Source organism: Glycine soja, chromosome 11, assembly GCF_004193775.1.
Source record: "Glycine soja cultivar W05 chromosome 11, ASM419377v2, whole genome shotgun sequence".
NCBI lineage: Eukaryota > Viridiplantae > Streptophyta > Magnoliopsida > Fabales > Fabaceae > Glycine > Glycine soja.
The window spans coordinates 43,647,381-43,719,469 of record NC_041012.1 but is presented as its reverse complement, the minus strand read 5'-3'; the positions used below and the strand labels follow the sequence as shown (position 1 = coordinate 43,719,469).

At 32.0% G+C, this 72,089-nt stretch overlaps 6 protein-coding genes and 2 long non-coding RNA genes across 18 annotated transcripts; 4 read left to right on the top strand and 4 right to left on the bottom strand.

Moving 5' to 3' along the window:
- Positions 1-7,650: 7,650 nt before the first annotated feature.
- Positions 7,651-23,287, top strand: LOC114373757 (MADS-box transcription factor ANR1-like). 10 transcript variants are annotated; one of them, XM_028331291.1, is made up of 9 exons: positions 7,651-7,802; positions 8,002-8,235; positions 15,732-15,810; positions 19,536-19,597; positions 20,494-20,593; positions 20,678-20,719; positions 20,805-20,888; positions 22,708-22,868; positions 22,954-23,287. In XM_028331291.1, exons 2-9 carry the CDS (start codon positions 8,054-8,056, stop codon positions 22,967-22,969), a joined length of 726 nt encoding a protein of 241 aa, XP_028187092.1. In that variant the 5' UTR covers positions 7,651-7,802; positions 8,002-8,053; the 3' UTR covers positions 22,970-23,287. The 10 variants fall into 10 exon arrangements, with proteins under 10 accessions (XP_028187092.1, XP_028187085.1, XP_028187089.1 ...); XM_028331290.1 differs by having other exon boundaries at positions 7,656-7,802; positions 20,491-20,593; XM_028331284.1 differs by having other exon boundaries at positions 8,054-8,235; positions 20,491-20,593; positions 22,708-23,287.
- Positions 19,594-20,404, top strand: LOC114373760. The gene is made up of 2 exons (XR_003658459.1): positions 19,594-19,735; positions 19,846-20,404. It is a non-coding gene; the product is annotated as an uncharacterized LOC114373760 (long non-coding RNA).
- Positions 22,606-29,626, bottom strand: LOC114373759. Its single transcript, XR_003658458.1, has 4 exons — positions 29,539-29,626; positions 29,334-29,400; positions 23,726-23,858; positions 22,606-23,131 (listed from the first exon to the last, which is right to left on the bottom strand). It is a non-coding gene; the product is annotated as an uncharacterized LOC114373759 (long non-coding RNA).
- A 10,426-nt stretch (positions 29,627-40,052) lies between these two features.
- LOC114375725 (heat shock 70 kDa protein, mitochondrial) lies at positions 40,053-43,503 on the bottom strand. Its single transcript, XM_028333577.1, has 6 exons — positions 43,264-43,503; positions 42,646-42,710; positions 42,479-42,557; positions 41,818-42,384; positions 41,106-41,726; positions 40,053-40,911 (listed from the first exon to the last, which is right to left on the bottom strand). The coding sequence occupies exons 1-6, from the start codon at positions 43,330-43,332 to the stop codon at positions 40,288-40,290; spliced, it is 2,025 nt and encodes a 674-aa protein (XP_028189378.1). The 5' UTR covers positions 43,333-43,503; the 3' UTR covers positions 40,053-40,287.
- Positions 43,504-45,240: 1,737 nt separating this feature from the next.
- On the bottom strand, positions 45,241-51,739 carry LOC114376660 (zinc transport protein ZntB-like). 2 transcript variants are annotated; one of them, XM_028334870.1, is made up of 5 exons: positions 51,437-51,739; positions 50,213-51,356; positions 47,220-47,299; positions 46,497-46,761; positions 45,241-46,092 (listed from the first exon to the last, which is right to left on the bottom strand). In XM_028334870.1, the coding sequence occupies exons 2-5, from the start codon at positions 51,000-51,002 to the stop codon at positions 45,824-45,826; spliced, it is 1,404 nt and encodes a 467-aa protein (XP_028190671.1). In that variant the 5' UTR covers positions 51,003-51,356; positions 51,437-51,739; the 3' UTR covers positions 45,241-45,823. The 2 variants fall into 2 exon arrangements, with proteins under 2 accessions (XP_028190671.1, XP_028190670.1); XM_028334869.1 differs by having other exon boundaries at positions 50,213-51,346.
- A 2,847-nt stretch (positions 51,740-54,586) lies between these two features.
- Positions 54,587-56,253, top strand: LOC114375199 (UDP-glycosyltransferase 79B30-like). The gene has a single exon (XM_028332966.1). The coding sequence runs from the start codon at positions 55,199-55,201 to the stop codon at positions 56,156-56,158; it is 960 nt and encodes a 319-aa protein (XP_028188767.1). The 5' UTR covers positions 54,587-55,198; the 3' UTR covers positions 56,159-56,253.
- Positions 56,254-60,078: 3,825 nt separating this feature from the next.
- Positions 60,079-67,030, top strand: LOC114375268 (rDNA transcriptional regulator pol5-like). Its single transcript, XM_028333047.1, has 8 exons — positions 60,079-60,725; positions 61,021-61,146; positions 61,235-61,432; positions 61,948-62,175; positions 62,269-63,393; positions 64,174-64,461; positions 65,002-65,428; positions 65,825-67,030. The coding sequence occupies exons 1-8, from the start codon at positions 60,213-60,215 to the stop codon at positions 66,670-66,672; spliced, it is 3,753 nt and encodes a 1,250-aa protein (XP_028188848.1). The 5' UTR covers positions 60,079-60,212; the 3' UTR covers positions 66,673-67,030.
- A 524-nt stretch (positions 67,031-67,554) lies between these two features.
- Positions 67,555-70,208, bottom strand: LOC114373057 (transcription factor GTE7-like). The gene is made up of 4 exons (XM_028330604.1): positions 68,656-70,208; positions 68,341-68,560; positions 68,098-68,254; positions 67,555-68,001 (listed from the first exon to the last, which is right to left on the bottom strand). Exons 1-3 carry the CDS (start codon positions 69,970-69,972, stop codon positions 68,196-68,198), a joined length of 1,596 nt encoding a protein of 531 aa, XP_028186405.1. The 5' UTR covers positions 69,973-70,208; the 3' UTR covers positions 67,555-68,001; positions 68,098-68,195.
- Positions 70,209-72,089: the final 1,881 nt, after the last annotated feature.

Genomic DNA, 72,089 nt, shown 5'->3' with positions numbered 1-72,089 from the left:
AAATTCTAAGACTTGTTTCTTTCCTTTAATTCCTTTCCACATGCAACAGAAAACAAGCCAATCCTAATTAACAAAACCACAGCCAAATTAAACCCATCCCAACTCCTTGCCACTCAACCAATTTATAATCTTCATTCTTCACTATCATTATCTCCTATTTGTGAGCTTGAGCTAAAATGACCATGACTTCAGAATATATATGCACCTCAAACAAACCATAACCCACTTTGGTAAGTGCTCTCTCAAATTTCAACTTTGTATGAACTGGGGCACTATATGAAACACTGAAATTAAGAGTGGTGGAATTATGAACTTTATTATATATGTACTGGCATATGAATCAACCATGCATGGTGCAATTATGTTAGAGTTGAAATTAATTAATACCTACGGATGAGAACCGTGAAGGAAAATTCGATTGGTAGTGAAGTGTGTAAGTTTTCTATATCCCAGAGGTGCATGCATGCTCTGAAGAGATGTGACACGTCCAATACTGTAACTACCCACCCCAGTGTGACTTGGATTTCTGAACGTGACAGTACTTGTGCATCTCATTGTCAAAAGAAGGCCAAGGTAGCTAAGCAATAGTGGATGTTTTCTAGGATGGAGGAATAAATCGGTTACCATTGCATATATAGCATAACCCAAGAGTTGGCCGGTGTGCTATCGATAATACCATTACCAATTTATTTTTTTATAAACAAATGTTATTTTGCTAGAACATTAGTTTTGGCAGTAGAAAAAATTATTTTTCCCCATCTTTCCTTTTCCTTACCATCCAACCCAACAAAAAAAATATCATTACCAATTAATATGTCAGTTAGCCATTTTTGGTATCAATCAAGCCTAGCACGCATATGGTTAACACTTCAAAGGCTTGTCATGTAGTATAATAATTAATTTTCGTATGTGACATGGGAATTTTATCTATATATGATTTGTCTAAAATCATATGTACAAGTTCATTCGCTGCCTACCTAGAATCATAGAATTAACCAATGCTGGAAACCATCCGAGTACTTGGTAACTTACACATTGTCGTACTAGGATGTGACCTACACAATATTATCGGGAAAAATGTAAATTATATTACACAATATTATATATATAGGTTTCAAGGTATACAACTTTAATATTCTCATGTCATGTCTCCCTTTCACAGTTGTCATTCCTCCAACTAATCTCTTTCTCCTTTATGTTACATTTCTTAGTTTTCTCGTATTAAAGTTTTGATTGTATTATCCGCAAATACAAACCTCGGATAATAGATTAAAGGTAAGTAAATGGCAGAAGTAAACATTTTGAACTTATAAGTATATAGATATAGATTTAAAATTGACTCTTGAACCTCACACCTAACATACATTTCAATGTAATTGTTTGCAAGACCGTCATCACAATATTTTTTTTATGCGTTATATATATGAACGATACAGGTGGAGTACGAAGGAACTACTTAGGATCTGAAAGAAAAGTTTAGCAAAACACAAAAACAAATGAAATCCTCCTTAGGATCTGAAAGAAAGGGGGAAGCAAATCCGAAGACCTTTACAGCTTGTTCTTCATATGCACTCTAATTAATAAATCCCACTGCAGATATCCTCGTACTATAATAATAAGGCATAAAATTCGAGTAATTGACTATTTTGCAACGAAGGCACGAACATCTATCGGTATCATTTGACTATTTTTAGAAGTGTATTCATACAATTACGCATACATTATTATTATTATTATTATTATTATTATTATTATTATTATTATTATAATATCGGGAATTTAGCTTAATTCATTGAAAATAATATAAATGTTTTAAATCTTTTCACATCGTATTTAATTTTTATAAATAAAAAAATATGTGATTATTAATTCTTGAAAAACTTTTGTCTATCAACCATATTTTCTTTTATTAATTCCAATATTTTTACTTTAAAAATAATTAAGTTTCAATTTATTTTAAGAATAATTTTTTTAAGTAAATACTTTTGAAAAATATACTAAGTTAAAGAGGCACTTGAATTCAAAGTTATTCACATGCAATTTATTTGAGATTGAGCTCTGAGCTCTCTTTTCTCGACAAATAATATAAGAAGTATTTGTGAGTTATTAGTTATGTTTTTCATTTTTTTTCTCTGCTAACAATTAACTACATTACCTACATTAATTAAAAACACTTAATATATCTAATTAAACATTTTAGTTGTTATATATAATGAATCATTTTTTCTTTTCCACTCTCCCAATTTTCATTTATTTAATTTTCTAGGATTCTTTTGTTTAATTTAGACACTATACTTAAAAATTTCACTCAATGAAATTTGAATATAAAGCTTCTAATCAACATAGATTAACGTTACTGTCACTTAAATTTATCATAACACTTTCAATAATATAGATCGAAATAAAGAAAAGAAAAAAGAGAGAGAGAGGGAAAAGTGTGAGATAAAATCAAATGATAAATGATAATGACAAATAAAGAAAAAAATGTTATAAAAAATTTATGTAAAAATATTTGATGACAAAGTTAGTAAATAATTATGATATTAAAAATATATAAATATTAACAAAAAAACCGAGGTATAATTCACAACCGAAGAGTAATAATTTCAATTTTTGAAATAACCGCTTAATAGAAAAAAAATTAAATGTCAATTAATTTGTAATTAATTAGAAGTGGCATATCACTCCTGTCGAATCTTTCTTTTTTGTAATAAGAAAAAAAATACAAGTTTAATTCTTTTTTTTTTTTTGAATTAAGATTCAATTCTCTTGTCAAACGGTTTTAAAATTATAGTGCATTCCTATATTGGCTCAGTATATTAGAAAGATTAGAAAGAAGAAAAAAAGAATTCCATTTTATGATTGTCAAAGGTTTTTAATTTTATTTATTTTGTTAGTTGATTTTCAAATAAGTTTTGCGTTTTAGCTCGGAGCTAGGAGTAATCCATGTCAAACTAACTTCAACTACAAAATTGATTTATACTACAATCGCTTCCTTCACCCCATATAACTATATAAGGCATGAAAGGATAATCGACGCGCACATGGATATACTCTTTACATCTGCTAAGAGATGATCTTATGTCTTTGATGGGTACTGATAATGTGTGTTTCTCTGCGAGTGCCGAAGGAATAGAAAATTATTAGTAGTCGTACTTTCTTTGTTTTGTTGTTAATTATACGATGATTTTTATTCCTAACCATTTAATAGGATATTAAGAATTTATAAAACTCACATATTTTACTTAATTAATTGAATTAGATTTTTTTATTCCTAATTATAAGATTGAAAATTATTTGTCTCTTTATAAAATTATTTTTTAATTTTTAAATATGTTAATTATTTTTTATATATTTTTATTTAATTATTTTCTCTTTAAACATTAATAAGAAAAATTAAGTGAATAGAAAAAAATTAAAATGATAATATAAAAATTAATATATTTAATCAATTATTTTTTTCAAGAAACATGAATTACTTGAAAGGATTTTATTATTCAGTGCAGAGGGAGCGAGTTATTTATAAGCCAAGATCAACTGAGTCAATTAATTAATCAAAAGTTAACCATCATCCCAGAACTAACACAGAGTGGCTATATTATATTTAAACGACCATCTTCATTGTTGGAATTATAAGATGATATGTTAATTAATTCGGGGATGTCCTTCAGTTGTTTGACCAATTATACCCATCATTTGTTAATGATTGACACCTGGCTAGACGCTTAGTTGGGGAGGTTAAGCCCAAGGTTTTCTTTATTCCCATTCCTTAAATAGAGATTTAGGTACAGTCTGAACATATATATATATATAACAATTAACGAGATCATTGGTTGTTTAAGGAAACAAGATATCTTCATTGGACACAAAATCTCTATCACGCGGGCTACAACCAATCACTGGCATAAGTTCCAAAAGCGACCGACTCAATCCAAATATAAAAAAGGAATTATTAATTTTTGGGTTTAATCCCCTTTAATGGTGAGCACTATAAAAAATGGTATTAATGCTAAGTTTATTTATACAAATGGGTTATTATGTTGGAGTATAAGTGTCAGGTTTTACATCAAGTAAAAATGAAAAAAAGATTCATAAACCTTTGTGATAGGATCTTTGGTTAAAGTGTGGTATTAAATTTCTTAACTAATATTAAACACTTGGTATATTTTATTGGTTAAAGGTTGAGATTTTTTTTAAGGTTTTAATCGGTTTTCGTTAATGATTTTCAAAATGCTAATATAGGCAAGACTACATAGGGTAAAATTATGATGAATCGGATAAGGAGTGACCCCGAGTGAGTGCTATCTAATTGTGTTTTTTAATTTGTGAATCCATTGCGAGGTTTGGAATTCACATGATAATTCAAGGGAGACTTTCAAAATTCATAGTACGCATGTCAAATAAACAGTGGTTGGGACTGCAGACAGATGTGTGATGAAAAGATGTTTTTTAAATGAGGTTCAATTACATATTAGATTTATTTTTTGTAGAATTTTATCATTAATTAATAGTACAATAAATAAAAAATAGTTGACATTAATATTTATAAATATTTTTAAAATAATATTTATTTAAATTAAAATAATATAACATGCAAATATAAAAGTATTTGAATATCTATCGATATTAATAGTTTTCATATGTTAATTAAATATTTATATGAATATTTACAAACATATAATTATATAAAGTAAAAAGTTATTAAAAAAAATACATTAAAAAGATAATTATATTAAAATTTTGTAGATTATAATCTTAATTCCTTGTAGTGCACGGATTACTATGCTAGTTCTTAATATATATAAATAAATAAAACTTAAATGTTAGTCATTTTAAAATGTAGGAAGTATCTAATAATTTATTTTATAGTCATATTAATTAATCTCGAGGGTTTTTTTTTTTAATTACAGTTAATCTTGAGTTTAATTTGAATCCAGGGAAGTGTTTTTTATACTATGCAATCACACCCACAGCCCTACTTTAATACAATAATATTGTCAACCCCCATTGGCGGATGCATGTATGCTGCTGTGTTACCCCACCAGATTTTTTTTTATTTGTTAATGTATATTAAAAAAAATATTTCCATAAAAAATTATATATTATCTCATTGGATATATTTTAATCTAGAGTCTAAACAAACATAAGACATTCAATATAAAAATTAGATGCTCAAATATAAATAGCTCAATTCTCATTATTGTTATAATAACATAAAATAAATACACCACACATTGCATAAAACACATTATTTTCATACATTAAATTATTAACTTATCACACACATTTGATTACAATGTGAATCGTCTCTCACTCTATTTGATCTTCTAAAATCTCAAAACTGTCAAACATCATCTTCCCTCACCCTAAATCACTTTATCACTCACTTACACCTTTTTATTTATTTTCCCTAAATCTAATTAGATTTAATTCCTAAACTTATTTAGATATTCATGTTCACATAATTATGGTGGTCTCACTCGCCGATGTGTGCATTGGTAGCATTGCGGTCTTTGTGGAGTTATAATTTTTCCAAAATTACGGTAAGACTTTTATAAAAAAAATAGTCTTTTACTCCTTTCAAATTTTTAATATAAATGATTGATGAGGCTTAGCATAGTGTAGGGAGTTTAGCTTTATTCTATTTTTTTTTACCTTAATTAGCTCTTTTTTTGTAGTATGCTAAAGATAAAGAAATTTTTAAAAAGGGATTTCACAACACCATTAAGTCATCTACGAAAAAAACATTCTTAGAAATTGATTTGGAAAATCTTTCTATTAATATGGGAAATAGAAAAAAAAATATCATGTTATCATCCTAATAATCAGAATAACATCTAAAATGCTTATTTGCAAAATGAGCTTTGTTAACCAAGATAACATAATTTTTCAAAACGACATCGAAAGCATTGGCGGACCTACAGTTATCTGAAGGTGTGCATTTGCACCTCCTCGTTTTTAAAAATTTATCAAATTTGTAAATAAAATCTTATATTTTTATATTTTATTTCATCTATATTTATATAATTGAACCAACTGATTTTATTTTTTATAATTTATACCCACTGACTTAGCATCTTGGATTCGCCACTGATCGAAAGTTTAATCTTGGTTGGTTTTTGGAATTTAGCAATTGATTGAAATAAAGTGTATCAAAAGATGTTGTATTTTTGTTTGTATTGTTATCTTATGAGATTTGACATTGGAGAAAAAAAATGCAAATGCATTTTCAGTTGATGATTTTTCAAATTGGAAAAAAAAAGATAGATTGAAAACTCCTATCAGAGAATTTAATAGTGTTTACAATCAAGCCTTGAGAAGTTATCAAGCGTTAATAAATAGAAAATAACATATTAAAGTTACTATTAGCAATCAGACTTGGTGAAAAAGATAATATAGGATTCATTTGAATATAGAAGTTGTTTCCACAAAATGTCCAAGAATTTATTTATTTTTGTTAATAAAGGAATGGGTATAGTAGCAGATACAGAATTTTTTTAATATTAAACTTGTTAGAAATTATTTTTTACCCTCACTAACAAAAAATTATGGATTCGTTAGTGTCCACCCTAAACTTGCTTCTAAAATATGCACTGATTTCCATTTTGGAAAAGCAAATGAGATAGGATAAAAAGCATCACATGCTGAATCATTCAGGGATATAAACACCTATATAATTTTATTGTTTTCCTAAAAAAATATTTTCTCGATTTTGTTGATTATGATATTAGTAAAACGTAACTTCCATCAAAAGTTATGACTAATTTTAGCCGAATCATAAACACATATGTATTCTTCTTCCAATATTATTTATTTTATATTTAAAAGTTAATTAAGATTCGAACTCTAAATCACTTAACTAAAAAACACAAACACAAATAATTATCATTTATATTAATCATTATTGGTTCGTCATACGTTATTTTACCCAAACAAAAAAATTAATAAATAAGTAAAAAAATAATATTTTATAGAATTAACCTTATCATTAATTGATTTTTTTTATTTTTATAATACATATCATTAATATTATAGAAAATATAACTAAAAATAATTAATATTATATTAAAAATATGAAATAAAAATTATTTTAAAATAAATTATTTTTGTTACGCAATAATTATAATAAGACGTACAAATTACTTTCCATATATATATTATTTTCCCCACCCATTTACCTGGATGTTACTTGCAACGGATACAATAGTCAATAATAGAAAGCAGACAGAGTGAAGAGCCATTTTGACGCATTTTTCGCCAAACCTGAAAGCAGGAAAAGTAAGCGCCCTCGGTTTTGGAAAGTCCACGTGTCCATTCCCCATATGTCACACAAATGCACATTTGCAGGGTCCTCACAATTCCTGGACTCACAATCAGTCCTAGGTTTCACATTCGCAAACTCCCATGTTGTCACGTATTAGCTACTCTCTCTATCCATTCGACACGTGCCCCTTTCAATCTAGTTTATGCTGTTTGATACCCTCAGGGATTCTTTCACAATCACACTTAACAGAAAGGGCGAGTACGCTTTGTTTTAGATACTCGATCGCGTAAACCACTTTACCCCACATCAAAACCACTCAAGTTATCACAAAAAACCGTTTTTAGGACAAAAACCACACAGGTATAGTGGTTGTGACCTTTGCCCAAATAAACCACTCTGGCTTTCCATATAAAGCATACACTATTGCATCACATAACTCTCCTAGGATTAGGAACATTCATCTAAGTCTTGACCTCCCTCCTTCTTCTTCTCTCCCCTGCTTCTCTTTCTCCTTCCAAATCACTCCTATAATTTTCAAGTAAGTTGCTTCTTTGACTTTCCACTATTCATTTGGGGTTTTGTTTTATTTTTGTCCCTTTATGTTTGCAATTTTATGATTGTTTTTCAACTAATTAATTTCTTCTCATTTCTTAAATATTTAATCTGATTAACTCTATCAGTGTTCAAGAACTCTTGTTCTTCACGATCTTAATTGAATTTGTTCACTGATCTATTAGTTCAAAGGTGGTATTTGTGAAGGAACCCTAAAATATAATTTTTTGACCAAAGATGGGGAGAGGTAAGATTGCGATTCGAAGGATCGACAACTCCACTAGCCGGCAAGTGACTTTCTCAAAGAGAAGAAATGGATTGCTGAAGAAAGCTAGAGAATTATCAATTCTTTGTGATGCTGAAGTTGGATTGATGGTGTTCTCCAGCACTGGGAAGCTTTATGACTATGCAAGCACAAGGTAATTAATTAATTAAGATCAATTTATTTTTAGACAAATTTATTAGTCCTTTCGCTTTAAATGATGGAAATCGATCTAAAATTTTGGGTGCAATATTATTGTCTCAGCTTTTCTTTGCTAATATAAAATCTGTACTATATAAAGTGAATAAAATAATTACATAGATAGTACTAAAATACAAGATGATTGTGATTCTCGTATACTTCGTGGTTGGTGTCATGCCGTGCTGTACGAAACATTTTATATATGTCCACTTGCATTAGGAATATATCTGTGACTGTGACTTCAATTTCTTTAATGGTTGCCAAGCTATAATTAACCCTCTCCCCCATTTGATATTGCCTAGGTTGAGTGTATATAATAAGAAATGTGCATGCGCGTTTGCATGGTACGGTGTTAATCTTCATGACACTTTAGTATTTCTGATAGCAGAATAACTCTGAGAAATGGTTTTCTCTTCTGCCTCCTCAATCTTCCCAATCTTTCTTGGTCTTTTCCTTTTTGTCTCCAGCTAGCGCCTCCAGTTTTGTGTTATTAATTGGCTCCAAGTTACAACACAGTATGATACTCCAAGCTAATTAATTAATAAAGTTATGATGAAAAGGACACAAACGTAACCTTCCACTTTCACTCTATTAATCTAAGAACTCATATTAGTTTTGAATGTAGGTATTTTAAACTGGTAAAACCTCATACTATAAGATAGAATATTACAGATTGAGGCATATTGTGGTATAATATTTGGGTAATCTATAACTTACCTACTTGATCGAGCATGGATACGGGAATGCATATAACTTATATTCTCGAAGCAGTAATTGAGTTTATTATTTTTTCTTTTACATCGAGTTTATAATGAATTAGTACTAATCTATAAAATGCTCTCGTAAAATTACTTTTAACATAAATTACTGAAAGAATTGTTCTTCTGGATAAGTGAGCTGCCTTATATTACAATATGATTCACGCATGCATGCGACGATGATTGTTTCACACATGCGATGTACAAAGTGAAGACACACAACAAAAGGAAACAATAGATTTAGCTACAATATATATATATATATATATATATATATATATATATATATATATATATATATATATATATATATTGGAATATGTTAAGGCTATGATGCAAACCTAAAGTTATCAAATTAATTAATAATCCTAGTTGTTTCAAATGTATTGGAAATGTCTCAAATTTCAAAATGTGTTGGAAATGTCTCACAATTCACTTTGGATACTCTGTGTACAATCTTTAGCAATAAAGTGATTACATTTGTTTCCCATACTCCCATTATTACTATCGAATTGTGCACCTCTCATTGTATTAAAAAACTCATTTTGAAATACAAATAGGCATTCCTAAATGCAATGAGAGATGTAGAATTTAAATAAGAGAGTGCTGGATTCAAATGCCTAAAGTGATTTAATCCAACACCTTGGATGAATCATGATGAGAGCTTAAATTTAAGAATAGGTTAACCCAATCCAACTTTCAGTTCAGATTTAAATACTGTCTAAATCGGTTTTATCTATAAGGTTGGTAAGTTAAATGATTTGGGTCATTAAAGTCCAACACTACAAAAAAAATTACATTCAAAAAATACCAAAAAAATTAAGTGATTTAGATTTTTGACAATGTATATCAGAAAATGACAAGGATGAAGCTCGTGGGTAGAGTTTTCAAAATGGATCAACCTGGCCAGGTCACAGGTTATTAGTGAATTAAACAGATTGGTCCATTTAGACTAAAAAAATTAGAAATGCATTACAGAATTGTATTTTAAAAAGTCTTGCTTCAACTAGGTGCAATTGATGTTAACTAGCACGCTAGCCCTATTGAAATGGTATCTCGTTAGACATGGTGTGACAATGCTGCTTGAGCACCAAGTCAAAGAAGAAAACATTTTGTAGTGGAGAGAATTCCCCTTCAATGTTGCTGGTAAACCTTAAATGCTCAATCCTTGAAGGTCCCGCGCTCTCTCTTTTTGGAAAGAAGGTTGGAGAAGATTAATTAAAAGAAGAGGTTAAACCCAATTCCTAAGTTTAACTTGTGAGTTAAGTGAGCTATAGGTTAATCTAACTTGAGGTGAGGATTGTTTGGATTAATGAGGATTTTGGGGCCGGCATCTGTGGGAGTTTTCTGTCAATTTTTTTTTTTGGGTTGATTTAGATGTATATATGACTCTACGTACCATGCTATTCTGGGTACTTATTGTGCTCAAAGCTTAGCTCTTTTATTCTTCAATAAATACATTTTTGCTTATAAAAAAATATTTACTCGAGGTCTTAATGAGTAATTTATTTTCATATATAACCTTACCCATTAATCATAAATGGTTGACTCATGAACCCATTTTCACAATGTGACATGAGGATTAGATATGTTGACAACAATCGTGATGGAGAGGAGAGGACACAAGCATGTGATTGCATTGCATGTGACTCTTACCATTTGTGAAGAGATGAACTTTAAAGAACAATGTGTGGCAGCTAGTTGACCGAGCTGAAGTTGTATAACATATGTGATGGAGAAGGATACGTGTAGTACTTGGTTACTACTGAGTTTTCATAAGGCAAAGAACCACGTATGAAAATTGACTAAACTGATGGCTGAGTGTGGAGGGCGACAAAAGGGAGCATTGGAATAGGTTTTCTATGGGCTAAGCCTGTATGAATCTAAAATATCAAGGAATGAGCTAAAATTAAGATATTCGAGTGGTTTGTAGGAGCTAAAAAAAGTGTTAGTTTAATCTATTAAATTAAGCTCTACATTTTCATAAAATGAAGATAAACATTTCACACAAATTAATGATTCTCCGTTAACTTTTTATTAGTATAAAGGAGTCAACTTTCTAGTTGATTCGTTTTTTTGTTTTTTTTTTTCTTTTTTCTGTGGGGGTTGTCAAGTTAAGTTGATTGGTGATTAAGTCTGTAGATTATTATTAACAACGAGTCTGCAAGTGGATCTTCCCATGTTATTCGTTAGTTAGCAAACGGATGAATTTGTCACGCTTTAGCTGCGAGACAAAGGTTCCAAAGGAAAACAAGCAAACCAAGACAGACACGTGTGGTGAGAAAATAACCTATTAAGATGATGTACATGTAGAGGCCAAAAATCTATTCCAGAAAAGGGGTGGAAAATCAGGAGATGGAGAGACAGCTGGAACATTTTTATGTAGGAATACTGTATACGTTAGAATCAATTCGATCATATATAGGTTGTAAGATATATAGATAGAGGAACTTAAGGATTGAATTCTCTTAGTCATAATTCCCATGGATGGAGATATGGTGTTGATCAAACTTGTGGAAGATGAGACTTGAGAGTGTTGGAGAATTGGTGAGGGACTGAAGGAGACACAAGTTATTTTGCAAAATTATTTTTATTAGATATCAAAGTTGTCAACATCAAGCAAAATTTCGAGACTTTGGGTTTGAAGGAGACAATATAGCACGATTGGCTTTGGCTTTGGGTTTGTTAACGTGATATGCTGTTATTGACTGAAGCCTGAAGGAGACAGAAGTTATTTTGCAAATTTTTTCTTCCTGTTAGACTTTGGGTTTTTTGAAGGAAAAAAAAAAAAAGGAAAGCTTATTGATAGGTATGAAAAATATAAAATATTCAAAGTAAAAATGTCCCCCTCTCTTTCTAACAAATTAAACATCAAGCAATATAACAGTATAACATGTTCTGATTTTGAGTCAAAGTCGGAAGCCTTCCCGTTACAAGCGACAAGCCTCCAAGGCGAGTCCATAGGATGGTCGGGCAAAGTTTTAGATTTTGAATGAGAAAGATGCACAAAATCGGTACTGCACATACAACATGTACGTAGATGGAAAAAAAAGAAGGTAAAAGCGTGTGCTGCGATTTTCATTTTTATCAAATATATATATATATATATATATATATATATATATATATATATATATATATATATATAGGTTATGAAGTTGGCTTGATAGTGAAGGGAGAAAGAAAGAGAGAAAGAAATTGTAAGTTTGAATCTTTCCATAACAAAAAACAAACAATTAATATTTAAATATATTATAAAATAAAATACTTTAAAAAGCTAAGTCTTCGATGTATGGAGATATATATCATGATCAAGCTAGATGTATGCAAATTAATGATGACTTAAAAGAAATTAAGAAAGATGAAGATGAATGATGAAAACTCCCAAACTAATGTGTCGTTTAGTAACATTGAAGATGATGGCATGTTCTTATAACAACTTAGCACATTTGTTTAGACCAAGTGATCATGTGTGACACCATGAGGATTAGTGAAAATTTTGGTCATTTTAAGATAGAAGATGGTGGAAAAAAAAATAAAGGTTAAAGGCATTAGAAGTATGATAATGAAGCTATATTGGTACCATCCAAAATTTTCACAATATGAAGTTTGTGTCATCTGCTGTTGCTAACATAATCCCTTTAGGGGAGATGATGCTACAAGAGCATAAGTTAATTTGTTGGTTTAAAGTCGGATTGCAAGGTGAACAACAGGAGGCTGTGAACGAAGAAAAATGGGGGGGAAATTTTCCTTTTAGGAGTGAAGGCCATGCGAAAGGCAAATAGCGGTCACAAAAGAGGAAAGAAGGTAAACAAATAATAATAATTTGTAAAACTTTAGAATTTTTTATTAAGAGAGAAATTGTTGAGATAGCCAATGCATATTTGCCTACCATTAAGTATGTTTGTTTTCTTAAAATAAATGTGTATGTTTGGATGAGTGTTTTTTTTTAAAGACTGTATGAGTGTTAATAAAATTAATTTTTAACTAAATTAACTTTATAGAATTAATTTTAATTAAAATTAATTTTGAAGTGATTGATTTATGTTTAAATTTTTTTTATTATAAAAGAATGCTAGAAGTAAAACACAACATAAAATTTTGGAAAAATTAAGTTTAGTTCTACAACTTTTTTTAAATTCTAATTTTTTTTTTAATTTTTAGTTTTTTAATAATTTTTCGTTAGTAATTTTAGTCTCTCTGAAAAATTGTTCATTTTTAGTATCTTATTTGTTTTTATTTCTCAAATTCACTCCTAAATATAAAATAAAAGAGTGGAAACAAAGATTAATTTTAAGCAATAAAAGCAAATGAGAGACTAATAATGGTGACAAAAAATAAATTAAGGATTAAAAGTTGTCAAAAAAAATTGAAGGGCTGAAAATTAAAATTTGAAAGACTAAAAACTTAATTAATCCTAAAAAATTTATCTAACACAAAAGTTATTCAAAATTACTTCAAGTCAAAATTAATTCTAAATTCAAAATTAAATCTCCAAGGAGAAATCAAATGCCCACTAAATTTGTGGCTACAATGTATTGTGAATTGTAATATTATTGGAATTGTTATTTTGAATTTTGAGAGGATTACGTTCAACATTTGAAGAAATGGAGGTTTTCAAGGGTTTTGGAATTGTGTGAAACAAGTCAACACTTATTATTAAGTCACATCATCCCACCATATAATAGAGTCTTATAAGATTATCACATCCCAATTTAAGTCCAAAAGAGAATAACAAGTGTAGATGATCACAATTGCTGAGAAAGTCTCTCGTTAGAGATTGTTTAGAGAGTTTCTCGTTAGAGATTGTTTATAATTCTCTGTATCTCTTGAATGAGATGAAGTTTATAGGAAGATACTTCATGCATCTATTCCTATATATAAAACTTTTTTTTTCAATTTTATTTGTAATTTTTAATAAAATTATTTTCAAGTTATCTTTTACATTAATTATTTTTTATCCAAATATCTTTCATTATTTTATAATAAATATTATATATTTAAAAAATAAATACATTATCTCTCTTATAAGGATTGAATAAAAAAATTAACACACTTTAATTAATTAGGTGCAAAAGCAATTAAGTGACAAGAGAAAAATATAAGTTCCACAATAAAATTTAGGATAATTTTAATTTAACGCTAATAATTGTTTATATTCAACAAGACATTTAAGTTAATTTCTAACTTTTTTTTAATAGGTGAAAATTGATTTGACTGTTTATTAAGTACTTTTTTTAGTAGTTTTTATTATTTTTTGAAACGCTACTTAAATACTTGAAGTAACATTTTTTAAAATGATAACTTTTAATTTTTTTATATTTTCTTCCATTTTTATTCTCAATATACTTATCATTTTTCTTGTTATTTATTTTAAATAAATCATGATTTATTATTTTGTTATCATTTTACACTTTTTAGTTAATTTAATAGGTAGTTTTATCAAAAAATTCTAATTTAATAAATTAAATTTTCAGCTTTCAACTAGTTTTGCCACACATAATCTTAATAAGCCAACTTTTCACTTTCAAGTTACTAGCTAACTTGAAACTTCTAGTTAGTTTAGTCAAAGATAACCTATATTAATCAACTTTCTTAAATGATATGAATTAGTTAAAATAGTCTTAATATTTAGGTCATGTTTAACAAAACATTTCAGCTAGTTTTTAATTTTTTTTTAACTAGCTGAAAAACTTATTTGACTATTCAATAAACAAACTTTTTTTAGTAATTTCTTAATAATTTTTAATATTTAAGTTATTTTTTAAAACACTAGCTTATACCTTTTAACTTTTTATATTTTCTTTCACTTTTATTTTCAATATATTTAATCATTTTTTCTTGATATATTTTTAACTAAATCATAGTTTTATCATTTTTCTATCATTTTACACGTTTCAACTATTTTAACAATTAATTTTACCAAATACTTATAATTAAATAAGTTAATTTTTTAACTTTTAACTATCAATTTTCAATTGTGAACTAATTTTATCAAATACAACCTTAATTGCGAAGGGAGTAGACAACTTAGGGTACACTTGCAAGTCTATGCTAAATTTGTAATTATGTTTGAGATAATAAACATAGTTGTTTTAAATACAATTTTAATTCCTCTATTTGTTTTTCAATTTGTAATTTTTGTTCATTTATTTTAAAACAAAGACATTTTGATCCTGAAAATTAACAATTTTGATCTAATCATCAATTTTGTTTCCATTTTATTTTTATTTTAGTCCAATTGAATCCTAGATCTTTTTTTATGAAAAATTAAACCCTAAACATAATATATTTTTTGTGTTCCCTTCTAGTTATTACAATAAATACTGTTTTTTTCTTTAATCACTACTATATTAGCAAGATCCTTAATTAAATTAAACGTTAAAAAATAAAAGAAATATGCGGACAGTATACACTTGAATCCCCAAAGGCCAAAACCCGATGCCATCTTAAACCCAACATAAACATACAACCAGCCATCCTCTTGCGTTAATGTCGAGCTTTCTTTGAACAAAGTAAAATCATATTTAAGTTTAGCTAATTGAGATCATATGATTTGTATGTCTCAAACCATCATATTATAGACACTTGTTACCATATATTAAACTGTGTAACTAGTTGATCTACATCTTTTATTTACTTATAAAAAAAATATACTAGTGTGCTCTTGTAATGACTTCCTACATTATGACAGCATGAAAGCGGTTATTGAACGCTACAACAAGCTAAAAGAGGAAACCCATCACCTCATGAATCCGGCTTCAGAAGAGAAGGTAACTGTTTTTACACCATCACCCACTTGACTTTAAGCTTTTGGGCAATACGTTACTACATTTTCATAATTCCAGTCCAGTAGTTCTCAAAAACTATTCTTGTTCAATTTATTTCAAAGGATACCTAAACTACCACCTGAGTTTAGTGAGCAAAGCCACAACTCAACCCATCCTTCCAATCTGAAAAGGAAAAAGTCTTGTATCTCCATTTTTGTAGTTTCCGCATCTGCTCTAAACAAACTCCTTGGCACTTTATTTTGCACCAATCATAACGTGTACATGATAGGTAGCAGTATTTGTGACCTGCAACCCCAATTATTTCACTACTTTGATGGCTATAAAATTGAGACTGAAGCCCCCCAATCCACCATCTCTACTACCTTCCGACTTCCCAAGCATTCCCACACTTTCAATGACCTTCTTAGACAGAGAAAGTTGAACCCCTTAGACCTCCTCTGCTTTGATAAGCTAAACCCCTTGGCATTCCCCACCTTCTTTCTCTAACAATAGCATCTGGTATTGTTCTTTCTACACATGATTAGGTTCATACATTTCTTTTTTTCTAATCTTTTCCTGCATTTCTTTCTCTAACAACCTCTCAAATCTTCCCAATCTCCCGTTAAGTTCCTTCATTCCTAGAAAGGTCCTATTAACAACAGTACCTCTGTACCTGTTCTCATATTTCCACCAGCTTTAGTCTCTCCATTAAATTCACCTTTTGTGTTAGCCTCAATCTAGACTGTTCTTGGGCCAATGTAACTTATATAACAATTTTCAGAGTGGCCCCACCAGAACCCCAGTCTTTGCCACCGCTTGATTCTTCTCTACCATCAACGACTTCTTTATCAATTCTGAGAGAACGTGGCTCATACAGTGTCACCTCCACTCGTATTCCTCCTTTAATCAGTACAAGAAAATGCACATGAAAAGTTCTTGCTCAATTCCCCTAAAAGCTCCTGAATATCTTTCAAAACTCTAAAAAAAATCTACTACTAACTCTGTTTCAGACCTAGACGGATTTCATAATGGATTTTTGAATATTAAGGGTTGGAATCTCTTTACTACTGTTACCTTAAATTTCTCCCAAGAAGTAATTGGGTTGTAATTTTCCCACTATTGAAACCAAGCCGAAGCTCGACCCTCTAGTGCCATCATTATAGCTTGCATTTGCTCCACTTCTACTGTTCCTTTCAAGTCAAGTAGTAAAGCTTTTAAAAAAATCAAATCAAGCCTTCAAAAGACACTAGTTAAATAAGTCAGGCTAGTTTAATGCAAATCCTAGCCTGGGAACATTTCTATAGTTAAAAGCGGCTCAATTTTATTGGCTGCATTTAGCATCATAACCTACATGGTGCCCGGACTTTGGATGAGAAAGAACCAAAACAAGGGTGAACGACACAAATAACTGTATTTAATTCAACTTATTTCGTGGACAACTAATTACTTAATTTTTGCATTAATCTTTTTAGAGCTTTTGGAAAAATGCGATTATTTCTTCTGAAATAATCCGAACCATATATGTGCCAAGTACATTGAAGTTTTTCTTATTTAAGAAGGGGTAAGGAAAACTAAGGAGAACTAATCAATTGATTAAAATCAATCCACCACCAAATCAAGAGAGGTTAGACAAGAAAATTGAAAACATTATATTCTTTTAGTTACCTTCTATACAAACAATAGCAGGTACGTTCCTGTTTTACATCTTACAAGACATCCAGGTTCCAGACTAGAGAGTAAAATACCATATTTCTTCTTTTCTTGCTGCTCGACAGTAAATCATTTTGGCTTAGCTTAAGGGAGTTGGATAGGCTCAAGCCATGGTAATGACATCTGCATGTGCCAAAAAAGTAACAAATAATGGACCCCATCCCCTTCCCCTCTAATCTCTATACTTAAGAAACACTAGTTTCTTACAAGGAAAAACCACTTGTCTAATTTGATCACTTCTCCTTATTAGCTTGCATCATGTAGAATAAAAGCGTAGCAAGTATCCTTATACTAAGGATACTAGGGTATTCAAGCAAATGTTTCCAAGATTCCCCTCCTTGCTATTACTAGTAATGATTACTAGAATTTATCACAATTCAATCCAAAGAATCCAAAAAATACTATTTCAATGTTATAACTAACATTTTATCCAGTCAAAAAAAAAAAAACAACTCACATTTTCTCAGAGACATCATGAGTTGTCATGATTCTTGGCAAGTATACGATAGCTAGGATTTCAAGCATCTCATAGCCTCATTTAAATTCTTTAGTGGCATTACTATTTCTCTTACATCAAACAAAGCATTTCATGGAACAAAATCAACTTCAAAATTTATTTCTTCATGACTAAGCTTACAAGACAGCTATTTTGCTAAAGCATGATTGGGGAAAGCAACTGTAAAGGAGGCATACAATGGATGCATGCCTAGCACACAATGCCAATGTGTGGGTGGAATAAACAAAAGTGACAAACAACAGAAAATGAAGATGTAAACAGGAGATCAACAGATTATTAGAAAATGAGGAGAAACTTCACAATTTCAAGAAAGCAATATGAGAAATAGACAATAAACTTCAAGAAATTAATAAATGATCCAAGAAAAATACAAACCAACATAGGTTAGGTAAGTGACAGATATAAACTAATATCACCGTCATACTTGGATAGTCACACCTTATTCTATTTATTTTCAAAAGGCAACAACCACAAATTAACTAGAAAATTGAAGGCTGCTTACTCTATTCCAACCGCCAAATTCATGTAGCCATCCTAATATTTCCTAGCGCCCATCCATAATTAGTAGATGAGCGATTCACTAGTATGCGAGGCATTCTAGTATCAGATATATGGAACTCAAGATACACGTGTACAGCCTTGTTAGGGATAGCAACTAGGATTTTTACGCAGGGAGCCACCATGATGGGTTATTGGTGCAGTACTTATAATAAAAACAACTTGTCTTATGACTCTGACAGAACCCTCTCTCCACTATTAATTTAAAACATAAGAGAATCCAAATCCTATCAATTTTTAAAAAAATCATGTGGTCAACAGTTTGATTTTTGTTGCCCCATTCGTCATATTAAATTTCCCGCAAAAGGTAAAGTGGGCAAATACATTGCCTACGCTTGCCAAAACAGCTCTGTCATAAAGGCTCGTTGGAGAAATAAAACCATTAATAGGCCTTCAGCTAATAATTTAAGCTTTTAGAAGTTATTCTTATTAAGTATCGCAATTGAAAGACTCAAAATACACATAGCATATGTAGAATACAGTGATTTCAGATTTCACACCTACTAAATTCCCAGGGTGCCAGGATTCCAAGCATGGGCATCAATAACAACCACCACACATACTGGTGTCATAAAAGTACCAATGAATCTCCCAAAAAAATGAGTAGCAAACCACCCTCTATTGCATCTATTTACCCAATTTTCTGCTAGACTCTTTGGCCTCATAAAGGAAAGGGAAGCATTGGGCATCAATCAACCTCTTAAAGAGGTACAAAACTTATCTTCCTTGAACATGAAAATGTAACTTATTCGTCTAATTGAAATCAACCATTAGTGGAATAATATACTTAGGGAGATTGTCAAAAACATCTGAATGTTGGTTCTCAACGCTAATGTTACTATGTTAGTCTTCAAATTGTCTACCCTACAATTCTTGCATTTAAAATAATTTCCTTAAATAACAACTGTTTAATATATTTGATACCTGCATTTCTACTTGCTAGTTTTGGCAGACAGAAGCAGCAAGCTTGAGGCAGCAGCTTCAGTACTTGCAAGAATGCCACAGGTAAAAAATAAATAAACTAACACAAATTAGTTGCATGAATGTACTAAAAGTAAACAGAGACATAGTAGAATCGAACAGGTTATTTCATCAGATTTGATTCCAGTAAAGCAAAGAGATGTCTGAAGTGACCAAGTAAAGGTTATCACTTATCAACCTTTGATTTAAAGTGGGTTAAGTTCATGAGGTGCTCTTTTCAAATCCACAGTATGTATATTTTACTTTTCCACTTTACACATCTCGCTTTTCAGGATCCAAATCCTACATCCATGACCTTTTGGGAAGAAAAAGAATAACGAGAGGGCATAAAATAGGAAAAGGAGAAGGCAAATTTTATCATCCACCTTTCCCAGTGTCCATTAAATCATCCAAAAGGGAAAAATGATATCCATCTTTGCTTATTTTTTTCTCTCCCAACATTTCCAGAGAATGAAATCAAAATATATTAAAGAGTAGCTTATATATTTGTTACTTTTTCTTTTTTTGGAGAAAATATATATATATTTGTTACTTATTAGTAAGTCAATGTCAAACATGAGACACCCCTCGGTTGTATGAAATGAAGGAGATGTTACAAGACCCAAAAGGTTGATTCAATAGCTCATTACTGGAAATAATCATATGGTAAATAATATATTTTTGTTCTACTGACTCCCTAAAAAATTTTATATCAGTTAACCAGGTGATTTCATTTCTGACTGCCAAAAAAAGTTAGCCACGTGATGCCACCTGAAAACATTACTGATAGTTCTAGGAAGTTGTAAATTTACAGCTTAGCTTCTTAAACAAAAATATAGAAATGCTAAAAAAAAAACTTATGCTCTGAATATTTTTGCCTTAAGAGAAAAACCTATCTCATTGATAAAACATTTCATTTTTTTTTCTTTCGGCAAAAGCAGGCAATTAATGGGGGAAGAACTTACGGGTTTGGGTATTAAAGAACTACAAAATCTGGAAAACCAACTGGAGATGAGTTTAAAGGGTGTCCGCATGAAAAAGGTATGATGGGTCAGTTCAAATTATATCTCTGCCCTTTAAGATTCTGCATATTCATAACCTACATTATCATCTATTTCCCTGCAGGATCAAATTTTAACTAATGAGATTAAAGAACTACGCCAAAAGGTTTAAGGAGTATGGTTTTCTTCTTGCTGAGATTGACTAAGATTTTCCCAAAAAATTTGACCAATTTTGATTAATGCTATCATAGGGAAATATCATTCATCAAGAAAATGTTGAACTCTATCAAAAGATGGAGCAGATCCAAAAAGAAAATGCAGAGCTACAAAAGAAGGTAAATGATCCATAAAAACACATTCTATATTCAAGAATCTATTATTCATCTTTCCATTAATACATATCCATGCCTAAGCCTAACAAAGGCTTGTAAAATGAACAAGCCTGCGCATACACAGGCACTTCATATGGATAGGACAATATCAAACAGACTTAACTCATTTATTTGGCTTAATTCTATTTTGATTTCATTACTTTTGTGGTCTTTTAATTTAAGGATAAATAGTCATTTTGTCTAGGACACGGACAAATTCGTTCCCGAAAGATTAAAATTCAAATTTTAGTCATCAAAAGTGAAAAAAATGAGACAAATTCATTCATCCGTTAGCTTTCATCCATTACCATTGATGAAAGAGTCTACGTGATTCAAGAACGAATTTTGTTAGTGCTCTACACATCCCGACACAAAAATAACTATTTATCCAAAATATAATTTAATCTTCATCTTTCCCTTTTTTAATTATTGAAAGCATAACATTACAATAATCACTTAAAAAATAGGAAAGCAAGTATAAGTCAGAACAAACATAATAATAAACATACTCTGTCTATTGCTTTGAAATTTCTATAGTACCTTACCCAAAATATAAAACTCAAACAAAAATACACAATCATTAAATTAATCCTAACAAAAAAATGAAACCCAACTTGATTTTGTCTTCACCTAATTTTGTCACAATAGAAATTTCAGAACAACAGATAGATTATGCTTATTATTATGTTTGTTTTAACTTATGTTTGCTTTCCTATTTTTTTAAGTGTTAATTATAATGTTATTCTTGCAACGATTAAAAAAGGAGAAAAAATGAATATTAAATTATATTTTGAGTAAATAGTCATTTTCATCCCTGAATGTGTAGAACACAAACAAATTCATCCCTGAATGTGTCACATAGACTCTTTCATTAACGGTAACAAACAAAAGTTAACAAATGGATGAATTTACCGCACTTATTTCACTTTCAAAAACAAAAATTTGAATTTTCATCTTTCAGGGATGAATTTGTCAGCATTATATACATTCAGAGACAAAAATAACTATGTATCCTCTAATTTAATTTTTAAGTTTAATTTAGACCTCTTACTATTAAAAGGTTCAATTAGGCCATGTGATTTTTTAAGAAAATAGTTCAATTAGGTCTTTTTTTTATAATGGATTCAATTTGGTTCCATATAGAACCAATTTTGGTCCTATTTTTCAAAAATTTTGGAGCATATAGAAGAAAAATGGGACCTATTTTAAAAATAAAAAAACTAACTGAACTATTTTTAAAAAATAGATGACCTAATTGAACCTTTAAATATAATAAGATGATCAAATTGAACCTAAAAATTAAAAGAAAAATATGATTTTAGTCCCTGTATTTTATAAAATTCTTGATTTTAATCCCTCTACTTCACTATTGATCACTTTTTGCCCCTGAACTTTTAAAAATCAATGCTTTTAGTTCCTCAGGACAAATGCCAAGTAGGAAACAATGTTAATCATGTCTGTCTTGAGGGCCTAAAAACCCTTGCTTTAAACATTCATGAACCAAAATGTTCAGGGACAAACACTGTTGACAATGTTTCCTACATGACGTCTGTCCTAAGGGACTAAAAACACTGGTTTATAAAAGTTGAGGGACTAAAATGTTAGATGGTGAAGAACAAGGACTAAAATTAATAATTTTACAAAGTATAGGGACTAAAAACATATTTTTTCCAAAAATAAATTAGAAGAGCAAAAAAGTAACTAAACCTTCTATTTAGTCCGAAGCTAAAGGCTTCAAGTTTCCTTTAGCTAAACCTAAACAAAAGATTTGGATCAATCTTAGGTTTATGAAGCAAGGAGTACAAATGAAGAAAATGTGGCATCCAATCCTTCTTACAACGTCAGAAATGGATATGATTCACTTGCATCTATCAGTCTCCAGCTAAGTCAGCCACAGTCTCAATACAAATACAGTGAACCATCAACCAAAGCAATGAAACTCGGGTATTCACTCAATCTGATAATATATCAAGTCTATAATTTTTCTTTTTAATTTCACAAGAAATTAAACACTTAATCTCTGTACCAGATTGCAGCTGCATTAGCAAAACTGTTCAGTAATCAGGGAGGTTGTCATTTGTGCCAAGCCAGCCAACAAAGCAACAACTTCTCCCTAGAATGATCAGGCTTCTTTGAGTTGGATCTTGTAGTTCATCAACCATATTAGTTCCATTCAACAGTACAACGCATTTATGGTACGAGATTATCTATCAAGAAGCATTTAATTGCTGTTAAGGATCAGACATAATGACTGCCGTTGTAAATTTTGTGCAATAAAAACATAACACAAGTGAGTCTGGTGTTGTTTTATATAAATTCTAAATACATATGTTGTGATCAATTAAATCGTATTCAGAACACAACCATCTGTGCTTGTGCCTTTAATAAGTAATCCACACCACATAGGAAACAATGTAGGTCAAACTCACAATAATCATTGTTTCGTATCAAGTAAATGAGTAATAAGCATGAATTATGATTCTTCTAAATGAATTGTAAAGCAGTATTGTTAACAATAAACAGGGAACCAATATCCCCAAATCATGCAGACCAATATATTTTGCGCCAACATATGCTCCATTCATATCTTACACACATGCAGAAGAAACAAAAACTTATCTATTGGATAATAGGAAAAAATCCAAATTCAGAAGCACACCTAAAATTACACTTAAATAGTTAAAGCATCTGAATATTCAGACCAAGTTGATAGTCAGTTATAAGCATTAATAATGCAGCATACTCAATAAACATAAAAAGAAAATTTATAGACTTAATATGTTATCAGTTTGAGGGAATACCCGGGTCCCAATGCTTTGAATGATGATTCACTATATTGAGATTTTGGCCGACTTAGTTGGTTGGAAACGGATAAATGCGTGTAAATCAGATCTATTTCTGACCATGCAAGAAGGATAGGATGTCGCATTTTATCTGCCAAAGGTTATGTTATACAAATTAGTGAATAAAAACATATTCATATTCATTCCAACAAATACATACTCAGCCATTGGTAAACATAAACCATCATCATTTCTGACTAAAATTTGAGGGACGAAAATCGCACATTTATGATTACTGAGGGACCCGATTGCACAATTAGAACCTAGAGGACTAAAATTGCACAATTGTGATACTTGAGATACAAAAGTGCAATTAAACCTTTTGAATTAAAGCACACTAGTTCAAGTTTAAGACCAACAGTTCAAAACGTCAAGTTTAAACAGTTTTCATCAAAATTGAACAGTTCAGAGCGTCAAGTGATCCTATTCCTACCTAACTCAGCAATATTTTTTTCGTGATACAAAAGAAAACTGTTCAGAACACCGACAAAAACACCATTTTTTATGTCATACCACCGTGTTCAAGATTTCTACATACACAATTTTGAACTATGAATGTAACACGATACCAAATAATTACATAAAATTAAAAAAAAATACTATTGTCTAAAATGATTAAAATCTGGACAATTATAAAATTATTCAGACTTCTACTGCAGGAGTATTTCAAAGTCACCCTCTAGTTAAATATTGTAATTTTTTTATCAGTAATCTTTATTACAATTCTTATAATATATAAGAACTTTGCAATCAAAAAAACAATTTTCTTTATTTTATTAAATTAACAATAATTCAATTCTCCAGTTATAAATTAATGCTTTGATAATTAAGAAATTTCAATCACATAAACTTAACATCAATGTATTATATTAATAATTAATAATATAAAATTGTATTTGATTCCTAAGATTTATTAATCACCAAACATTTGATAAGTTACATTTAAGAGTTTGACAATCATGCATTATCAATGTAAAAGCTTTAATGATATCAATCAATCAGAAATTATTTTTTATATGACTTGTAAGATAAAAAATAAATTCCGAGTCTCTAAAAATAATTATTATAAAAGTAAAAAAATTACCATATCTAGCAGCTTGTAATTAGATAATGAAAAAAAAGATTATGCATTAACAATGTATAATAGTTTTACACTATAATCCAATCAGCAACCACTTTTTATGATAAGTTTATTAATTTTTACAGAATTATCCTAAAAGTCATATTAATAGTAATTGGATGATAATGTAAAACTAGTTGACAGTATAAGTACATCACCATTAAACTCTTAGACAATAATTATTAGAACAGATTATACTCACATCCCCTGAGATTTTTTTAAAAATTACACCAACACTTTTTTTTATTTCTACACTAATTCCCCTAATATTTGAAAATATTACACTTAACACCTCCTTATATATTACACTAATCCCCTCAATATTACAAAATGTTACACTAACACCCCTTATATATTACATTCACACTCAGTTGTAAAAATTAAACAAAGAAGGGTATTATATGTAATTCAAAAAAAATCTCAGAAATATTAATGTAATTTATCCTAATTATTAAACTTCATCGGACATAGACACTCCTTAATTGTCAAATTTGCTTATGATCACAATCCGCTCAACCAATCACTATTAGGTGAGACATCACCATTTGATAGAGCTATAGATCAAAATTTTAAAATAAGCTTAATTTATATTTTGAAGTAAGTGAGAAAAGAGTATCTAGGTTATGAGTACTAACAAAACATTCTTTTAATGCTTTTCGTTATTTATTAAAATTTATTAAAAATGAGTGAGATTCATTAAATAAAAAGTAAGGCTCACAGAGTGACATAAGACTAATTTTGATTATTTACTAAAACAAGAAATTCAAAATCAAAGTATTTTTATCCTACTCTACCGTCTACACTCATTTTCAAACCCAGCTTTTAGTTTCCCAAAGAAGAAAATATTTACAAAACAGGTAATTAACGAATTTCCTCCTGAACACGATCCAGAAGAAGTTTTAGTATAAGCATTGTCACTCAGTGTCCCATGTAATTTTTTTATTTTATTTTCATGTAGTTGAAATTTGAACGTTGTCACTATAGTGTCCACTCAATAATAATACTAGTAACTAGTAATAAACTAGTAATTATATATAAAACATTTGTACCAAACATTTTAAGTTTGTGTTCAAATCCCAGACTCAAACCTAGATAGGGAATGGAAACTACCAAGTCGAAGTATGGAAAGAATAGAGGAAATCTCCAATGAAGCAGTGAAATGCATAGAGATTGAAATGATTTCCAATGGCAAAAGTGCTTTGTTTGGCAGACATTGACACTAAGAGATAAAAAGTTATGGGAGCAAATTACATTAGAGACTCCCAAATCCCAATAGTTTTTTGGTTTATTTAAATTGGTTTATTTAAATTTTTTTATTTTTCTAATCATATAAGCAAATTATTTTGATTTGATTGCTTTTATTGATTATTAAAATAATTGATTATAGATGTAATCAATTATATGAAATAAACTTTGTTAACGATATTCTATGTTAAAAGTGTATTTAAGAAGTTTCATTTGGATTGTCTAAAATAATTAATTTGTTATTTGTTATAGTAAAAACTACCAAAAAAAATGCATGAAATTATTTGTGGTAGTTGCTTTTATATAAAGTTGTCAATTATACTATTATATTTTACGTTCTAGTATGTCCTATTCTTTTAAAAATATTATTCTATAATTATACTATTATGTTCAGATTTAAATTAAATTGGATGTCTTTTTATATTTTTATATCAATTTGATTGATTAAAAGAATATAATAAAGTGATTTTAATATATATAATAAAATAATCATAACTATTTAATACATTTACGAGGATTAAAATTCTAGCTATTATCTAATTTTCACCAACATTATCAATCAGGAGAGAACAGGATTATAAACAGTTTTTTTTATAAAAAAAACAGATTATAATTCTTAAAATATAATCCAATTCAACGAGACGCCAAATATGATAAAATTGTACATTTAAGCTCCTCTAAAATGGGAAAACCTTTAGCATGCATGTAATGAGCATTTTTGGATGTGTTCATTTTCAAGATTATCAATTTAAATCCTTTCATGTTATTCGATAACATGATATGTTAGTGTTGAAGACAGAATGATACTGTACAATCTTTATTAATAAAGATCCAACATGATTGAATGTCGCAACCACTAATTATATTTGATAAAAATTATATCATCTTCCTCACTCTAACATGACCATATAATCTTCTCAACAAAAAAAAAAAAAAACATGACCATATAATGTTACTGACTATAAGATACAAATCTCAATGTTACAATTGATAATCAAATTCAGTAAAAAAAACCAATAATCAAATGAAAAAAGGAAAGAAAAAGTTATTTACTATTTAAATATGTTTGATTATTTTATATTATAATCAAAGATTAAAATATTAACGAAGAAAAAAATTGTAATAAACAATTTTGAAAATTATGATTAAAAGATAACAAGTTACTTTCCAGATAACGCTTGGTTTCTCATTTTATTCTCAATAATTCACTGACAAATTTAAATACAAAAATAATTATTACAAATAACTTCATCCACTTATTTATAATTTTATTATTTTTTTCAGACAATCAAACAAAAATTAATTCTTCCAAAACATTTTCTACATAACATATCTAAAAATAAAACTCATTAACGCAATCAATTATAAAAATAATCGATTATACATTCGTAATATATTAAAAAATCACATATCATATAAGAATCAAGATCAATAATAATTTATAAATATTCTTCTTCTTTAACTCATTAAGACATCTTTTAAAGATGAAATTGTGAAAGGTTCATATGAAAATTAAAGCAAACAATATCTCAAATATCTCAAATATGATTAGCCTAACAGTGCAATATACTTGAGTTCGAAACATATGTATAATTGCAATCATCTCTGAAAAGTATATCTAGCTTTACATTAAAGTGAACTAAGTTTCTTCGAGACATTAGGAAAAACTTTCTTAAGAGGAATAATATTCCCTTGTTTTTCAAAAAGTTCCCTCACTTCTCAGAACTGAACAAGCACTTAGTTAGAATAAAGAATGTGCACGCCCTCTCAGTCTCATATATACTTCAGAGGTTTTCTCACAATAAAAGATCTATTTCCAAAATTGGAATCAACCATCAACTTCATCCTCAAAGCATTACTCTCTACGTACCCTGTATAGTCCCTAAAGTTAAAAATTAAAATCACATTAAGCAGGACAAAACTTAGATGCAATTCTTTATGTATTTTTAGTATTGTTCTTCATTAACAGTTAGAGTTTCACATTGGTAATCAGCATAATAAATGTCTACATGCAAATTATCGAAATGAAACTATAATTTTAACTTGAAAACAGTTCCTAATTAACTGTATCTAAGTTTTTTCCATAAAAGTATCACTGAGTATTATAAATTATCCTAAAATTGGTGGTATTCAATACTTAAAGAAATTACTTAAATAACTTTATTACTTTAATTAATTTCATTATTTAAGGGCTACAGGACAGAAAGTAATTGATGGTTTATTTCCGAAATTGTGAAAGAATTCATGGTATAATTATATTATGTTTGACAAGTCATTTTAGCTAATTAGTAGTTTTTTTACTACCTTGTAACTTATAAACTTGTTTGATTATTTAATAAACAAGCTTTTTTTGGTAATTTTGTAGTAGTTTTTAGTTTTTTTAAACGCTACTTGAATTCTAAGTTCTAATTTATTTATATTTTTTACCCACTTTTATCCTCGATATATTTATTTACTTTCCTTGTTTATATTTGTTAAATAAATCATGATTTTATTATTTTTGTCATTTACACTTTTTAGTTACTCCAATCCAAAAACTAGTTTCACCGAACATTTGATAAGTTAATTTTTTCAATTTCATCTACCAACTTTCACTACCAGCTAGTTTTCTTTAGCATTTTAGCTTACAACTAGTGTTACACATAACCTATAGAGATGGTACACGATAGGAAACCATTATCAACATAGATTTGGTATGGGAGTTATAAGGTTGGCCAGTAAAAGAAGAAGGGAGGGAGGAAAAGATAGGGGTTCGATTCCCCGCTAACAAAATAACTAACAATAACTATTAACATTTGTGGATAAAAAAAAAAACATAAATTTGATATTACTAATCATCTATTGATCCAAAACATTGCCATTATTAACATAACTAAATGTAAGCTAAATGAATTGAAAATCAATTAATGCTAAAACGGTAAAGCAACTAACATGAAACAATGTTGCACCAGAAGCTACTTGCAATCAGCACAAATTGGGGGAAGAAAAAAACGAATCAGAAAATGTTTATTTCCACGGAATCCATGTGGATTTGTCATAAGTCATAAGAAGCAGAGTAAAAGCAAAAAAAAATGTGATATGTAGCTCCGAACTTAAAAAAGAGGGGCAAAAACACATATTCAGAGAATGAATCACTCGTATCTACGTGAAAAGCAGGCCAATAAATGCATATTTATTTATGAAGATAAATTTGAAGCTTACCTTGGCAGATCCGTTTGGGTTCTTTGGCTTCCTCGTTCTCCATGTTAGGTCACACAACTAACCATAACTGTTCACAGTAAGCAAAACTACTCAGTTCAGTTAAAAACGCCGGCGAAAACAACAAAAGAGAGAAAGAAAGAGCCATGTGCTTGCCGGCGAGAAGCAAAGCACGACGGCGATCGGCGAAGAGAACGAGAAAACGAACCAACGGTTCTTCATTTTGAATCATTCAGAGGAAGAATCACTAATCAGCGTTTTCTCAAGAGTTTGGTTTGGTTTGCGGAAGGGCATGAGGTACTATAAAAACGGCAACGTGGTAGAGAGAGAAGAAAATATCTTACTCAATAGGCATTAAATTATTAGTTAAATAGTTGGAGGGATGAAATTCTCTGCACAAGAGTCAAGAGGAAATCATGTACCTGCACAGCTGTTACTCATTCAGTGGAAGTCGATTAGTGATTATTAATTTAATAATTACTACTGGTATTTTAAACATACTACTAATTTATAATTGAATTATTTTTCATCTTATTTTTTCTTTAAATTACTGTATTGTACTATGGAAAAAGTTATTATATATCAATTCATACAGTTGTATGTACAACAATATTTTTTTTATGTTTGTCTCTCTTTTTGGTATCATTTATTAGATATCATAATATTAGAGAGATAAAAATAAAAATAATATTATATAAATTAGTATACATTTCTTCTTATTAAATATAAGAAGAAAAAAACTAATTGATATAAAAAATAAGAAGTCATTGTAATTAAAACTCATATTGAATGAACAATATTTTAAAAATGATATTTTTAAATAAAATAAAATTGATTGATATTTACTTATATTTAAAATCAGCATTCAAGACTTTTTGGTTATATTTAAAACTAGAGGAAGTAGTTGTATAAATTATTTCCGTTTAAATCACAGGTATTAAAATTATTTTCGAGTAGGATAAAAGTACTTGTCTGAATTATTTTACACGTATTACATCTTTTTATTATTAAAGCACTCCTTACATTTTAACATAATAATTTTTAGTTTTTTTCTTCTTCAAAATAATAGTTGTTTTAGCCCTTTGTAAGCTTCTTTTTTTTTGGAAAATACTCTTGGATATAATTAAAGGGATGAAATTCATTTTTGTATTCGAAAGAGATACCAGCCGTAAAATTAAGTTGATGAATAGTTGAATGTGTTTGTTATTGATGAATATTATAATCTAAAAATACATATTACTATTATTGTTTGCAAAATAAACAAATTAAAACTACCTAGAGTTGTAATCCGTGCAATGCACATTTTTTGGTAAAAAAAAAGTGATAGAAAAAAAAGTAATAGAATAAAATGTTTAATTTTTTTAAAAAGACAAAAATAAGATGCATTAAAAAATAAAAAAAAAATGCAGTAAAAAAAATTCAAACTGTCCCGTCGTTGATAGTATGACCTAATAACCTTTTTGTCAATTTTTTTTTTTTTTTGGATTTTTTCATCATCTAATTTTCTATCAATTTAACACATAAAATTAACATAATCTTATAAGGTTTCATTGTGTCATATGTAAAATATTAGGAAAACAATTTATTTAATATTTTCTTGGATAAGAGGGTCGCGAATTATTTTTTGGTCCAATAAATTAAAAAATACCCTATTTTCTCTAACCCAAAAAAATAGGAAATTTTTATGGTTAATTGTCACAAAATTTCTAGAGGGTTTATGATTAACTGTCACAGAAATTAAAAACTGATGGATTTATAAAATTAACAGAGTTAGCATATTTAGATTAAAAAAAACTTTCATTTTCCACTAAAAAAAGTACTTCCGTTTGAAAACTTAAGTTTTAAAACCACCACCAATATGTTTTCCTTTGAAAAACTTGATTTGAAGGTAAACATAAATGTGCAAAATTACTTAATAAATAAGAAATCAAACATATCACCTGAGTTTAGCAAGATAGACCGACATTGAAAGCAGGTGAATGAGAAACCAAGCATGGCTTTAATTAAACTTACGGTTTTTAAATGTAGAATCCAAACAACTGTGTGGACTGTGGATAAGTGTAAGAACTAAATTATTAATTAAACAGAGAGAATTATATAAATTGTACAGGACTAGGATCACCAGTTAATTAATAACTCGAGGGTACTTTAATTTAGCAATATCTACGTTCATTTGCTACTACTTCAATAGATCAATGTATTAGTTTTTGACAAAATTCATATAGTCTGACCGAAATTTAGAATGTCAAATCAACTGCAACTTATTATTGTTCCAATGCTCTCATGCCAAATCAACTGTATGGGTATCATGTTCTCGTGTATATGGTTTTGGGCACCCATTTGTACCCTCTTATACATAATTTAACCTTTTTGCTGATTAAAAACAAAATTTATTGCTCCAATGCAGAAATTTATCAGAAATAGACACCGGGTTTGTCAAATGCAATTAATTAACAAAAAGATCTAGGGCACATTCTATGCTAAGTTAAAAAAATCTAACCAACCTATTTATGAACTTTGTGCTTTAGAAAATAAAATGTTAAGTAATATCATAAAAACATTAACTAAGGAACTAACAAGACTAAAAAAACTATAATTAAGAAAAAGTACAAAGAAATAATATAATAGAAGTTCTTTAGTGGACACGTAGAAAGAACAGCTGTCGGAAATAGGAAATTTTAGAGACAAAGACAACCAAAGAGTAGTGTCCCTTCCCTTTTTCCCATTGAATGTGGACGAGCAGAGAGCTAGTGGGCAACTTGAGCATTATTCGTGGTAGCTTTGGCGACCTCCAATGCTTAAAATTGATTAATATTTCTTTATGCATACGTTTGAGATGACGAATGTTCCTTTGCATGATCCAGCCTCCTCTTACCTTCTTACTACTTAATAATCAACATGTTGACAAAGATCATGAATAATATATATATATATATATATATATATATATATATATATATATATATATATATATATATATATATATATATATATATATATAACTTTAGTCGAACATTTGATTGTATTGAGCATAATCTGTAGGGATTTCCATTTGTTTTAAAAAAATGAAAAATATAAAATATATAAGAATAAATAATAAATATATTATCATTTAATTACAAACTAACATCTACCACGAGCTAGATAAAACAAAACAAACTTGTTATCAACCCAAATTTCATATGTTATGGCTTAGAACATGAGGTGCTTAGGATCCTCCTACATCTGGGTCAAGCACTTTGATCATAACTTGGCCCAAAAACCCCATACTTGTGGTATGACCCAAGTCCACTCTGGAGACAAGAGTCATTAGGTTCTTTAGGATAATTAGTTGGTTCGCATGATCAGTTGAGAAATCGTCAAGATATTAACATTAACGAGGATCTAGATCATGCTCTCCTAATCTTAGTCACATTCTATGATATTCAGTTTCCCTCAATTTTTAGCTACAAGTCTACAACAATCTAGCTTAAGAATAAAATACTAAGCTTATGTTTGGTAGATAAATTGAGAGAAATAGAGAAAAAAATATAATAAGTCTTACTTACTTTTACACCTTTTACATTCTACTTTAATTTAAATATTTATTTTTTATTTTTGTCTTCTATATTTCCATACTCTCAACTAAACAAAGACAACAATTGCTTCATTTAGAGCTAGGCCTTAGGACTACTCTCCTACAATTTTATTTCTCAAAGCAATTTTACTAGTATAACCCATTTTGGGTTCTTAGCACACTTTTTATGGACCTTTTATCGTCACTTAGAATTTAAGAACTCTAACCATTTTTTTTACTCTAATTGTAGAACCAATATGAGTTCTACATTACATTTAAGAAAGAGAGATTTTACCTTTGTGATAACAAAGATCTTTAGAGTTCTTATACAATAATGATTCTTTAAGCTGACAATCACCTCATTCCTCTATAATAGAAGAACTTAGCAAAAACAAGTTCTTACTTATAAGATTTCAATAAGAACTTAACGATAAAAATGCTTTCAACTATATCATTCCAGCCAAGAATTGAGGAGAATGAAACCTCGTGGAATCCATCAAAGATAGGGGGAGCAAAATCTAGATCCTCATAAGTGTTAGAGAGCTACTATTTGTTACAAAATGATATTTGCTCAATTTATAAGAATATACATGTGCACTGTTTTAACAAAAACAAGGAGTAGAGATGAATTGGTTTTGGTGGAAAAATATGAGAGTAAAGATTATAAAGTAACTAATCACAGTCATTCGTCTTTATTCATGTAACTAATTTTTGTATAAAACATTTTCCTTGGTACTAATTAGGGGTGGGTATATGGACCGATCCGTGAAACTCACATCTTAGACAGGTTGGATAAGTCCAGTCTGCGAGATAAATGATCTATTTTTCTAGGTCTGTATCTAGTCCGCAAAAGCCTATGGATAAATGAACCAGTGCAGGGGCCTAAATAGCAAACTAAAAAAAACCATCAAATTTCACAAAGTGAAAGAACAAGAACAACAATTTGATCTCAACATCAAAACAAAAGATAACTTTACTATTATGGACTAATCTCAATCATGAGAACAACAACAAAGCTACAACAAAGTAAAAGCTTCAAATCAGAGGCAAATCGAAGTGACCAGGGCACTATGACAGTAACGCAACAACGACAAGAGAAAAGGAATGAAGGTGGCACGACCAAGGATGATTCAACAATCTGCAAGAGCGAACAAAACATTGATATGCGAGCATGGAGGTGGTGCGAGTGCGACCAGAGAAAGGATTATGCCCAACGGTGGCAAGAGAAAGTCGCAGTGGCACGAGTAATGCATGACTAATGAGATTTAGAGGTGCGACACAAGTTTGATATTGACTGCAACCACGATGCGTGAAGGTGTAGGTGGTGCGAGTGCCACCAGGGAGCAGACGATGTATGAGCACGATGGCTAGAGAATGTCGTTGTGGCGCAACTAGTGTAGGGTGAAGGAGGTCTGGAGGTGTGGCGTGAGGAATAAGAGTTTGTTTAGGTTAGGTTTTAAGTTGTAAGTTCTAAAATTCTAAGTGAGTATTCTCTCCTAGTCAAACAAAGTGCACAACATCATGTGTTTAGTGGGCTAGTCCATGAGCCTGAGGATTAATCCCGCAAAGTTCATGGGTTTCAGGGACCAAACTCAAATTCACCTATAGTTATGCGAGCTTTTAAAAAATAGGTTTGTTATCTGCGTGGTCCACAAACTTGAACCCATATATCCACTCCTAATACTAATATCTCAATTATTCCCTGATCATACATGCATGCCAAATAATTGACCTAAAGAACCCAATAACTTTCGCAAGAGAATGGCTTGGTTCATAACTCAGTTGTGGGGTTTTTGGATTGAGGTATGACCAAGGTGTTTGACCTGGAAAGGGTTCACAACCTCTCAAGTCTCAAGCTAACTGTATAAGGATTTTAGTCCTAGATATGGCTAATTTCTTAAACTAAAATCGAAAGGGTTCACTACTCCTTGAGTCCCAAGGCATAGGCATAAGAACTGTGGGCATAGTTGTGGACTAGGTACTCGGCCTAGAATGGAGAGGACTACAACCCCTAAAGTTCTAACCGACGGATGTATAGTGTGTTTGGATGGAGTAATTTAATAGGAAAATTCATTTTTTCAAGGAATTTAAAATGATTCATGATAAAATAGCTTGTTTGGATAGAATATTTGAAAGGAAATTTAATTTTTGGTATTTTTATGAATCATTTTGATTGACTAAAATAGTGGGATTTCAAATTCTCTAAAAAAATATAGAATTTGAAATTCTTTTTTCGGAGATGCTCACTCTAACTCACATTCTTGCTCGCTCAACACTCACAACTATGGGTGACCAAAGCTTTTACGCCCAATATCGACATAAATTATTTTTCACTAACATTGATCGAAGTTTTTTCGGTCAGAATTTTTTGTATGATGTCAACCAAAACTATTTTTGCCAATATTGGCTAAGATTTTTTTAGATGATGTTGGTTAGGGTTATTTTCTCACTGATGTCAGTCATGGGAAATTTTTCCTAGTGTCGGCCAAGGATTTATTTGGTTGTTGTCATCCAGATTTTTTCAATTGATGTTGACCAATGATTTTTTTTTTTTACTGACATCGGTCATGACTAACTTTTGAGTGGACACCTGTTAGGGTTTTTCAGCCAATGTCAACTAGGTTTTTCCAGCCAATATCAACCAAAGCTATTTTTTAGCCAATATCGGCTAGGGATATTTTTTAGCCGATGTTAGCTAGGGTGTTTTGGCTGATGTCAACTAGATTTTCTTAGCCGATTTTCGTTAGAATTTTTTTGCTGACATCGACTAGGGTTTTCTGGCTGACATCAGCCAGAACTATTTCTTAACCACATTAGCTAGTTTTTTTTTATCGATGTTGGCTAAGGTTTTTTCTGCTAACACCAGCTAGGTGTTTATGATCGACATCGGGCATGACTATTTTTAGTCGACACCGACTAGGTTCTTACAATCGACATCCACTAGAGTTTTTTCGGTTGACATCGGTCAGAGTTATTTTTTAACCAACATCAGCCAACGTTATTTTATAGCCGATGTTGAGTAGGGTTTTTTGTCCAACATTGACCAGAGCTAATTTTTAGGCAACTTCGACTTGGGATTTTTCGACCAACGTTGATCAATGATGTTTTTCAGTCGACATCGGGTAACGTTATATTGGTTGGCATTGACCAAACTATTTTTTAGTTGATATTGGGTAGATTTTTTTGTCAACGCTTGCTAGGATTTTTTAGGCCGACGTTGGCTAAAAATAGCCTTGGTCAATGTTATTCGAAAAGACCCTAGCCGATGTCAGCCAAACAAACCCTAGGATAATCACACCTCTTGTTGTACCCCGCAGTGAGAAAGAACATCAATAAAAAGCGTAATAAACCATGTAACACTAGCTATTTACTTGAAAATGTAGTTCTTTTATGTTTTACATTTTGTATTTGCCATAAATACGTGTTTTTCATGCGTGGCATTGTGCTGACAGAACATAGTTGTACCTCTGCCACCATTTCTTCCTATAACGGAAGATAAAGAAGTTGAAAATTTTTTCAACGAAAATCCAGGCATTGTAGTTCAATGGGGTTGCTGGTGGCATCATTCCAGTTGCTCCCAAGAGAACTGGGAGATTGATTAGTGAAATCCATGACTATTTGGGAAATGCTTTGTGCAATAGGCAACACAATTGCGGGTCCTAATGCACCTCCAAGGAGAAACCAATTCATTGCACTGTACTTTCCTTGGGAACCAAATATACACTTTGGTCCCACCAGACCCCAAATAACTGATGCATCAAAGAATGCACGGTCACCCGGGCATGTCCAAGGACTGTTTGCAGGAAGGAAATCATCATGACATATTTCCTTGATAGAATTCAGCAACCACCACGCTACTTAAATGTTGATGGTTCCATCGAGCATTGTGCTATGAACTATACGTAAATGTGTGAACAAATTTAATGCATAAGAAATTGCAGAATAGATGTAAGACAATTTTATGTAAATCATCATGACATATTTCCAGTTTCATTCGCAGCTTCAGCTGTGTCATGGCATTATATCTTAAGATATTACACACGAACTTTATGAAAATTGTGGGTAAACATCATTGTTTTAATATCTTTAACACAATTTTTCAAAGTTATTCTGTAAAGCATAAAATTTCGAAAGCTTCAGCTTATACAAGTAAATTATCTAAAATTCTGATAATTATTGTTCAAATGTTAGGTATTTATTAGTTAGCACAACATGCAACTGTAAAGTGCCTTAGCATCATATGAATCACATTGAATTTTTTAAAACCAAAGCGATATGCAATCTAATTAGAACATACTACTGCATGTGTTTATTCCAGAATTTCAAAACATCAGTTTTCTTTACTATGATCTTATTAAATTAATATAGTAAAAAAATTAAACATCACTGCTAAATAATTTGAGTAGCATTACGTACCTTCCATAGAAGCAGACAACATGTGTGAGGGTGGATGCTATGGTGGCAAATCCAAAACCGTAAGTAAGAGCGAAAAACATACTTAGATGAATTCTACCTTGCTTTTCATACTCTGCAACATTTAGCTCAAAATGGTTGTCTACAATAGCAGATATGTTGTATTTTTGACCTTGGGCAGTGAACAAGTGTGAGGAGAAAATAGGAAACCTATTGGCATTGTAAACATTGAGGCCCCAATATGATATAGGAATGACCACGTAGACAATTAATGCATAGCCCACAAAAACATTGACAATGGCAAAGAAGGGTGAGATTAGAGGGCTGGACAAGAATGATGCCACGGCAGTCCAATCAAGTGTGAGGGCCCCTCATGCCTGAGCCTATCTGCTGAGCTGTAACTGACTTGGAGAATACCCAACACACCCATGAACAAGTATCCAGGGACAACATACCACAAAAAACTGCACACTAGTGCAATAAAGAAGAACTTTGCCCGTGAAAGTGGGTGGTCATCTTTCTCATGCAATGCTCTCAATACCAACAATTCATTGGTGTTAAATAGATTGTTCATAAATACATCAATATAATATATGAAGGTATAAGATTAGTTTGGTAGCTAAGAAAGAAGCATACTGCTAACAAAAACTAACAAATAACATTTATCATCAAAAATAAAAATAAATAAACACATCAATACGGAGTCTACGTACTATGTGATTGTTTGCATGTGATACTTTTTATTGCTACATCTTGTACTCGTAAAGGAGATGCATGAATAACTACTCTAGCACTTTTACACATGTTTCCTTGTTACATTCTTAATTTGCCGGTGGTAATTTTAATATTGCTATCTCCCAACAGTACGACACAAATGTTTTACACTTCCTTAAAGGTTTACATGACCGTCCTAAACATCCGGAGAAATTATTTTTATTTCCCCAGACTATATATATATATATATATATATATATATATATATATATGTGTGTGTGTGTGTGTGTGTAACGACGATTTTGATTCTTCGTCTTCATATTTTTTAAGCTATTTTATCTTTTATTTAACATGCATTATATATAAACCATTCCACTAATTCGCCAAAAAACAAACCACTCCACTATATTACATAAAATTTAATTTTTAATAACCGTACGCGCTCATTATTGATTTACTTGTATAATTAACTTGGCTTGTTTATACTGTATATGTACATAAATATATTTCATGTCAATTATCAGTACTATTGGCCAAATTTGTTGTATGGAGAATCGCTGCCAAACACTTAAATAATCATCACTATAGTATAGACAACACAACTCATCATGATTTTTTATTTGATAAATGATTAATATTGTATACTTATATAATTTTTTATAACCACCAATACATATTTGTACAATTCCATACTAACTTTAGTATTTATAATTGCATAAACACATTATTCAAATTTATTTTAAATTTTACAAGGGCTTGTTTATTTGATTTTTAACAAGATTTTTAATTAAAATCCTATTTTAAAGATAATTAAATAAGATTTAACAATTTAAAAACTAATTTTCATACTTTTTCATAATTTATATAAAACAAATTATAGGAGTATGAAAATAGTTACATGATCATAAAAATATTGTAAAAGATATATAAGCACACCATGACTTCTAGTTAGATCTTCAGTTCTACTGAGTCTCAGTTGCCTACGTGGAAATTAAGTGCACATGCAACTTCAATAATTTGCAAGCCTACTTTCTTCTACTGTTCTAATTCTCCGTTTTGACTGGTATCAATCACAATATCATGTGTTCTAATTGGTATCTATTTTTTCTTTTTTAAGAAAATTCTAATTGGTATCTTTGATGCGTTTATGAATTTTTATTTATGATGTTGGCGCGAAGTTTTTGTCAGTGGTCCTTTATACGTCTGTAAGCTAAATGTCTATCCAATAGAAAAATCAGGATCTTTCACATCTTGAATATTTGTTATTACACTAGAAACAACGTCACCCAACCTGTAAGAACCAATTAGGATTGGTTGAGTGAGTTTTTCCCCAATAAAATTACTTTTGAAAGGTGTATCTGTTTAAGTTTTTAAAAATAATTTTTAATTATTTAAAAAAAAAGTCTTGAGTAACTTTTTTGAACATATATAATTATACCTACACTTACAATATATATTTTTTTAATTATAACTAAATAATTTTCATTTTTTATATTTTTAAAAAATAAATTACTTGTATATTCTTAAAAATAATTTTTGATAAATTAAGCAAGTGCGCCCAGTAATTTGATTTTGGCTCTGACTAGAAGTCATATTTGTAAGAATCAGTGAGTTGCTTTCTGAAGTCGGGGGCCAATTAATAAATACACGGTTTCAGATAAAAAAAAAACCGTGAATATATCAATTCACTCGATGGAAAAACCCAATAGTTTTTCTAGGACTTATACTTCTATATAAATTTTAAGATATTTTATATGCCACCTGGACTACCTCCAACGGAGAAAAAAAGGAAGACAACATTACTGAGTTTAAGCAACTCTAACCATATTACCACTGTCGTTAGCCAACTTTTTTATTGACACAGTTTGAGCAAATTTGAATTATGAATTATTCAAGGTAACTTAATGTTTGTTGTTGAAAATTCACAGAAATTGGATGCTAAGAATGAACAATTGATGTTGATGAGGAAAACTAACGCAATAAATAAATTCAATTGATGTGTAAAATACGAGTAAATGCCAATCATGATAACGAATAAGAGTAAAAAATGTGTCACTAGTCACTAGGCAAAATTTTGAATATCGTTATTCAAACAGGCATAATTTGGTTCTCCAGAAGTACTACAAGTTTAAAAGGCCTTAAGGTAAAAAATGAACTCCATCTTTTAGTACAAAAAACCTTATATTATATGCTAAATGAAAAAAGATGATTCATCTCTAACTTGTGATCTAGACAAATAAATCAGTAAAAAGTGGATACAAACTCCTCCCCGACTTACTTCTTCACCTCCTCATATTCTGCCTCAGGAGCCTGGTCCCCACCCTGAGAACCACCAGCTGAGGAACCGCCACTAGAACCACCTGACATGTGCTCTCCAATCTTGGACACAGCTTTGTTTGCAGCATCAAGCTTTGACTTGATTTCATCAACATTATCCCCTGACATCGCCTGTCTCAAATCCGAAACTGCATCCTCAATTTCTTTGGCCACTTCACTGGGAATCTTCTCTCTGTATTCACCTAAACTCTTCTCAATGCTATAGATGGTAGTGTCAGCACTGTTTCTAATGTCAATGAGAGCCTTTCTCTCTTGGTCTTTCTGAGCATGCAATTCTGCTTCTTTGACCATCTTTTCAATCTCATCATCCGAGAGTCCACCGGATGACCGAATAGTTATTTGTTGTTCTTTACCAGTGGACTTGTCTTTGGCAGAGACAGTAACAATCCCATTAGCATCAATGTCAAATGTGACCTCAATCTGAGGCAGACCTCTGGGAGCAGGAGGAATACCAACAAGGTCAAACTCTCCAAGCATTTTGTTGTCTGCAGCCATTTCCCGCTCACCTTGTAGCACCTTGATACCTACCTGAGTTTGATTGTCAGCTGCTGTTGAAAAGACCTGAAATAATGATACAAGTTAGGAAAAAGATTCAACCACATAGCAATAATACATTCCACTAAATCAAATAGGATCTATGTATTGCAGCAGATACAATACTTTCAAGGGAAATTTCAATTAAATATAAAATGCATGATTTCAATGTTAAATTAGAAACAAATGTCTGAAGCAAAGTCTGTAGAGTTAAGGCTTACCTGACTCTTCTTTGTAGGAATAGTAGTGTTGCGGTTGATCAATCTTGTAAAGATACCACCCAAAGTCTCAATACCCAGAGAGAGTGGTGTTACATCTAGGAGTAGTAGCTCTTTAACATCTCCCCGTAGAATACCACCTTGGATTGCCGCCCCCATGGCAACTGCCTCATCAGGGTTTACTCCTTTACTAGGAGACTTTCCAAAGATCTCTGAAACCACCTCTTGGACTTTAGGAACACGAGTCATCCCTCCAACTAGAAGAACCTCATCAACATCCTTGATAGAGATGTTAGCATCCTTCAAGCAGCTTTTACATGGTACCTTGGTCCTTTCAATCAAGTGATTCACCAAAGCCTCAAACTTCGATCTAGTCAATGTTATGTTCAGATGCTTAGCACCAGATGCATCAGCAGTGATGAAAGGCAGGTTGATCTCAGTTTGAGATGTTGAAGACAGCTCGATCTTAGCTTTCTCAGCAGCTTCACGAAGCCTCTGCAGTGCAAGCCTGTCCTTTGAAAGGTCGATACTCTCGGTTCTTTTGAATTCATTCACCAGAAAATCCAATAAGGCATTGTCAAAATCCTCTCCTCCCAAGAAAGTGTCACCATTTGTTGCTTTCACCTTGATATGAAGATGTTGTCAGTACAATTTTTATCATATTATTCCATCTGACAGGTTAATAAGGGAAGACAGAAGAAACAAATCAGCATACCTCAAAAACACCATTAGAAATTTCTAAGATGGACACATCAAATGTTCCACCTCCAAGGTCAAAAACGGCAATGAGACCCTCCTTGTTGTTCATCCCATATGAAAGTGCAGCAGCAGTGGGCTCATTGATAATTCTCTGCACGTCAAGACCTGCAATTCTACCAGCATCTTTTGTTGCCTGCCTCTGAGCATCATTGAAGTAAGCTGGTACAGTAATTACAGCCTTAGAAATTGACTTTCCTAGATAAGCTTCTGCAGTTTCCTTCATCTTGGTGAGAACAAAGGCACCAATTTGACTAGGGGAATACTGCTGCCCATTGGCTTCCACCCACGCATCTCCATTTGGAGCCTTAACAATCTTGAATGGAACCATTTTCATCTCCTTTTGTGTTTGAGCGTCATCAAAGCGCCTACCAATCAACCGCTTGGTACCAAAGAGAGTGTTTGTTGGGTTAGTTACAGCTTGACGCTTAGCTGGGGTACCTACAAGCAGCTCCCCTTTCTGGTTGAAAGCAACCACAGATGGTGTTGTTCGTGCACCTTCAGAATTCTCAATGACTTTGGGGTTCTGAGAAACATATTTTGAGTCAGCACAAAAATTGCACAATGGAAACACATACAAACAAACCAAAAGCATTAATGAGTTAATGTGTTACTGTTACCTTTCCTTCCATAACGGAAACACATGAATTGGTAGTACCCAAATCAATACCAATGACATCGTTTCCAGCAGGCCTTGAACTGCAGTGAAGATGAAAAGTCATAGTTAGTAATTTTGATCAACACCTTATGAGGATTATTACAAAAGCACATAACAAACAAATGGCACCTGAATGGTCGAGACAAACTAGACCAGTTGTGAGCTACATATGCTGGCTTGGTGCTGCCCGTTAACTGCACAACAATGCAAAAGTAAAAAAAAAAAAAAGTCCTCCAAAATTAAAGTTACCACACATCATAGACAACACAAATCAATTAATTATATAAATTCTATGGACAACGGCATAATATCAACAATTATTCACGTACTTCGTTAAGTCCCCAGGATTAAAGAGCATAGGAAGGTTAGATGCACGATAAAGCAATTATAGAAGCTAGAAAAGTGACCCATGAAAAACTTATATTAGAAGTAATAAAAGCAATATCGTAGAGTAGCTACTAAGTGACTTCACAATGATCTAGCAAAATCTTGAGCTACTACAGCAACGGCTTAACGCTTTTGGTATTAAAACCCCACTCTAAAACACTAGAAATAGAAAATCAATTACGAAAATTAGAAGACTAAAATTCTAAACAACTCGAGCCAAAATCCGAACAAAAGCAAGACATAACTGGATTAAGGCATAATAGGATCAAATCGAGAAAACCTAGGTAACATGGAGTAACCAGCACAAGTATATTCAAAATAAAGAAAAAGAAGGAAGCATAGAAGAGGTGGACATGGTACCGAGCGATAGGCGGAGAGGGAGGCGGAAGCGACATCACGGCGGCGGAGAGAGCGGAGCAAGGAGGCCATGGCCGGAAGAGAAGAGGAGATTGATTGATCAGAAAGGAAATGGAGAAAGGTGAATGTGGTGACAAGATAGGTTTTTAAATATCAGAGAAGAAGGGTTTAGGGTTTTGGTGCTATGTTGCCAAACCAAAAAGAAAACCGTGTTGGTTTTTAAGGATAGTGGCAGATTATTCTAGTTCTTCAGAGAGAGAAAGTCAGAGAAAGAAGGTTCTAGATCGATAACCCAAACGGTGTCGTCGGACATCCTTGGCTACGTGGCACGCAGGAATTCCACGACCTCTCCTTGGTTGGTTGGTACTTTTTGAGAATTGTCATAATAATTGTATTTCAGGCAAAATCTAATGTACTAATCAAATGGTAGTTTGAAGTTTTTCTGTTGATTAACACTTGGTATTGAGCTGTGTTTGATTTAGTGGAGAAGAATAATTTGAAAAAAAAAAAAGAAATACAGTAGAAATAAAATAGTATTGTATAGTTGTTTAGTAGGAATAAAATAAAAAAATTAGATGATTGGACTAGTTAATTACTTATTTCTTTCAGGAATCATCTGCATCAAACCCGTCCCTGTCATTCCCGTTGGAGGCCTTTTATTTCTATCGTAGGAAATAAAACACTGCCTTAATCAACAATGAGCATATGAAATATACCAAATCATGGATACATACATGTGTAGAAAACTTTTTGTACGGACTTAATGTGTAGGGTTTAGTAATAATCTATCTATAATTATTATAATAAAAATTATCTCATTTAATATACACATTTATTATGTATTTCCAATCTATCCTCAATTGTTTTTTTCATTACTACCTATTCAGAAAAATCAAAAACAAAAAAAAAATATTATTAGTTATCATTCTCAAGATGTGAACATCATACTTAACTATGTCATTATCACATGAACCTCAGTTGCTTTGTAAACAGTGAGATAGGAAGTGTCTCATTTGTCCCAGTATATATATAAAAAAATGTGTAGGGTTTAATAAAATTTAAGAAATCGTGTAGGTAATTTAGAGGAGAGATTTTTTTTTCATATTTAAAATATGGGCGAACTTTAAGATACATAAGAAAGATACCTATCGATAAATGAATTTCTTGTATTTTATCATTCTAATTCTTAATTTTTTTCTTAAAAAATACTTTTTTAACCTAACATCAGCTAGCGGCTATCATTTTTTTTTTTTTGTATTTAGTTACTACTATTAAGAGTAAATGGTCAATTTAATCATTAAAATTCTATCTTGTTGTCACATTAATTTTTAAAATCAAGAAAAAAATCAAACAAAACTCAAACAATTCAGGATTTCATTTAAGTTCCGAAAATTAATCATATTTTTTTTTCATTTTGGTTTAGGAACTTAAATAAAAATTTAAAGGACTTATTTTAAGATTTTTTTAGTTTCATGAATTAATGTGATAGCTTAATATAATTTTAGGAACTAAATTGACTATTTAGTCAGTTTATGGGCATTTTTTATTCTCTAATGTGAATAATAGGAATTAGTTTACAAATTGAAACATTTCTAAGGTCTGGCTCATGACCTTGCAAGTTAAAATTAATTAAGAGCATCATGCTAAACCAAAATTTTCTTAAGAATCCATGGTCGGTTGAGGGAGCTCTTAAGAAGCATCATAGTAGCATATCATATGCTTGTATAAGTACCGGATTGCCGTGGTTTCAGCTGGTGTAAGATTTTATCGATTAAAAAAAAAATTATCCATTGCACTGCATATCACCATTTTTATGTGATACACACACTTTCTAATCTCACTGCACCATTTTTTAGTGTTAGGAATTTAATCTGTAGTCGTTACACCATTTTTTAAATTATATAATTTTCACTATTTTTCGTAAACTTGAACAATTTCATGAAAATTGACAAACACAAAAAATAATAAAAACCTTCCCAATGAGAAAAGAAAATTGATACAGGAACAATTGTTTGATTGTTTCTCTAGAGAGAGAAAAAATTATTGTCAAGAAAGTGAACTAATAAGCTTAGAAAAGGGCAGGAGAATAGCAATTACAGTCCCAGCGAAGCAGCTTGATCTGGTCCTCCATGATCAATCAGAGACAATTAATAACATAAGAAATAAGAAATTAAAAAAATCTGCCGCTAACCAAAAAAGAAAAGTATACTGTACAAGTTTAAAATGTACTAATAAGAGTTGCCAAAAAGAAAGTGATAGATCCATATATCCTCTCCTAAAGGGGGGGAAAAACAATGAAAGAATAAGAAATAAAGCTTGCCTTGATCACAAACTCCATTTTACTGTACCAGAGAATCTGTGCTTCATGAGAATTCCATTGAGGCTTCAGATGATTGTTTTACTGACAACTAATTGCCAGTTTATTACATGTTGTATGTGCATGCGAGCCATTGAAAAGCAGCTAATAAAATAGCTTGCAAGTGAGGCATTCTTGAAAACAGAAGGAAGTAATAATTGACTTAAATGTTCATTCATAGAATGAAATAGGCAATCCCATGAACCATCAAATCCGAAGATAGCCCCCTCGCTCCTGCTCTCCTATTCTTAATGATCTCCTGAGCAATGACTTCCTGTTCAGTGACCAGCTTCTTCCCATAGCTCTCTTATTTCGCCAGGCAGCCGCTATACGGGTATAAAGGGCCGGGAAAATGAAGCAGAGTAGTACAAGAAATAACATAGCAACACACAGTAACATGACATTACGAAAACCTTCTTTTAGCTCTGGGGTATTTTGACCTGTCCATGGAACTCCTCCAACATTCATGCCAAAGACTGCAATTAGAGTTCAAAAATTAAAATCATACCAGTATTGGATAACCAGTGGAAGTGGATATGAAAGTTCATAACAAATCAGAATAGGTAATGTAAACGTATTCATCAGTGCTTCATAAGACCATTGGAGGGGGTGCTTATGAAGTTTCGGTTACATACCAGGTGTTTATTTAATCACTGGTGCTAAAATTTTGTTGTGGATCCTGAGTGTGTACTTTTATAAACAATATAAGTAAAAATGATTGATGTGTAATGGTAAAATAGAAGAGTTGCTTAAGCTGCTGGGTTGGAGAGAAGAGTTTCTTGAGTTGTAAAAAGTAAAATTGAGTTATGCATAATGGTGGGACCTACTTAATATGTGTAAAAAGTGAAAAAGAGAGGTGTTGGGTTGAAGATGCTCTAACCTCCTGTTATGATGGACAAAGGGAGGAATATTATGGAAAGGAACGAAAGATAGTACAGCTTCCTGTTTATTTGCTCTGACTGCCAGCTGTCTAGACCAGCCTGAATTGCTGTGACACGATTTACTATAAACCCCACATTCTCCTTCAGCCTCCTTAACCTTCCAATTAGTTCTTCAAGGGAGTTAAGGTCATCACTGGCAAACCATCTTTTTGAAGAGCATTTTTCTTTGACCCGAAGATATACTTGCTCTCCATGGGCAATCACCTGAATAGAATTTGATTTTGATTTCATAAATACGAGAACAAATCAGATGGAAAAAGTACTGTCATTCAGTCATGGTAATGGTCCTCATTACTGTAATTTACAAATTCATGTTGACACTCTTTTCTTTCCATGTTCATTTTCACCTCTAACACAATAAAGAAGAATCATTTTCCAGTAGCAATTATGTTTCCAAAAAGCCTTCTTATTTTTCTATTTTGAACATGTAAATATACTTTTATACCCCCTCTCCCCCAGATTTATCTGCATTTATGAATTCAGAAGACACCTTTATTGAATATTGATGCCATTGAATGATGAAACCCTTATGCTTGATCACAAAACTACAATGTTTCATTATTCATGATTCACTAATAGAATGAGCTTCAGCAAGATTTATTTAAATTACAGCTTGATGCCTTTTGATCAGAAAGAATGAAAACAAATGAGTAAATTATCACCTGCAAGAGACGCTGCAAATTAATATGCAGTTTGGGGAATCTTCTGTCGTCTAGCATTTGTTTCTTCAAAGCATAACCACCTACAATTAAGCAGAGCAATTGTTCCTTATTCAATTCTATAAAACCATTTCATATGTGGCACATCAAGGAACTGGTCTAGAAGAAACTTGCACAAAACCTGTCGAAAACGGAAATTCAGGATACACACAAAAATGTTACACAAAACATTCTTATTATTTTATAAACCAGCTATACCTGGAATTATTCCCCTAGTTTCACCTTTTTGACTAGGGAACAGTGGCGTAAACAATTAACAACAGAATGTCCAAAACAGTCACTTTCTGCCAAATATTATGCTCTAAAAGGCCTTCACGTGGCCTTCCTCATTGCATAATAATGGCAAAAACATTTAAAACCACAAATGTTTTACCACCACTCTTTCATGACTTCAAACACTACAGTTAAAAAAAGGAGACACGAGGATGCAAATGCAAGGGTGGCAAGGCCATATTTTGGAAAATGGATTCAGTCAAAATAATCAAAATATATTAAGCTGACCTTGAAATCTATGGATATGTATAAGTTTTCACAAAATCAATAATCATATTACCATAACTAAATTTATTACTAAGATAAGATAAAAACGAAACAAATCTTATGGACTTCACAGGATATTTGACGAAATTAGAGAAAGCTCCTTTCTTATTTCAAAAATGTTTTTAATGTGACAAAAATATAGCCTCCAAATGGGAATGTATCAAACATAGGAACATTTCAAGAAGAGAAACTTAAATACGATTTGCTAGAGGTGGCATGTTGTCTGATTTCTTGTGAGATTTTATAGGCGGGCGCTAAATATTTAAGTCTTTTCCAAAGAGAAATGTTAACAACATACTATTTGACAGAGTCTGTTCAATACACTGCTATTGAATAAAATCTATGTGGACACCTCCCAAACCATATATAGTGGGTACTAGAACTACATGAATTTCACCCACAATAAAAGTATGTCATTAACATTTCTCTTTTCCTGAGAAATAGCTAGTAATTTGTTCCATCAGATCAATAATCACATTGAAATCAATGGAAGAATAAACAGGCCAATCGTGAAAAGAATAGTAGTGCACCATGTAACATTTTTCCAAGGACAATACATCATTAAGATACTGGATAAAGAAATAATTTAAGAGTTAACTATGTTTTTGGTCCCTGAACTTTTTCAGAATTTTGTTTTTAGTCTCTGAATAAAAATTTGACCGGTCAAGCTCCCTAATGTTTAATTCCGTTACAACTTTTGGTCCCTGCTGTTTACTTGTGCTGTTAAACAATGACGTGGCAGTCATTGAGACTGCCACGTGTAATTTTTCAAATTATTAATATTTAATTAATTTTTTGGCGGTTAAAAACCACCAGAAATCACTTAGCAAACACATTTAAAGGGTGTTAAACTATTTGTGGCTGCTAAAAACGCTGAAAAATACTTTCCTGGGCATAATAGGAGAGAACACAAACCGAAATCACTTAACCAAAAATTAAAAATGCCAGACAAAGCCAAACAATGCAATGCAAGACCAAGACGAGGGTGTGGACGCCCGATTTGAAGATGTCCGGAGTGCAAGCCAAACGTTGTCGTCCTGGAGGTCCTCGTCACTGACCACTCACTCCAGCAGTGGCATCAGGTCTTACACGTGGGGTCAGAGAGGATGCACCACAATGTCAGGTCTTGAACTGCTGTCGCGCCAAGTTGCGGTCAGCGGCGACGTGGTGGTCGGGCCGGATTTCTCTCTTGTCCTAGTCAAGGTTGTGGCGGCGCAACATGGTGGCAAGGATGCCCAGATCCAAATCTCTCGCGTTCGGATTTCTCTCTTGTGCGACATGCCTCATGCCTTCCTCATTTCTCTTGAGAAAATTTCCAGATCTAAATGCAAGAATCCCTTTTCTTTTTTAGACATTTTCATTTTTATTTCCTACCACTTCCCAAATTCCATAGTCAATATCAGTGTCGGTGATTGTTGATTAACCAAAAAAACTGCATTTATGATGTTTGTATTCTGCAATAAAATACTCAAATCTCATATTTTTGGGTGTAGTTCATGACCACGAATGTGGTTTTGATTTGAAGTTTCGACAACCAATTTTATTACACTTTAGTTTTCTTATGATTATTTCATCTTATATATTCATTTTAAGAATATCCAGTGATGCTGGACTCTTCTTTCCAGAAATCATGGTTATGTTGTTTCTCTTCTTCAATGTGCAGTGGAAAGGGAAAACACAAGAAGCAATAGGCAAGAAGCAATTTCTGGTGGATTTTAACCGCCAGAAAATGAATTAAACAATAATAATTTGAAGAATTACGCGTGACAGTCTCATTGACTGCCATGTCATCGTTTAATGGCACAAGTAAACAGCAGGGACCAAAAGTTATAACGGAATAAAACATCAAGGACCTTGACCGGTCAAATTTTAGATCAGGGACTAAAAACAAAATTCTGGAAAAGTTTAGGTACTAAAGACATAGTTAACCCTTAATTTAACTCAGTTAACAGATGTTAAACAAACAATCCAAAAGAGGCTTTGGGGTAACACTTTTAGTTAGGTCCCTTTCCTCTCTTCTTATGCATAAAAAATTATAACAACTTAAATTTGTTTTATTTATTGCAAACTAACACAATGATTTAGGATGTTATTCAATTAATGTCATCAACAAATTTTGTTTAATGAAGTCATAGGTAAAAATAATCAAACATATGAATCATCACAAACTTCAAATGTCATCTGTTAGACAATTTCAACCAGTCTACATTAGAATGGCCACAAAGTATGTCTATATTCACATCAGTAATCTTTTCAAGTCAATTGATAGAAAGTTAAAAACTAAGGCATGCTTTCAGTGATCAAGAACAGCCGGAATTTGTAATTTGAACCATGAAGAGTACTAAAAGTTCAGAATGGATTGGGAGGGGGGATCAAGGAGTTTATCACGAAATCACCTTTATCCAAGTCAAGCTCCACGGAGTCCAACTCCATCTCAAGCTTAGTCACAAGGTCTTGAATCTGATCTACATGTGTGTCAATTATGTGAACTACAAGATTTGAGACAGATCTAGGCACAGGGTTGTCAGCTTCCTCAGAGTGATTCATAGTCAATAAGAATTCAAGAACATGCTCCTTGATCACTGTCCTTTCCTGCTGCTGACCTCTTGAAGGATAGGAACTTTCAACACTAGGAATCTCCGAAAGTAGAGATTCACCCACACGTGAGAAGCCTAACCTGGGAACACGTCCCAAGGAAACGGTAATTACTGAATGTTCTGTAACTCTAGCAGCAATCCTAAATGTGAAGTCGCTGGAGGGAGGACCAGGCGAATTAACCCGGAAGACAAGCGCCCCATCTACATGAGCACAAAAGGGTCCATTGCTAACAAGTGAAAGAATGTCTTGGAGTTTCAAAGGTGGGCAGAAAACACCAATCAGGTCCTGTGCAGATTGTGACAACTTTTGATTTCCTTTCGGTAATTCAACGTGGTACCAAGAAAACTCATTTCCTCGGCCTTCTCCTACACCCGATTCCTTCTCTTCTTTTTGAAAAAGGTCTGCTAGATCCCAATCCTTATGATAAAAGTTCCCCATGCCATCAAATATATAAGCTCTCTTCCTCACCAAGCATGAAGGATGAGCAGGGTAGACACGGCGCTCCCTGAGGGGAACCCGTGCTGAAGTTTCACCCTCCATCTCCTCACCTACCCCATTCTCCATAACTCTATGCCGAGCTAGTTCCATAAACTTTCTGCAACTACCCCCAAAATAGGCTTCCAACTAATAAACAAGATTATATGGTATTAAACAACTTGATCCAAAAAACCTCAACTTCGAACTCAATTTTCGTATCTCATAAACTTGGCACTTGAAATCTCACGTCGTTTAAAACAACCTACTTTCAATGAAAACGCTATTATTCGAAATCCCAAAACCAAAGTCAACAAATCCAGCAGCGCAACGCAATTAATTGATCCAAATCCAAATTGACTGATAGTAAGGTACACCCAGAATTATTTCAAACAACCGAACTACGTTCATACAAATCTTCCAGCAAAACCCACCATGCGCACACTACGAATCAAACCCTGAAAAAAGCTGCAGTTTTCAGATTCTACTCAACCCAGCAAAGTAAGACAACCAATTAAAAAACAAATAAAGAAGAAGTGCATTATTACCTTGTTGAATGTCCAGATTATGAAACTAATGAATGAATGCCTGAAAAACTCAAACGTTGAAATTGGCTAAAGCGACACAGTATTGAAAAGTTCAAAGGGGAAAGGGGGATTTTTTTTCTCCTTTTTGTTGGTAATAAGGAAAAGGGGATGTGAGTGCGATAAACTAATTATGAACTAACAGAAAACATCGAATATAATTGTGAAGTGGTTGAGCTTCTAGGAAACTTCCCTTCACTATAAAATCCATGTGTTATCTGTCCCCAGCAGTAGTTATGAACTCCCAGATTTGAATGTCTTTTTAAAAATCGTTCACGAAAATTTAGTGGTACTTTATATTGAAATTAATTAAACATTAATTTTTCCATATTCGCCCAAAGGCTAGAAGACAACGTCATGGACTGACTCTCTCTTCCTGTATTTAGAAACTATTACTAATTTATCAGGATGCTTGATTGAAAGAGTGAGGATAATAAGATGTTCACTCTCCAAATTCAAAATTTTAATTTATAATATAGGAATTGATTAAGATTGTAATATAGTCATTTTTATTAAATAAAATGATAAATAATTATATAAATATAATAGTGATATGATACGATAAAAAGAGAGAAACAATATGAATAAAATAGATAATATGTGTTATCTCTTAATTTTATAGTTGATATTGATGAGATAGTTATTAATATTGCTATAATAGATACTACATTTTACAAATGTTAAATTCGTATATATTAATATAATAATATGTTAAATATATAATAATTTGTAACTTAATTTTATCGTCGATAATTTAATTATATTATATTTGATAAATATAATATAGATACACTAACTATAGCAGCAATATCAACAATATGTTAAATATATAATAATTTATGGCTTAATTTTATCATTGATAATTTAATTATATTATATTAATAAATATAATATCTAATGTTATTGAGAAGTCAAATTACTCATAACTTATTAATTATGAAATTATTAAATATAATATATTGATTAAATTTAATAAATATAATACATCTTTTAAAACCTAAAACCTTTATCTTTGCATTTCAGTTTATGTATATTAAAATTCATTATCAAATAAAATATAATTGTCGCGAAATTATATATATACATATAAATTAAGTTACAAATTTATAATTTATATTTTTAATGAATTAATTTATTAAACACAATTTAAAGCAGAAAAATGCAAATAGTTGAATATAATATAACTAAATTGATAAGTATATAAATGAAAATACGTTCAGTAAAAAAATGAAAATTACGAAGACATTTTGTAATATATTTGTGTTTCTTCAATTAAAATAATGTATGTGTGTTTTAGTTTAAATTTGTTGTCTCTTGCTTGTTTTTTACACAATTATATATTTTCACCTATTGTCAACTGTTACATGAATAAAAGGATTATGATATATTAGATCGGTGTAAAAAAAATTATTATAAAAAAAAGGTGTTTTAAGTTTTTAACCTAAAAATATAAAGGAGGCCAAATGTCAGAAAGCAGAAGAGACTAGACTATAATATTAACCGTGTCTTCATTGCTTTGCTGTGCTAGTGAAGTAGTGTGCGTGCCAGGTTTAAGAACTGATACAAACTGACCCTGACCCTAACCCTAACCCTATACTGAACCCCGCAACGACGCCGTCTTTTGCCGCCATGGGTAGTAGCAGTAAGAAAAGGAACTCTGCTTCAGAGGAACTTTGCTTGTTTTTCTGTTTTGGTATTGAAGCATTTGGAACTAGCCTTGCGTGTTTTTAAATATATGAATATAAATCTATGTTTTGAGTTATGTATAACAGTTCTTGAGATTTTTTTCGCTTTTTTTTAATTATGTTTTATTCGTTCACTTTAATTAATTAACTAACGTCTTGCTTCTACTCTGCTGCTAAATTACCTATGTTTTGTCATGTTCTTCATGGCTGCTAGGATTATATGTCAAATCTGCTGCAATCTCTTCTGCTTGCATAATAAACGTTCTGTCTGTTACACTGGTTTGAAGCAGGACAAATTCTAAGCTTTGCTTATTACTCTTTAGTCAAGAAAACATTTAATAAAATAAATGATTCGTTATTAATAGCATAAAAATCATCAATGTGATGAAGTTAAGTCATATGTACTCTCCAAAAGTATAAGTCATGATGAAAAAAATGACACATTGATACTTCATATTATGTTGGCATGCAATATGTGCTTCTTACCATTTAAATTATAATAACTTTGTTGATAGTGTATATAAGTTGAAAATATTTATAAAGTTTATCAACATCAATTTTCATTTTTTTAAATGATTTTATTAGTTGAGTTCATATTTTATATTTGATCATTTAAAGATAAAACATATAATAAAAATATTAACTTCTGTCCTATACATAATGAGATGCATTAACTAATTCTAAATAGACCTAGAAAAAATATATTATATAAAACAAAATGACATAATCATAATAACTGTCCATACAAACAAGTCAACGGTTAATATTATCTCTACTTTTAAATTTTATGTTTCTATTTAATTTATATTTTTCATTCTATATTAATGTATCATATTTTTATTCTAACAACTACTTTTATTACTAAATTATTTTCTTAAAATAATTTATAAAATAAAATTAATTAATATTGTTGGACGAAATTATTAATTTATTTAGTGATAATTGTAAAAATTAATTATTTTTTATAAAAAAATTTAATATTATTTAATAAATTATAAGTTAATATTAGTAATCAAATATTTCAATATTTTTGTTAAATAAATATGTAGTGTATTTTAATATTTTTATTTAAATTTTAATGTTTTGCATTATTTTCTTAATTTATAAAATAAATAATAATCCTTAATATTAGTAAAAAAATATAAAATAGAAAAAATATTAAATAAAACTATATAATTTTTAAAAAATAAATAAATAAATCTAATAAAAATATACATTAATTCATTAAATAATTAAAATAAAGAATTATTTACAATTTAAAAAAACAGGTAAAAAAATAAAATTATAAAATAATTTACAACTTCAATAAAAAAATATTTATTTACGAATGGAAAAAAAAAGTTTTAGAAATGATAACATTCAACATATCCATTTCGAGATACTAATTTAAATTCTAGGATGAAATTATATATTTTAAACAAAATTGCCCCACGTTGGTAGCTTGCCCTCACTATTTCGTAGAAGGATCCAAAGTAGCTTTCAACTCAACGCTTTATATTTTAAGTATGCATGTTATTTTAATTATTACATTTTTACTTATAATATGAGGATTCAGGTTAGAGACGTTGGAAACAGGTCCAGGCAAACGAACATGGATGCATCTTCTTTGCACATAGCAATGTTTCCATGGTTTGCCATGGGACACCTAACCCCATATCTTCACCTCTCCAACAAACTAGCAAAGAGAGGACACAGAATCTCCTTCTTCATCCCCAAAAGAACACCACACAAGTTAGAGCAATTCAACCTCTTCCCACATCTCATCACCTTCTTCCCTATCAACGTTCCTCACGTTGAAGGCCTTCCCCATGGCGCAGAAACCACTTCCGATGTCTCTTTCTCCTTAGCTCCACTCATTATGACAGCCATGGATCGCACTGAGAAAGACATAGAGCTTCTTCTCATTGAGCTAATGCCACAAATCGTTTTCTTTGACTTCACATATTGGCTACCAAACTTGACTCGCCGCTTGGGAATCAAATCTTTTTAGTACTTGATTATTGGGCCAGCGACAGTGTCTTACATAAGATCCCCAGCGAGGATGCGCCAAAACATGTCTGAAAGTGATCTTATGCAACCCCCTGAAGGGTACCCTGTGTCTTCCGTCAAGCTTCATGCACATGAAGTCAAGTTTCTTGCTTCTAAAAGGGATTGGGAGTTTGGAAGCGGTGTTCTCTTCTACCACCGTCTCAACAAGGGTTTGATCTTTTCAGACGCTGTTGGGTTCAAAGGTTGCCGAGAAATTGAAGGGCCTTATGTTGAGTATCTTGCAGAACAGTTTGGGAAGCCTGTTTTGCTTTCAGGACCTTTCATACCTGAGCCACCCAACACTGTTTTTGAGGGAAAATGGGGTTCATGGCTTGAAAGGTTCAAGCTTGGTTCTGTGGTTTTCTGTGTACTTGGGACTGAATGGAAGTTACCACATGATCAATTCCAAGGACTATTGTTGGGTCTTGAACTTACAGGGCTTCCTTTTTTGGCTGTTCTAAAAGTTCCAATTGGGTTTGAGACAATTGAAGCTGCTCTACCAGAAGGGTTCAAAGAAAGAGTTGAAGGGAGAGGAATTGTCCACAGTGGATGGATACAACAACAATTGATTTTGGAACACCCTTCAGTAGGCTGCTTCATTACGCATTGTGGTGCTGGTTCATTAACCGAGGCACTAGTAAATAAGTGTCAGATAGTGTTGCTGCCGCAGGTAGATGCTGATCATATCCTTAATGCAAGGACTATGGCTACAAATAAGGTTGGGGTGGAAGTGGAGAAGGGTGAAGAAGACGGGTTGTTCACAAAGGAGAGTGTGTGCAAAGCTGTGAAAATTGTGATGGATGATGAGAATGAGCTTGGGAGAGAGATAAAGACTAATCATAGTAAAGTGAGGAAGTTCTTACTGAACCACAAGTTGGAGTCTACCTGTGTTGATAGCTTTTGCCAGCAGCTTCGACATTTACTCATGATTTCCAAGTTTCAAGAAACTCAACTGAGATTATCATATTTCTAGTCTATGATTAAATCTTTTCAACCAATTAAACTAAGTATATTTTGTTCAATCTATTCGGTGTTTCGTGCTATCATGTTAAAGACATGAAAAAACTATGAAACTTGGAGTGCATTATTAGATTGATTAATTATTAATCAATTAATTAGCAGGACTCATTATCTAGTGGCATTCTATCATGTTTTTCCACCAAAAGAAAAAAAAAATGTACAAAATCTGATTCCCAGACCCGAATCCCGCATTAGCAAATTAAATATATTTCCCCTTGCTTTTCACGCGCACTCCAATAAATATTCGTGTGGTTGGAACAATTATAGCTAGCTAGGGATCATTTCTTTTCTTGAAACAAAACAACAAGAGACAGTAATGGTCCACGGGACCAAGGTATCCAAAATCATGATGCATATCAGATGGAATCACACTGCATTGTATTGGTGAAACATGAGTTATATATATTGATCGAGCTGGGGAAAAAAAGTGTTGGATTTAATTCAAAATTATAAAATGAGGTCACTTTTGAGAATTAAAGCCTTTTCATTGAAACAAAGTAACCAACAACAATATTAGAAGATGGCAATTAGTTTTGGATCATTAGCGTTTTATTGTTTAACAAAGAGAGGAGTGCTGGCTAAAGCTTCAATTTGTGCAATGAGTGATAAGCAACGTTTGGTTTTCTTTTTTGCATTCAAGGATGATTTTTCTTGGAGGTTTAAACTTTAAGAGATATAGGTAGATACATCTTTGGTGGAGATGTCAATACAAGGTGGGTATAGCCTGAGTCTAAAAGGTCTGAAATTGTATCTTTAGAATCACTAGGGTGCGTGATCCTTAGGGGTTGAGACAAGGGTGTTCACCATAGAAGCGTCCCAAGTGGGGTTACTCAAAGTGGACGATCTTGAGTAAAAACTCCCTGCTGTGTAATACTTTGATTTAGTGAAATATTCAAGCGGTTTTTTCTTAAATATATGAATAAGTGATTTAAATAATTAAAAATAAATTTAATTTTTTGCTAAAATAATTAATTAAAATATATGTTGCTTTTGTGCTTGAATTTTTGTAAAATTTGTTTGTAGGAATAAAATTTGTGTTAAATCTGACAGTGTATAAATTCATTGTTGAAGCAAGCATGCTGAGTTGTGAATATGAGAATTTAATTATATCTAGTATGTAGAGCGGTGCAATGCACGCTAAATTAGTATTTATTTTTATTTCAAGATATGTGATTTTGTATTATTTAAGGTAAATACGGAATATAATTTTTTTAATGTAAACTTATTAATTATTTGTTTTAACATTTATTATTATAAAAAAAGGCCTATAAATTTTAACAATATTAGTGAAATTAATTTAGATGGTGTTTATTTTGATGATAATATTATGCTGATATTTTTATTTAGTATATATGTATATATAAATCGATAACACACATGATAATTATTAAATATAAATGTTTATAAAAATATTAATGATTTTTAAAAATATAATTTGATATTGTGTAGACTAAATATTATTAGGGATGACAATGACATGAAATAATCTTAGATAGTAATTTCTTATCATTATAATCATTATCACATTAGATGAAAATACACTTCTTGCATATCTCATATTTGTACCAATATTTGGGCGAATATAAATGTATGTATTTTATAAATGTATGTTCGTAAGTACATAAACGATATTCGTGAATATTTCTTAAAATAAAACTTTAAAAAAATAGATTAAGAATTATTATCTCAATAGTGATATTAAGAAAAAATATTCCATTAAACATTATAGTGAGCATTGAGCATCAAAAAATATTTTTTAACAGGAAATTATTGGTAACAACTACTTCAATTAATTAATAAAAAATTTTAATACCATATTAAATAATTTTAATTATTGAAAAATATACTTAATTTTTAATGTATTAAATATTTCCATTTCACTTTTTTATGTTTATTTATATAACAATAATAATATTAATAATAATAATTTTGATTATAAGTGCTATGAAGATAATAATTTAAAATTATATAATATATTTTATAAATGGTTTCAATCACTTCTCCCATCTCAATTAATTATCATTTCAATGGAATTTATCAAAATAATTATTATTTATACAAATAAAAAATTTCATATTTAAAAGTAATTTTATAAAAATAAAATAATAATATATAAATAATTTAATGAAAATCTTATAAAAATATGAAGAGAAAATTATAATGATACTTTTTGTGTTTTGCTTCAATTACACACGCGCTTCCTTGTTTTCGATCTATAAAAAATTTCCTAACCTGTCTCAATATTCTCTTCTTGAAATAATGTTAACTCTTTTTATATATTTTGATCATATAATAGACATGTGTTATCAATATAATTTTTTTTTTTATTATACATACAATTTGTTTAGTGTCGAATATTGAAATTTAATATTTTTTATTGACTTAATATTGAATAATGCAACACACAATTGATCACCAATGAAAATAGCTATTAAAAGATAAAATTAAACTCCAAATGAAAAAAATAGCTTCATTAACTTTTATTACTTCAATTAAAATATATATTGTTTATAATCATCTTAATCAAATAAAATCACAATATAATCGATTGTAATTATCATAATTAATATAGTTATGTATTTTAATAAATAAAAATATTTTTAGCAAAATTTAGCAATTACATATAATAAAAAAAATTATACATGATAATTACATATTTACCTTAAAATTTTATTTTTAAATCATTTTAATTAATGCTCAATTTTTGAATTCAAATATATTTAATAATTACATGTAATTACCTTAATTGTATATGATTGATTATTACATTAATTACTTTCATTGTATAATATAAAAAGATCTAATTAACTTTGTTTAAAATAATTTTGTGTGAGAAAAATATTTTATATTATTTTTGAAAATAATTTATAAAATAAAAATCAAAACCAAGAAATAAAAATAAAAATATTTTTCATTATAAATTGAAATTTATTAAAAAAAAACTAATGTCTTTTCATATAAATCATCAAATAGTCACTTACTTTATTTTAACAAGATACATATACATCATAAAAAACACAGTTAGAATCATACACATCAATGGCCATAATTTCTCATTAACACTTTAAATGATAACTTAACGTTAATATTTTTCTATATTATTTTGTAGTACTACTTAATTTAATTTCCCTGGTATTTATATGACGCATCCAACCCAACCAAAATAATTATGGGTTAAACATACTCTCGTAAAACTTACCTGATCATAGTCCTTTCTTTCTGATCTTTCTTTTGGGCAAAAAACTCAAGAGTTTCTAGGAGAAGCTTTTTTTTTTTTTCCCAAAAAAAAATGCTAACAAAACCTATTGATAGAATAAGAATTATAGTAATTACCTGATGGGATGATATCTAATAAAGTCATTTCCCACCTATATTATTCCATAGATTCAAATCACCATAACGGTACAGGTAAGTGTGTAAAAATTTCAAAATCCAATTTCTTTTCTTTCAATTTTGTATTTTTACCTACTTATCTTATTTTATCCTAAAATGAAAAATTGAATCTTCAAATCATAATATTAATTATCTTAATTACCAATTTTAATATATTAATTATTTTAACTACTTTTTTAGTATATTAATTCCTTAAATCTAGTATATGTTCAAGCAAATAAATAATATATCTTCTTTTTTTAAGTAAATGAGTTTATTTTTAATACTAATTTTTAAAAATATTAAATAGAAAGATAACATTGTTATGAGTTAATTATAATATTCCTTAGAATGTGATTTATGAAAATATATCATGATAAATTGAGATTTTTTTAAAACAAATTAATTCCTTTTTTTCATGTTTTGGTTGAATTTTATTTTAATGAAAAAATAAATTAATTTCACCAATACTTAAACAAACATAATCAAGAAAGCAGAAGAGACTAGATAATATTAACGGTGTCTTCATTGCTTTGCTTGTGAAGTAGTGTGCGTGCCAGGTTTAAGAACTGATACAAACTGACCTTGACCCTAACCCTAAACTGAACCCCGCAACGACGCCGTCTTCCGCCGCCATGGGTAGTAGCAGTAAGAAAAGGAACTCTGCTTCAGAGGAACAAACCCTTGCCGCCGACGAATATCCCAAAATGCTCAATAAGAAACAGAAGAACACCACCACCGATGATGATAGCCAACAACAACAACCTTCCGTCAAGCCCATGGAGAGGAAGAAGAAGCGCAAAGCCTTGGACAAAGGGAGGCGCCGAACCGCATCCCAACCCGACCCCAAACCTGTGCCTCCGTCCACGGATTCGCCTAGCACTAGTGGCGGCAGCGCTATGCCGGAGTTCCACATTGGCGTGTTCAAGGACCTCGCGGCGGCGTCCAAGTCGGCGAGGGAAGCCGCCGCGAAGCAAATGGTGACGGAGTTGAAGGCTGTTCAGAACGCTTATGATTCGCGCGAGAAGGAGAGTGGTGAGGGTGGATTGAAGTTGGAAGCGGAGAAAGACGATGGATTGGATAACTGTGCTCCGTCTGTGAGATACGCTGTTCGTAGGCTTATTCGCGGTGTTTCTTCGTCCAGAGAGGTTTGTTACATTCTGTGATTGTTGGAACTGAAATGCTCTTTTTCCATGAGGTGCAAGTGGCATGGAATGATGGATCATAAGGCTTGTTGTTGCAAGTTTTATTTGAAAATACATTTCCCATATTTAATCATCTTCTCTACATTTTGTTAGGAAAATGTTTCTGATCATTTTTCATCGTTACCTTGATGTTGCTTGTATTAGTTTTCTTTGCTGGAATATATAAAATCTGCACATTGATGCTACAAATTTGCCTATTGAATTGTTGCTAAGATAACATCTTCTATTACTTTTGCAGTGTGCGCGACAAGGTTTTGCTTTAGGTTTAACTATTTTAGCTGGCACTGTTCATAACATTAATGTCGCGTCATTTCTCAAACTTGTAGTCAATTTGCTGGAAGTAACTTCATCAATGAAGGGTCAGGTAGGAAATGGCAGTGGCATGATTATTTTGTTTTTTACATTCTTCAACATGATACGTACTATATTTGTGTATTCTTGTGAAATTGCAGGAAGCAAAAGATTGTCTGCTGGGGCGCTTATTTGCTTATGGTGCTCTGGCTCGATCAGGAAGACTCATACAGGAGTGGAATATGGATAAAAGCACTCCATACTTAAGAGAATTTATCAGTGTACTTATCTCTCTTGCAAATAAAAAGCGGTACTTGCAAGAGCCTGCCGTCTCAATAATTTTAGACTTGGTTGAAAAGGTTTGTACATTATAAAAATAAGATAATCTTACCCTTAAACTTATTTTTTATGATTGGCTTGGGTTTCCTCAGATTTCAATTAGTCATGATCACTCTCTACTTACGTTCCATAAAATATTTTTTATATTATATCCCCCTGTTTACATGTGCAAAATTTGTGGGTGGAGATTATCTATAGCCATTGCTTGTATCCTGGTAAATCTAGTTGTGATAATGTAAAAGGAACTTTTTGACTTATGGGATGCTTTGGTGGACCTCTAGGACTAGATTGCAAGTACATTTTCTATATCAGATCCTTGTATGCATATGTCCATGTGCATAGATCCTCATATGCACATGCAAACAACTAGCATCATTGGAAGTGTCTATGCTATATGAGTAGATCACTTACTATTCAGGCCATCAGCTTGTTCAACTGATTTGAAACTCTTGTGGACCATTTGTTAGACTGTGTTTTATTTGATTTATTATTTCAAACCTATTGCTTACTATTATTTATTTTTTATTATTTGTAGTTACCTGTTGAAGCATTGATGAATCATGTTCTTGAAGCTCCTGGGCTCAAGGAGTGGTTTGAAGCTGCTATAGAAGTAGGAAATCCTGATGCTTTGTTCCTTGCTTTAAAAGTTAGAGAGAAGATTTCTATTGATAGCTCTGTATTTGGTAAACTGCTGCCGAATCCATTCAGCTCTAGCCAGCTTTTCTCTGCTGATCACTTGTCCTCCCTGAGTAATTGCTTGAAGGTAGATTATATCAATTCATCTATGTGTGGCCAGTTCTGTATTGGATTAAGTAATAGACAGAAAGGATTCTTATGTATTTTTTAAATGTGGTAGGAATCAACATTTTGTCAGCCTCGCGTTCATAGTGTCTGGCCAGTTTTGATAAATATTCTGTTGCCAAATACTATTTTGCAATTAGAAGATGCAGCATCAGCTTCAAATTCATTAAAGAAACACAAAAAGAGTCGAAAATCTAGCTCCTCTGATGAAGAAATTGCGAAGAATCTTCAGTCTTTTTGTGAAATAATAATTGAAGGATCCCTTCTCATTTCATCTCATGACCGTAAGCACTTTGCTTTTGATGTTCTGTTTCTTCTTCTCCAAAAGCTGCCTGCATCTTTAGTTCCAGTTGTTCTGTCGAACAAAGTTGTTCAGTGCCTGGTGGATGTACTATCAACGAAGAACACATGGCTGTTTAAAGTAGCGCAGCATTTTCTGAAACAGCTGTCAGATTGGGTGGGGGATGATGATGTCAGAAGAGTTGCTGTTATAGTGGCTATTCAGAAGCACAGCAATGGAAAATTTGATCGTATAACACGATCAAAACTTGTTAAAGATTTTATGTCACAGTTCAAAACTGAGCCTGGTTGCATGCTTTTTATTCAGAACTTAATGAACCTCTTTGTGGATGAAGGTAATGCCCCTGAGGAACCTTCAGATCAGAGTCAAACTACAGATGAAAATTCTGAAATAGGATCTATTGAGGATAAGGATTCTCCTAGGACCAATGGGAATTCTGATTTTTTGAAGAGTTGGGTTATAGAATCCCTTCCCAGTATTTTAAAATTCTTGAAGCTGGACCATGAAGAGAAGTTCCGAGTACAGAAAGAAATCATGAAGTTTCTGGCTGTTCAGGGTCTGTTCACTGCATCACTTGGCTCTGAGGTGACTTCGTTTGAGTTACAGGAGAAATTCAGGTGGCCAAAATCTTCCGCATCGAATGCTCTTTGTAAGATGTGTATAGACCAGCTACAATTGTTATTAGCAAATGCTCAGAAAGGGGAGGGTAGTCGTCCTTTGGCTAATCGCGTTGAGCCAAATGATCTTGGTTCTTACTTCATGAAATTCTTTGGCACCTTATGCAACATTCCTTCAGTTTCCCTCTTCCGGTCTTTAGATGATGTGGATCAAAAGGCAGTAAAAAAATTGCAGGCAATGGAAGCCAGATTATCCAGAGAGGTAATTATGCTTGTGACCTATTATTGATGCTTAGACAAAACTTAATATGGTCTTAATTTTTCTTCACTATGATGAAAGATGGGTAATTCCATGTACTAATTAATAGTGTCTTATGTGTAAGATTCCACAAAATCTTCATGTTGAATATTGCGGTAGTTTTTCCCCAAGATTTGGCACATTTAGCTTCTTAGTTTCTCTGGGCAGAGACTAGCAGTGAAGTCTGGACTGTTTGTGTTTACTTTAGTCATGCTTTGTAGGATGGATAGTTTAGGAATATGAAAGATAGAAAAAATATTATGTTCCTTGCAATTTACATAACAAAAACAATTAGGAAAAATTAGTGGATGACAATACATCTGAAGATATTGTCGTAATTTTTTATGTGGCATTTGCATATAATCATATATAAGTTGTTGAAATCGTTGACCTCCATATGCTTTATGGTTGATAGACTGATTTTATTGTTATTCTCCAAATGAAGAAAGTATTGGATTATCATTATGTTTTCAAGATATTAAATGCCCTTGCCTTTTCATTTAGTATTTTTTTTATAAAGTATTTGGAGGATAAATAGAAGGGTATGGCATTACTCATTATCTAATAAGTTTTTGTGATAGAATATTATCTTATAATTTACATCTGGATTACTATCCTTTGTGTGTGTTTCTGCATTTGCACCATTAAATACATTGTGGTTGAATTGTGTGAAATATTGTAATTTCATTTATTTTATTCAAGATATATGCTTGTCTTTCATATTTTTGTGGTAATATTAAGCAGGAAAGGAGCCATGACTGTAGCACTGATGCTAATAGATTGCATGCACTGAGATACTTGCTTATCCAACTGCTTCTGCAAGTGCTTCTTCGTCCAGGGGAGTTCTCCGAAGCTGCATCTGAACTCATCATTTGCTGTAAGAAGGCCTTTTCAACTTCTGATCTTCCTGAGTCCTCAGGAGAAGATGATGTGGAGGTTGATGATGCCCCTGAATTGATGGACGTTCTTGTGGATACATTACTCTCTCTGCTTCCACAGTCATCAGCTGCTATGCGGTCTTCCATTGAACAGGTCATGATGAAAAATGTTGTTTTATCTTTTGCATCTATAATTTTACATCAACTAGATTGGATTACCCCATTGTATTACCTCAATGCATGCCCATTTTTTTGCATCTTAACATTGTACTGGGGAAATTCCATAAACCTACACCTAGAACTGCATGGGAAAACTGTGAATGTCATGTTTGTTTAATAGGACAGGTCAGATGTTCACATATTCAATTAACAATGAAAAATATTTAGCCAAACCTTGATTGAATGGATGGTATGAACATGCTATCCAATAATGTATGCAATCTGTGTCTTGGTTATGGTATGAGTTATAGATTTGTTTGAGGCTGTTTGACAATTGATTAAGCTATATATGTCAAATTGGCAATTGTGCAGAGTGATAGTAGGAGATGTTAAGTACTTTGTTGAAAGACAATGTCATTTAAGAAAACTTAGTTGTCTTTGGTCGGACTCCTAATTTAAATTTGGCGTAGATATCATGGCTTATGTACTGTCTTCAGTGTCTTGCTATTTATCTAACACATGGCTCTATGTGCAGGTATTTAAATATTTTTGTGGTGATATCACTGATGATGGACTGATGCGGATGTTGCGGGTCATTAAGAAAAACTTAAAACCTGCAAGGCATCCAGATGCAGCAAGTGCAGATGATGATGATGAAGATGATGACTTTATCAATATTGAAGAAGAAATTGATCAAGCTGAGACAGGTGAGAGTGATGGGCAGACAGATGACTCCGAGTCAGTAGTTGAAGTGGAGGAGACTGATCATGGCCATTCCGAAGCTTCTGATGATTCTGATAGTGGGATGGATGATGATGCAATGTTCAGGATTGATACATATCTTGCCCAGATGTTTAAAGAGAAGAAAAATCAAGCTGGAGGTGAAACTGCTCATTCCCAGCTTGTGCTGTTCAAACTTAGAATCCTTTCATTGTTGGAAATTTTCCTTCATGAAAATCCAGGCAAGTATACATTGCTTATATCATTTATCACTTCTTGGGTTAGCTTTATGTTTTTAACACTGCTATTCTCGAAATGGTATTTTCATATATGCAATAAGAGACTGAGAAAACAAAAAAGTGTCAATTTTGCATTTTACAATTACATTTTTGCATAAAAAGTTCAAAATTGTCATGCATTGAACGTGGGGTCTTACATATGACAATCGGATCCAAAAGAATGGTGAGTATTAATCAGACAGGCTTGGGGAAGTTGAAGTTGAGGTTCAATAGTTTTCTGATTTTCTGCAATACTTGTAATCACTAGTTCAATGAGTTAGGGTCGTGAGCTTTTAACATCGGATTTACTTCATGTGTACATAAATGCTCAATTGCTCTTGGTGTTTTGCTACTTTACAGGTAAGCCTCAGGTTCTTATGGTTTACTCAAATTTGGCTCAGGCTTTTGTTAACCCTCATACAGCAGAAGTTAGTGAGCAGCTTGGACAGCGTATATGGGGAATATTGCAAAAGCAAATATTTAAAGCAAAGGATTATCCTAGGGGTGATGGAGTCCAGTTATCCACTCTTGAATCTCTGTTGGAAAAAAATTTGAAACTAGCTTCAAAACCATTTAAAAGACAGAAGTCTGCATCTAACCCTTCAAAGCAATCAGCTGCCTGGAACCGACAGAAAATGATTTGTTCCCTTGCCCAAACTGCGACCTTCTGGATTTTGAAAATTATTGATTCAAGAAATTTCGCAGAGTCTGAATTGGAGAGGATTGCTCAAATTTTCGGTGAAGTGTTGGTGGGGTATTTTGACAATAAGAAGTCTCAAATCAAATCTGGGTTTTTGAAAGAAATAATTCGAAGACGACCATGGGTTGGGCATGCTATACTTGGCTTCATTTTGGAGAGATGTGGAAGTGCCAAGTCAGACTTTCGACGAGTGGAAGCACTTGAGTTGGTAATGGAAATATTGAAGTCACTGACATCAGGAAATAATGATGAACAGAATGCATCGAAGAAGATTCTTAAGAACAGTTTTGATAAACTTTCTCGGCTGATGAAAGAATTGGTGACTAATATGCCAAGTAAACCGGCAAGGCGGACCGAAGTACTGAAGTTTTGTGTCAAGGCCTTGGAGATCTTGTCTAAGCACAATCTCACCAAGAATTTTGTTAAAACTTTGGCACCTGATACTCAAGCTGCCCTTGAGGTGCAACTTGGTGAGCAATTCATTAGTTTGAAGAAGCTGGAAAAATAAACGGCACAATTTAAAATTGCTGCTACAGCCTGACTAAAGAAGTTTTTGCTGTATCACATTGCTTGCACACTCGACAGAACAAAACAAGTTGGAAAATACAGTGAAAACCAGAAAAGCAATCCCCCATGATACTTTAAATTTATTCTGCCCGCAGTATGGTGAAAACAGTGCTCCGAAAATCCTTGAGGTGTTTGCAGTGAGAATTTTTGGTAAAACTTCAAGTTATTAGTTCTTATTTGTCTTTTGGATATGCTTTGTTTTTGTAAGCTCTATTATTGTTACACATGATGAGATTTTGAGTTGGTAAAGGGATTAACTTTTATGGTGCTTAAATTTGATCCTTTTTTTCCATAAAATATTTTAATAGTCTCCGGCGAGCGTTACTCTTTTGACATTCGAAATCTTTCTTTCCAGTTGTAATAGGCGACTTTGTCAAAACGTGCTCCTCCTTGTTTAATGGTTGTGGTACGTTGTTCAATTTTATTTCTCCACCAAATTCATTGTCTTTCAGTAACAACTTCATAAATTTTAACCGATAGGTAAATGTGTGTTAGTAGGAGTTTGAGAATGTGTTGTTAGCCCTCGTATAATTAATCTTCTATTACCAAAGGCATTAGTAGCAATCTCTTCGGCCAGCGAGTCTTACAATAACAGTAATATAAACATGTCGATTATAAAAAAATGTGCATGTTAGGGATTGTTTGAGAATGTGTTGTTAGCACTCATAATTAATCTTCTATTACCAAAGGCATTAGTAACAATCTCTTCGGCCAGCGAGTCTTACAATAACAGTAATATAACCATGTGAATCATAAAAAAAATATGCATGTTAGTGATTTTTAGGAAGCCTTTATAAATTGTAAAATATACCTATGTCAATTATTAAAAAATATGCTTTTTATTGATTGTCATGAAGCCTTTATTCCCATTGTAGTTTTTCCTTGGTGTTCAAGCATGTGCTTGGCACACAACATACAAAATGAAAGATGATTGATCTTTTCAAGTAATTAACGATCCCAAAATTTCCGATGCACAATCCACAAAAAAAGGCAAATTTTCAAGGATCTTCCATCTATTTACTGTTGTAATGTGTACAAGGTAAACTCAAAAACACTAACTCTCAGTTCTATTCCTAATTTTTAACGATTCTATCCTAGAATTTTCACCACATTTAAGTCTACTACTTTCTGGCCTACAAATTGTTTTGATGATTACTTCGGTTCCCGAAATTGTTTGTACAAATATGTCACACCACAAATCCTGGAGTGGACAGCGCCACAATGCAAACCGCTACTCCCAAAACGAACCAACAAACAACGGTCACAATCCCTGAAATGAAAAGTAATCACAAATTTAGCCTATCATATCCATCTGCGACAATATTCACAGCGTAAAAAAATAATACATCAAATGAAATGAGCATACCTCGTCCATGTATTCGAGCCACGCCCTCAAAGGAAGCCAATGAAGCAAAAGCATTTTCTTCATCTACATGACCATTAGTTCCAAAAACCCACTGACTACTACGAGTGCCCGTTGTCTGCTTCAGAATCACTCCCTGAGGAACTCCCCGAATCCGAATCTGCAACAGCGATCAAACTTAGGTTATTTCTAGATAGAAAAATAGCTTCAACTACAAACCAAAGACTGTTAGGGGCAGGTAAATACCGCTTGACGAAGACGAATCACTGCTTGAACTGCCAGAGCTACTAGAACTACTACTTGCATGGCCTCCAACAACATCTTTATCTTTCTCAATCTCCACAGGGGGGAACATACTCGTTGGCATCTCATCCCCAATGTCAATATCCTCGTCCCCTGCTTCTACTTTCTTTGGCTTCTTCACTTCAACTGGCCCCCCATCAACCTTCTCGCTAGAAGGCAATTCCTGTCAATTCAATGACATCAAAAGCAGCAATATTAGTAAATGCTAAATAAGAACATGCCCATTAATCAAAATGAACTAAGTGGTAGAGAATTTACCCCGTTGCCTTTGTTAGACTGCACATCGTTGTTGTTGTTGTCAATGTTGCCCATCAATGCCTGCCTCTTAATCTTGCTAACCATCTTCTTGTAATTAGTCACCAATCGATCAAGTTCCCAAAGTGTCTCTGTGTCAACAGCCTCAATGTCTAGCTCGATCTCATCCCCATCCTGCTTCAAATGTCCATTCCTCCTCCTTATGATCTGCACCACCTGTTCCATTTTCTCTGGCGGCAAACTCTGCAACCCTAACCCCAACTTGTGTTTCTCTTCAAGACTCATATCCCTCTTGTTGGGGTCCTTAGCCTTCGGCTTTGGTTGCTTCAAAGGCTTCACAGGAGGAGCTCGCATTGGGGATGGTGTGCGCACCGGAGACTGCACCAATGGAGGATTTGAAGAACTTGCAGGGTGCTGCGGTGGAGGTTCTTTATGCAATTTTGCAGGAGGGATCGGATTCTCCTTTTTCTTCACCCTCTCTGGCTCAACTTGGCTCCACGAACTGGCTTGCAATTCCTCCTCAGATTCGCGATCATGAACTATGCTACCTTCGAATTTCTCATGCACCGGTCGATATAGTTCCTCAAACCTAGCCAGAAGCTGTTCCGCCATGGTGTACACGTCGTGACCCTTAGGGTTATAAGCCAGTGCATTGTTGAACGTCAATCTCACATCAGAGGCGAAATCTGCAGGCGTGGCGTACACGTTCTTAGAGAGATTGGACTTCACAGTACCCAGATCCATGGGCTGCTTAATTATATCGCAGTAATCGTGGAGTTTCAGTCCAACTACATCGACGGGGGCTTTGAAGACCCACCCATGTTTGTGTTTGATCAGCTTCTGCAAAACTTGCGAGCAACACTTCATCAAGTTTCCAACCTCCGAATGCGACCGTTTCAAATCCTTTGCGGAATTAGATGGCAAGGGTCGCTTGTTGCCGGAAATTTTCTTGCCTGACGGTTTCTTTGGATGTCCGTTGAGGCTCTGCCCGGGTTGAAACTCGCTGGACCCGATTTGATTCCTTAGCTTCTGAATTTGTTCGAGCTCCGAGACGAGGCGATTCTTGAAGTCGTTGAGCTCCTTCTTGGTGCACGAAGCGACGTTGAAGGTCACATACTGGGAGTGAGTTGCGGCGTCGTTCGATCTCCGGTTGATAGAGGAAGCATCATCGGACGCCGATTGGGTCTTCTTGCCATTCGCTAATTTAGGGTTAGAATTAGGGTTAGGGTTAGGGTTAGAGAAAGGTACTTTTCCCATGAATCCAGCTCCACCGCTTCTATGCCGTGGCCAATTAGGTTCGTTCCGGTAGGCGGAAGCCATGAAGATGCGAAATCACGATCGTCCGGTGAGATTCCGCCGTCTCTCCGGCGTGAACTCTACAATGCGGGTCGAGCGAAGCATAGGTAAGCGGGGAACTAGGAATCACGCGCCAAAGACACTCCCACGCGCCGCCGGAGGAAGCACCGATTGAAAAAGAGAAAACCAGAAAATTAAAATCGTAGCGTTTAGGGTTTGGAACTTTGGTTACCCTAATCTGTGCGAGGAACGAAAGGGGGCTAGGGCCGCTTCTTAAAGGCGATGAGATCTGCCCGTGGGTGCTTCGGGAAGCTTTCTCTGCCGTTGATGCTTTCTTGATTCCTGATCCGACGGATAGCGTAGATTTCTCGGCTGTCCCGAAACCTGACCGTGAGATCTGGCACGGAGGGTGATGATTTCGTGATTTTGCCACGTGTCGTTATCAGAGCCGGAGGATGTAGGAGGCCTTGTTTTGATTTGGATTTGAGTTTGAAGTGAATTTGGGGTGAATGTGTAGTGCATTTAGGGTTTGACAGGGGATTGGGGCCCACGTTGATGACGTGGATGGACGCCAAACTGGCGTTTCCGGCGTGTGAGCGAGAAGGTACGCGCAGCGCGTGGCTGCGAGGAAAACGCGTGTCGATGTGAAGGGTAGTATCGTAAATGAACAGTGCAGCTTGAAATCCTTCTTCCTTCCCTGTGTTTTCACCTAATTATAATATCACCCACATTAGCGCTTTTGATTTTTGAATGATGAATTTTCTGACGAAAATGAAAATTAGTTAACTTAAAGGGTTTTGCGGTAGTAGGTTAATGATCAATTAACTTAATTAATTATAGGGATGGTCTAGCAACTTAGCTAAAAGATACTGGAAAAAGGATTTTTGTTGAAGTGATATCAAAATTCAGGAGCGACTTTTTTTTCTTGGTTTTAAGGTGTGTACTTTTAGTACTTAAAGATAAAACCTATCTTGTTATTATTTAACTGTTGAACAAATTTAATGGAAATAAAAGCAAAATTACTACAACAAAATAAACAAACCCTCTTCTTTATATATAAAAAAATATCTAGAAGTTCCATAAGTTGATTACTTCAAGTTGTATTATATTTGATGAGGCTAATCTTAATTTGAGTTCATTTTTTTCACCAATAATATTAATAAGTCAATAAATACATTCACTTCCACATCGAATTAGTAGGTATCTCCTTAATAATTTTTATAATATTTAATGGTATTAAGATTTTTTTTACTGTGATGATATTAAGATTTGAAAATTAATTTATATTTCTTAAATTTGCAATGTAGACACAAATTTTGTCTACAATTTATTCAGACATCTGATCATTTGGTTTGCACTGCTCCTTCACAAATCAATTATGGAATTAGTCGGAATATAAGTTGAAATGAATAATAGACAGATCCTTTCTCTCTCAATCATGTGTGTGTATATATATATATATATATAGTTTTATCGTAAAGTTCTTCGTAAAGTTATGCTTAAATTAATGATGTTAGGATGATGATTATGACTTATGTTATTAGATGATTTGTGTTTCGACTTAAAATCTGCAAATATTGTTGAAGTTTTTGTATACAAGGTATTGTCCGTTTAGATACTAGATATATCGTCATAATTTTATTCTTATAAAAGGTACCTCAGTGGTTGAGAGATAAGAGTGTTTATAAACGACTTATAAGTCTTGACTTCCAAGCGATGCTGGACCTTGTGACTACCAGAACAATTTGAAATACTTAAACCAAGAGTCTCTTTCAAGACAAAATAAAATTATGATTCATAACTTGCTTCTTGATCGTTGTCAACACTGAGGTAATTCATTTGTTAATACAATATTCCAGTCGTAGAATTAATTGTTGATTCTCAAAGCTTTTGAAGTTGTTTGTCACCCCAAAAGGCGCGCTAGTCATCAAACATGTCAATGGATACCCCAAAAAAGTGTCGGTCATCAAACATGTAGTAAAAATAAACAACTACTCATTTCGTTCCTATTTATAAGACTTAAGTTTGAAATGATACTTATTACTTTCCAAAAGATCCAATTTATCATATTTCTTGCATTAAGTATTTTTAGACTAAAAATATCCTTTATTAAGAGAAGAAATATAACCTATTGGCAAATC

Coding starts and splice junctions, on each gene's coding strand:
- LOC114373757 (XM_028331284.1), top strand. CDS start 8,054: ATGGGGAGAGGTAAGATTGCGATTCGAAGGATCGACAACTCCACTAGC. Junction 15,811..19,535: donor ATCCGGCTTCAGAAGAGAAG/GTAACTGTTTTT, acceptor TCTACTTGCTAG/TTTTGGCAGACAGAAGCAGC. Junction 20,889..22,707: donor ATGCAGAGCTACAAAAGAAG/GTAAATGATCCA, acceptor GATCAATCTTAG/GTTTATGAAGCAAGGAGTAC.
- LOC114375725 (XM_028333577.1), bottom strand. CDS start 43,332: ATGGCCTCCTTGCTCCGCTCTCTCCGCCGCCGTGATGTCGCTTCCGCC. Junction 42,558..42,645: donor AGTTTGTCTCGACCATTCAG/GTGCCATTTGTT, acceptor TCTTCACTGCAG/TTCAAGGCCTGCTGGAAACG. Junction 40,912..41,105: donor TTCCTACAAAGAAGAGTCAG/GTAAGCCTTAAC, acceptor TCATTATTTCAG/GTCTTTTCAACAGCAGCTGA.
- LOC114376660 (XM_028334870.1), bottom strand. CDS start 51,002: ATGGAACTAGCTCGGCATAGAGTTATGGAGAATGGGGTAGGTGAGGAG. Junction 46,762..47,219: donor ATTTGCAGCGTCTCTTGCAG/GTGATAATTTAC, acceptor AATTCTATTCAG/GTGATTGCCCATGGAGAGCA. Junction 46,093..46,496: donor TTTGTCCATCATAACAGGAG/GTTAGAGCATCT, acceptor CTCTAATTGCAG/TCTTTGGCATGAATGTTGGA.
- LOC114375199 (XM_028332966.1), top strand. CDS start 55,199: ATGCGCCAAAACATGTCTGAAAGTGATCTTATGCAACCCCCTGAAGGG.
- LOC114375268 (XM_028333047.1), top strand. CDS start 60,213: ATGGGTAGTAGCAGTAAGAAAAGGAACTCTGCTTCAGAGGAACAAACC. Junction 63,394..64,173: donor AAGCCAGATTATCCAGAGAG/GTAATTATGCTT, acceptor AATATTAAGCAG/GAAAGGAGCCATGACTGTAG. Junction 65,429..65,824: donor TTTCCTTCATGAAAATCCAG/GCAAGTATACAT, acceptor GCTACTTTACAG/GTAAGCCTCAGGTTCTTATG.
- LOC114373057 (XM_028330604.1), bottom strand. CDS start 69,972: ATGGCTTCCGCCTACCGGAACGAACCTAATTGGCCACGGCATAGAAGC. Junction 68,561..68,655: donor AGTCTAACAAAGGCAACGGG/GTAAATTCTCTA, acceptor TTGAATTGACAG/GAATTGCCTTCTAGCGAGAA. Junction 68,255..68,340: donor TGATTCGTCTTCGTCAAGCG/GTATTTACCTGC, acceptor TCGCTGTTGCAG/ATTCGGATTCGGGGAGTTCC.